The sequence below is a fragment of the Rhododendron vialii genome, chromosome 9a, assembly GCF_030253575.1.
Source record: "Rhododendron vialii isolate Sample 1 chromosome 9a, ASM3025357v1".
NCBI classification, from domain to species: domain Eukaryota; kingdom Viridiplantae; phylum Streptophyta; class Magnoliopsida; order Ericales; family Ericaceae; genus Rhododendron; species Rhododendron vialii.
In genome coordinates, this window is record NC_080565.1 from 30,231,053 (window position 1) to 30,300,851 (window position 69,799).

The 69,799-nt window shown below is 38.7% G+C and overlaps 9 protein-coding genes and 1 long non-coding RNA gene across 14 annotated transcripts in view; 4 read left to right on the plus strand and 6 right to left on the minus strand.

Moving 5' to 3' along the window:
- Positions 1-4,103: 4,103 nt before the first annotated feature.
- Positions 4,104-10,782, plus strand: LOC131301298 (uncharacterized). 2 transcript variants are annotated; one of them, XM_058327499.1, is made up of 5 exons: positions 4,104-4,413; positions 5,154-6,748; positions 8,492-8,614; positions 8,875-9,024; positions 10,188-10,782. In XM_058327499.1, the coding sequence occupies exons 2-5, from the start codon at positions 5,159-5,161 to the stop codon at positions 10,326-10,328; spliced, it is 2,004 nt and encodes a 667-aa protein (XP_058183482.1). In that variant the 5' UTR covers positions 4,104-4,413; positions 5,154-5,158; the 3' UTR covers positions 10,329-10,782. The 2 variants fall into 2 exon arrangements, 1 of the variants encoding a protein (XP_058183482.1); XR_009191240.1 differs by lacking the exon at positions 10,188-10,782 and adding an exon at positions 7,609-7,685 and having other exon boundaries at positions 4,158-4,413; positions 8,875-8,968.
- Positions 10,783-15,268: 4,486 nt separating this feature from the next.
- LOC131301528 (cytochrome P450 CYP749A22-like) lies at positions 15,269-16,310 on the plus strand. Its single transcript, XM_058327882.1, has 2 exons — positions 15,269-15,401; positions 15,498-16,310. The coding sequence occupies exons 1-2, from the start codon at positions 15,393-15,395 to the stop codon at positions 15,924-15,926; spliced, it is 438 nt and encodes a 145-aa protein (XP_058183865.1). The 5' UTR covers positions 15,269-15,392; the 3' UTR covers positions 15,927-16,310.
- Positions 16,311-18,983: 2,673 nt separating this feature from the next.
- On the minus strand, positions 18,984-21,275 carry LOC131301767 (cytochrome P450 CYP749A22-like). Its single transcript, XM_058328176.1, has 5 exons — positions 20,906-21,275; positions 20,581-20,804; positions 20,185-20,417; positions 19,692-20,064; positions 18,984-19,595 (listed from the first exon to the last, which is right to left on the minus strand). The coding sequence occupies exons 1-5, from the start codon at positions 21,186-21,188 to the stop codon at positions 19,167-19,169; spliced, it is 1,542 nt and encodes a 513-aa protein (XP_058184159.1). The 5' UTR covers positions 21,189-21,275; the 3' UTR covers positions 18,984-19,166.
- Positions 21,276-22,346: 1,071 nt separating this feature from the next.
- On the minus strand, positions 22,347-23,640 carry LOC131299789 (protein FAR1-RELATED SEQUENCE 5-like). Its single transcript, XM_058325366.1, has 2 exons — positions 22,916-23,640; positions 22,347-22,854 (listed from the first exon to the last, which is right to left on the minus strand). The coding sequence occupies exons 1-2, from the start codon at positions 23,638-23,640 to the stop codon at positions 22,347-22,349; spliced, it is 1,233 nt and encodes a 410-aa protein (XP_058181349.1).
- A 1,596-nt stretch (positions 23,641-25,236) lies between these two features.
- On the minus strand, positions 25,237-29,497 carry LOC131301771 (zinc finger BED domain-containing protein RICESLEEPER 2-like). 4 transcript variants are annotated; one of them, XM_058328183.1, is made up of 5 exons: positions 29,270-29,497; positions 26,425-28,440; positions 25,876-26,055; positions 25,658-25,803; positions 25,237-25,544 (listed from the first exon to the last, which is right to left on the minus strand). In XM_058328183.1, exon 2 carries the CDS (start codon positions 27,825-27,827, stop codon positions 26,916-26,918), a length of 912 nt encoding a protein of 303 aa, XP_058184166.1. In that variant the 5' UTR covers positions 27,828-28,440; positions 29,270-29,497; the 3' UTR covers positions 25,237-25,544; positions 25,658-25,803; positions 25,876-26,055; positions 26,425-26,915. The 4 variants fall into 4 exon arrangements, with proteins under 4 accessions (XP_058184166.1, XP_058184167.1, XP_058184165.1 ...); XM_058328184.1 differs by having other exon boundaries at positions 25,237-25,803; positions 25,890-26,055; XM_058328182.1 differs by having other exon boundaries at positions 25,237-25,803.
- Positions 29,498-32,277: 2,780 nt separating this feature from the next.
- On the plus strand, positions 32,278-34,824 carry LOC131301772 (uncharacterized). Its single transcript, XR_009191426.1, has 2 exons — positions 32,278-32,445; positions 32,694-34,824. It is a non-coding gene; the product is annotated as an uncharacterized LOC131301772 (long non-coding RNA).
- LOC131301766 (cytochrome P450 CYP749A22-like) lies at positions 34,412-37,250 on the minus strand. Its single transcript, XM_058328175.1, has 5 exons — positions 36,499-37,250; positions 36,175-36,398; positions 35,790-36,022; positions 35,292-35,664; positions 34,412-34,913 (listed from the first exon to the last, which is right to left on the minus strand). The coding sequence occupies exons 1-5, from the start codon at positions 36,779-36,781 to the stop codon at positions 34,485-34,487; spliced, it is 1,542 nt and encodes a 513-aa protein (XP_058184158.1). The 5' UTR covers positions 36,782-37,250; the 3' UTR covers positions 34,412-34,484.
- A 5,455-nt stretch (positions 37,251-42,705) lies between these two features.
- On the minus strand, positions 42,706-45,218 carry LOC131301770 (cytochrome P450 CYP749A22-like). Its single transcript, XM_058328179.1, has 5 exons — positions 44,544-45,218; positions 44,214-44,437; positions 43,850-44,082; positions 43,381-43,753; positions 42,706-43,300 (listed from the first exon to the last, which is right to left on the minus strand). The coding sequence occupies exons 1-5, from the start codon at positions 44,824-44,826 to the stop codon at positions 42,872-42,874; spliced, it is 1,542 nt and encodes a 513-aa protein (XP_058184162.1). The 5' UTR covers positions 44,827-45,218; the 3' UTR covers positions 42,706-42,871.
- Positions 45,219-60,437: 15,219 nt separating this feature from the next.
- Positions 60,438-62,134, plus strand: LOC131299790 (zinc finger BED domain-containing protein RICESLEEPER 2-like). The gene is made up of 2 exons (XM_058325367.1): positions 60,438-60,619; positions 60,794-62,134. The coding sequence occupies exons 1-2, from the start codon at positions 60,587-60,589 to the stop codon at positions 62,132-62,134; spliced, it is 1,374 nt and encodes a 457-aa protein (XP_058181350.1). The 5' UTR covers positions 60,438-60,586.
- Positions 62,135-69,670: 7,536 nt separating this feature from the next.
- The window catches only part of LOC131301768 (cytochrome P450 CYP749A22-like), a 2,444-nt gene continuing 2,315 nt past the window's right edge, over positions 69,671-69,799 (minus strand). Inside the window, exon 5 of the mRNA XM_058328177.1 lies at positions 69,671-69,799. This exon is cut by the window's right edge and continues 491 nt beyond it. The gene's annotated coding sequence lies outside the window, so the exon portion shown is untranslated.

Genomic DNA, 69,799 nt, shown 5'->3' on the forward strand with positions numbered 1-69,799 from the left:
TAGCTGTGCAAACCAACATTGCAAGTGCTAATTGTTTAAGGGAGGACTCCAATCGTTTTCCACCAATGGTGTACGCCTATGCACAAACATATGTTTTAATTATACTTTTGGACCAATAATGTTGAAGTTATAAGTGTTTTACGAGGAAAAGTTTTTAACATCCGTGGAGAAAATCTGAAAATATCTTGTATGTTCCCATGTGTGCCCCAACATGTCCCATCTTAGAGAAATACTAAAGATATTATCGACACACCACGTGGCGTATCCAATACGTGTTCTTGCGCGTCCTCGGCGTGTCGCGTACCTCCGGAGTGTGCGACACGGATACGGCTACGGGATATCCACAGAAATGTTTGTGCTACATGGCGCGTCCAATGTGTGTCCCCAACGTATCGTGTGTGTTCCAGAGTGTCCGACACGGATACGGCTACGGGCTACCTATGGAAATGTAGGTGCTTCATAGCTTGCTCCTTCCATAATCGTAATCAAAGGTTATTAGGATCTTGGTTATAGTAGGTGTTTAAAGGTGAGAGTGAAACTGTGAAAGGGAAGAGTTGATGAGGAGGGTGAGAGACTAAAGGGAGAGGTTTACAGATGGGTGGAGGCCAGCGCAAGATCCACAAGTATAACTTGTAACATGTACTTATGCATATAGCTGATTGGGATTCTCTCTCTAAAAGTGACTTTGCATTCTCTATAAAAGTAACTTGCACTTAATTCACTAACTGACATTCCACCTTAACTCTTTTTTTTTTAAAGAGGGGCAAGAGGGTAATTCCACTTGACCGCTCACTTGGCATATTGCCGACATCCCAACTTAACTCGATGGCGAAACAATTCGGGCATATTACTTTCACCATATCAAATGAAACAATTCTTGGATTTGCCATGCATATGAGGTTCATCAACAGTTGGTGCCATGTCTTGGCAATTGCTAGTAAATGCCACCGATTTAAAGTTTCCCAAGAAAGAATTACGGTCTGTTTCATGCATGCGCGTGCGTGAGCAAAAGCGTCTTTCGAAAACATGTGTAGTAAAAAATCACGAGAGCGAAGATCGAGAACTTTAGAACAAGAACCAATTATGACCCTAGTGACAAATAATGTGATCCAGGTCTGCTGTATTGGTTGTGAACGACGTGCCATGCTTTGAGGACAATCACTGTCCCACACAGGCTGGATCATGTTCCCAGTCAAGGTATTATCACAGGATACATACATACCTGTTTACATCTCAAGACTCCTCTTTGCCCCATTCTTTTGTTCGCATTTTCGAAGAGAGATCGATCAGTACTTCAAGCGCTCACGATGGATGGATCCGATGACGATGATTTTCCCGGCTTCCAAACACACACAGTTCCCAGTGAAGAAGAATTGATCACTTCGAGAAGGCCTCTGAGCCGGTTGCAGAGGCGAGCCCCGCGTCCGCTTCAGTTGAAGAAGCCGCCCTCCTGTTCCGCGGAATCCAATAAGAAGAGTAAATCGAATTCAAGCTCGAGTTCGAACGGGTGCAGTTTGGATTCCTCCTCGTCAACGTCAACATCTTCTTCTTCTTCTTCGTCGTTTCCTTCTTATATTTACAACAGTCAAGGCCCCATTCCTCTTCTTTCTCCCCTCGTGTTGCCTTCTCTGCTTGAATCTGCTTGTATGAAAGAGGAGTGCACTGCAAAATCCCATTGAATTTTTACCATGCTGTATTCGATGGAAAAATGTCGGAATTTTCTTTCTTGTTAAATGAGAAACACCCCTGTACATTGCGGAGATTTGCTCCTTTAATTTCAGTGTTAGAAAAGTTACCGGTTTTGCGTTTTGATGCATTTATTTTTTTTCTTTATCGGTTCGAAGGCTTGATGTTGTTGATGTTCTTTAGCAGTAGATGCTATTGTTCTTGGTAAATAGGAAACTGTTGGAAGGACGTTACAGAACACAAAATGCAATGCGTTGGAGATCAGCTTGTTATAGGAACGAAACGGGCTTAACAGACTGTGTAGCTTGAACTCAATTCGATAACCTTATATATTGTACAAAAATAAGTTTCTCAAATATTGCCTCAATTGTTAAACAAGTCAAGTTCGAATATATTTCAAAACCCGTTTGTTGAGTCTTGACAAGTTTTAACAACACGTTACTCGATTCGACATGGTTATAGCCACGTTTGATAGGGTTTTATAAAACCTGTGAGTACGAAGATCCACTCCTTGATACTGTTTAATAAAGTAGGTGGAGTCCCTATATAATAGAGCTAAATGATATGAAGAGAAAGCTACAGAAAGCTAAACTTGCGGAGCTGTTTCAAAGCAGGACTCAGGGCTAGTACAACGTTTGAGTGCAGGCCGGGGATGAAATTAAAGCCTACCTAATCAGGCAAATATATTTTCCGAACACATTTATTTTGAGAAAAAATATGTTTCAATCCAGTGTTGTAATGTTTTTGAAACCCATTTTTTCTCAAGATAAACGGGCTACAGAATCTTATGAAATGATATTGGACAAATATAGCCCCACAGGTTAGTCCGGTTGAATGGTGGGTTTGCTCCTTACGCAATTGAGCATGGTTCGATTCTTGGGATCAGATTCCGAAAAATTAATTTTTTGTGAATTTTCTAATTCTGGCATCAATGATTTGTCGTGACAAAACGAGGATGGGGATTAGAGTCTGATCTGGACACCCTTGACTGTCGAACCTAAAAATATCTGTGAGGAATATAAATATTGACTTGACTAGTCGACTAATATTCTCGTTAAAAAATTGAACAGTCCCAATTTTCGGGATGGGCCTAAAAAGATCACTAAATGGGTCGTACAGGACCGGAGGATCCAATCCAATCCAATCCCTTGCCGATTCTACCTTCTAAAACGCTTAGACTAGCCCCAAAAAAATTCAAAAGAACAGTGGTGCATATTGTACAAAGTCGTTTTTCCTTTCATAATTCAGGTATCCACGTCAGCTTAGAAGCATCTCGACTAATCTCGAGGAACCAATTTTACCGCCCATTTGCAAGTGTCCTAATTAAAACTAGAGGAAAACTCAGTATGCAATGACTTCAAATGGGTTGATAACACCTAAGAAGTTTCGAACTTAAAATCTTAAGACGAAGCAAATTCCTAAGTCTCATATTTTGTTTGGTTCATGCAGAAAAAAAAGGAAAATTAAACTTTTCCGTCTCATTGTTTAGTTTGGAAAGAAAGAGGGAAGAAAATAACAAATTCAAGGTCTACGTTTTGTAAACTTTTCCTCTCATTTTGTTTCTCGTATTCTTCTCACTTAGTGTTAGTAAGTTGTTGATCACGAGTTATTAGTTGTTCACACTAATCAATAAGTTGGTGATTAGTGCAAACAAGATGCAATTTTGGTTATTGATTGCAAGTGAAATAATGAAAATAAGTTGTTAATTAATGTAAATAAGATACTAAAATGTCAAAATTTGTTAATTTTAATTAGTGTAAACAACATGCAATTTTGTCATAAATTGTTCCAAAAAAAAGAGAAATTTATAGAAATGGTTCTCCTAGTTTCACCCAAGTCTCATTTTCGTTCTCCAAGTATCAATTATAACTCTTTTGACCTTCAAGTTTGATTTTCGTACTAAGTTGGTCCAATTTATAATGTCTGTCAGCCAAACTGGATAGAAAAAATCAAATTGAGAGTAGACGTCATCAATTGGACCAACTTGGTAAGAACTGCAACGTCCAAACTGCCAGCAATCTGATTTTTCTCGTCCAGTTTGGCTGACAGAAGTTATCAGTTAGACTAATTTGGTACGAAAATCAAACTTGAGGGTCAAAAGAGTTATAACTGATACTTGAAGGACGAAAAATGATACTCGGATGAAACTAGAAGGACTATTTATATAAATTTTCCAAAAATATACTCCCTCCCCATTCTTTTGTCCTTCGTCATATTCTAATCGAATAAAAAATGAATTATAACTTTTAGTTGGTAATATTTTTTATATGCAATATAAATTTTAATTGATAAATCTAAATAATTTTTTTTAAACGATATTTTCAAAATTATTTACAAAATTATAAATTATAAAATATAATTAATTAAGAAGTGAAACCGACTTTAAAAGAGATTAAAGAATTGGAACGGAGGTAAGTAACGTGAACGCCCAATGTTGAAAGAATGAAACAGTGACAGACTCGACTACGTGACCGACCAATCGGAATCCACCACCACGAATCAAACTGCGTCCGTCATGGCCCCAAAACTGCGCCTCTAACGTTCATCTTATTGTCACCTATCCACTCGTTCGTTTTACGGCATTTGGACCCAAAATTGAATTTCTCTTCTTCTTCCTAGCCCCCGCCCGCGCACTTAAGTTTTCTCTCTCTCTAAAACCCTCTCTCTCCTCTCTATGTAATTCCCTCTCTGATCCGTTGCACCCACAAGTGGTTCGTCTATCGACAGGTAAGTAAATAGACACTTCTGTATTGTGGTTCTGATTTCTCAATTGCCGTTTTCTCTCAATCGTTATTTGGTTTGTGTCGTTTCTGATTAGGGTTTAAATTACTGTTCTTTGCAATTCAAAGGGCTTGTCCTCGTTGTCATTGAATTGGGTTATAATGTTTTCGTGGATTTCAATTAGGGTCGAGAATTTTATTAGTGACTGTCGGAGAAACTTTTTTTTTTTGGGTAATGCAGGGTGTCCGGGACACCTTGCGCGTCAACGCTCTTAAGAATTCTTAATGGTTTATGCGATGAGTTTTTGAGAAATTTTTGTAGGGTTATGAGTGAAGAAAGAAATGAGAATAATGATTGGAAGTATGGGTAATGATTAGAGAGAGATAAAGAGAGAAATGAGAATAATGATCGGATATAGGTGTGAGTAATAATTGGAAGTAGGAGTAATGAGTATTTTTTGAATTGAGAATATTTTTTCAAATCACTATCCAAACAAGGATTCCCATAAATACCATAGTATATTGTTGACGTTAAATACTAAATGAGATTTGTCCTCTAAACAGATTAACTTACCAGGAAAAAGAATTAACTTACCAAATCAAATTCCATAGTTATTATATCCGGAGTATTTATTACTAATCGGCCTGGATCAATTCTAACCGCGGTTCTTAAATTGATAACCTCAGCCAAAACTAATGTGTGCATAGATTGATAACTATGTGCGTTTTTCAACTCCTGTTTTGCAGGACCAATGAGAGGAAAAGGAAAATCAGTACAGCATCCCCAATCTGGAACTTGTTCCGGAAGTAATACACTGAAAAGGTGCAAGAATAATGGGGAAGCTGATAATGTTGTCCTCATTGATGTCGATAGCGATACGCTTGACAACGTAAAGGTTATCAATGTTCCCAATAGCTTAAAGAAGAAGGTACGAGGTTCAAGTGTAATCTGCATTGATGATGATGAAAGTTATCCTGGAGTTGGTGAAGATAATGGTAGTGAATTTTCTGATGATGCATCCTTGCATGGGCGAGTTTCCCCTGCTTTTAACCACAGTCGAAGCTCCGTGGATGCAGTTGGTGACGAGTGTCAATTTGTTCAAGAAAATTCTTCTCCATTTAAGTTATCAAAGTGCAAAAGAACCTATTCAGGAAAAGCTTCTGGAAGGAATCGTTATGGTTTAGATTCTGAATCGGACAACAGTGGTTCATCCGATAATGATTTTCATGATTGTGAATTCATGGAAGGCTCTTTTGGAAAGCTTCGCGAGGATTGGGAAAAAGCCCGCATGAAGAGGAAAAATGATCTCCGCAGTAGTATGTATGCTAGGTGTGATGAGGCTAGCACTACTGGGTTGTATACTGGGCCGCAGAAAAATGTTGAAGTGGAAGACCCAATTGACGAACACACAGAGGCCCAGGTGTCTTCTAGTTCAGGCACTGTCAGATGCGAGGAAGAAAGCCCATGTCCTTTTGCTCAAACTGTTGAGGGAATATCAGGGGGAGCTTTTGAAAGTTCCAAGAAGACTCCTTCAGCAAATTTTGGTTTGAAATCAACTCATGATACCCAATTTTCTTATAGTGAGGGTAATAAACGGGAAGGAGGAGAGGGGGAAACTAACACGCACAATGAGCATGGTGGTTCCAGTCTCATCGATGAAGAAGATCAATGCTGTCAAGGACCTTCTTTAGGTTCTAGTCATGAACAGGGTAATGAACAAGTTAACCATAGTAAAATGTTTTCTCAACACGAAGAGAGAACATCGGCCACAAAACCTTCAAATCCTGAGCCAACTATTGACGTAAGTTTTGGCCATACAGAATCTAGTTTCAACTCTCATGTTCTTAATGAGTCAGAAGCCACAGGTTGTATGTATGGGGATAAGGAGAAAATGGTATATGGGCAATCTTCATATCAGAATATTGAAACCTGTCATGAAATGAGGGTTAATCATGGCGTTTCTTATTCTGATGTTGGAGCAATTCCTGAGGAAACTTTGTGTGAAGTTCCATCCTTAGGAAAGTCAGGGTTTGAAAAAGAAAAGGGTGGCTGTCAAGACACTGTGAAACAGGTCCCCAAGGAACCATCATTATGTAGCATTTCTCAAAATAAAGTGCATACTGAACCCATCGTGGGTTCAAGTTCAAGCATACGATCTGGTGAAATTTCTAGTCCTCAACAAGAAGAAGAAAAGGATGTTCCATTTAATTCTCAAGATGGCGACGTTGCGGATGCTTTAAGTAGTTTAATTAGTGAAAGAGAAAAACTTAAGGAGACTGATGAATACAAACGAGCAGTGGAGGAAGAATGGGCATCCAGGCAACGAGAGTTGCAACTTCAGGTATGAGGCCATGAGCTATATAAAGCTCCCTTGATTATATGATTAATATTGCATGCTGTACCACTTGCTCATGTAGATTGTAATGGCTGACTCCACGTCTGTGTTGTTTTACTTAAAGTTCCTTGTTACAGTAAACATGCTAGTTATGAAAGCAAACTCTTAGGTACAAAGTCCTTTCTCTTCGCAATTATTATATACTTCCATGAATTTAGAGGTTATTGCAGTCATGATTGCTTATAGATACTTAGATGGTGCAGCGTTGAAGTTGGACATGGAATTAACCCTGAAATTGTTGAATCTGTTGAGAACATGAATGAAAACGGTGCTCTCTCTCTAACAACTTAAAGCTTTTTTTTAGATGTGTTGGTCCCCTACTATTGCCATTGTATCTGAGCCATGTATACATCTTATCTTGACCGTTGCCGCTATCCAATAATTGCTATACTTGCACGTGTTTTTGACCCACTTTCTGCCTCCTTCCCGTTGTTCATTTCTTATTCTACCAAGCTGGACAAGGATATGTACCATGCTTAGGATTGGAATTGGGTATAAGAGGGGGTCACAAAGGGAGACATGAGCTCCACATGTTTTGTCTCATGTTCTAGTTTCCTTCCCCAATATCACTGAAAACAAACAGGCTCATGCAGATAGCAAATGTTGACTTCAGTTTAACATGTTACCATGGAATGTGCCATAACTACTCACGCACCAAAACAGGCTGCCATGGCCTGTACACGGCCACTATGAGCCAATATGACCCTGTACTCTGCAGATGTCGTTTGCCTGTGGGATTGGTCTAATTGCAGTATGATCGGATCCTAGTGAGACTGTTTTGTGCTGGCCATTATTTGGTGTTTCAGCTACTTGTAAAACTTCAGGAAAGTATTTGGAGATGTTATTGCATTATCTGCATGGCCAACCAAGATCACAGTTGGAGGTAATGTTGCTTGAAGATATAGACTTAGACTAAAAGCTCATGCTATTGAAGACCTTGGTTCTGGCTATAACAATGTTACCTTTGCGTTTAATGTGGCCCACATTAGACCCTTAGTTGTTCTTGTATTGTATTGTATTGTTCGTACAAAGTAATTAAAGCACTATTGATTATGGTAATATGCTACAGTTTAAAGGTTCTAAATTGTAGGCTTCTGTAGATCTCTATAGATTTTCACTATTTGGGTTTATAAATAGAGTGAATAAAACACCCTTGCGATACGATTTTGTGGTACACTCTAAAGGAAAGAGTGGGGTTTTATGGGATGTTAGTTTCATTTGACATGTTTAATATGGGTTTTGTTGAAATATCTTGGTAAGTCTTTGTTGAAATAACTGTTGTTTGAAACCTTGTCTCCACATCGCACTTCACTTTTGCCATGCAATATGCTGCGTGTGTTCATACATATGTATTGTTGAAATATCTCGGTAAGTCTTTGTTGAAATAACTGTTGTTTGAAACCTTGTCTCCATATCGAACTTCACTTTTGCCATGCAATATGCTGCATGTGTTCATACATATGTATCCAAGAAAACTTGTAGTTATAATGTTATATATGTTTGTGGTCATGGTTATTGCATATTTTTTCCCTGTCTGGTATTTTGATTTCTCCTTCTTCACATATTTTGTAGAAGTTGTACACTTACAAAAAAAAAAATATTTTGTAGAAGTTGTACTGAATCATGCTTCAAACCATAGATATCTGGTTAGGTCTGTTTAAAAGTGATGTAATGTCTCTGATCTTGAAGGCTGAAGAAGCACAAAAATTGCGGCAGCTGCGGAAGAGAATGAACGCTGAAAGCATGCGTTTGTTAGACATGGAGAGGAGACAAAAACAACGTGTTGAAGAAATGCGAGAGATTCAAAAGAAGGTTTGCACCATTCTTATGTTTTTCCCTATTAGCTTCTCCCCTTTTTTTTGTACAGTAGGTGGTTGAATGTATTATATAAAGCTCATTGCAATTGCCCAGAGGGCATACAGTTTGGCTTCCTCCTCTCTCTCTCTCTCTCTCTCTCTCTCTCTCTCTCTCTCTCTCTCTCTCTCTCTCGTGAAAACGAGAAGCTTACAATTTAGCTGCATATGAGTACGCCTTTCAAGATTGATGTTGATTATGGTTTAATTTGATTTTAGGATGAGGAGAATATGAACATGAAAGAACAAGTTCGTGCTGAAGTCAGGAAGGAGCTTAACATATTGGAAAATAGATGTCCAGATATGGCTTCACTATTGCGCGGCCTAGGAATCCAATTGGGTGGTGGATTTAAGCCTCTGCCACATGAGGTGAGTTACATGAGTTTTTTGCCATGCTTCAAGCCTTCAACTGTAATATAGTGCAACTAAGTGAACTATTGTAGACTGGTCTAAGTGATACATTTATGTCATGGACTGATACATCTAGCTAGTCGCAGAAAAGTAATTTTTTGCTGCCTATTCAACTTGAAATTTCCTTGATGTTCATCATGCCTAACTGAAGCTCAATAGTCAATGCATGTGTCCGTGTCACACATCTCCACGAGCCCATGATTTGTTGCTGACTTGCTGTTCTTGGGGGCGGGGGGGGGGGGGGGGGGGGAGACAGATTTGTTTGTTATGCTTTTTTTTTTTAATTGAAATTGGTTGTCTGCAGTTCCTTGTGCTGGTTTCTAGCCTATAACTCAAAGCCTGCTCCAACAACCTCAGCAGAGGCTCGGCGTGTTGACAAGGCACCTATTTATCTATTATCCATAGCCTCCTTTCCCCTTCCCTCCTCTAACCACTGGCATGTCCAGTCCTCTCCCGCCCACCCAAGCAGCTTGGACCAACGGGTTTTGCATTTCTTCATTGTCCTCAAACTCACTACATAATGTGCACCTCCTTCTGATTTAGGTTGGAAAAATGAGGGCTTAAAGAATTATTGCTCATCTGCTCACCTAGAGAAGATTTCTTGTTTTCTGGAACACAGGTCTCCCTTAGAACAAGGACCTCAGTGACTTCAAGTATACCCAAAGAGAAGTAAAACCTATATAAATGGAAAGATGTATGGGGTTGTAAACTGAAAAACCAAGAACTCTCTTTTCTTGGTTTTTTCTGTAACAGCTCGCTTAAGGATCAACTTTTCGTGGCATTATGGTGTTAGTTTGGAAATGGAAATAGAAATGTGTAGGAAACTTATGGGAAATGATGAAAGAATTTGGAAATGGAGGCAAAAATTTGCACGCGAAAACTAAAACCTATATAAATGCAGAGTTATTTGCTCTAATATTGAATAATAGAATGCGCCTGCGAATATGAAAAGGGATATCCTTTCATGCGATTCCTCACTCGAGGACAAATATGCATCTTAGTTACAGTTATTTGAAAACCGCATGGTACTTTCTTTTTGTTGTCTTTATGAGCTATTTACTTCACGTAAGGGTAAAATCTTCGTTGTTGGATCCTTATATTGTGTGTTGCGAGTTTTACAGGTTCGTGCAGCATACAAACGAGCTTTGCTAAGCTTTCACCCAGATAGAGCTTCTGGATCAGACATCCGCCAGCTGGTTGAAGCTGAGGAAAAATTTAAGCTTATTTCACGCATGAAGGATAAGTTATTGATGACTTATTAGTGATACTTGGAATGTTAGCTTGGTTTCAGCGTTTTGGAAGGCTGAACCCTCTGCGGTTATTAATCCTCCTCACATTCTTTAGATTATCTCACAGAGAAGCCATATCTTTTGCTTCCCTCGTAGGACAATTCGTTCAGGAGACAAGTCATGATTGTACATACTACATAGGATCACTCTCGTACTGCAACCCTGCGACCCTTTGACTAGTGCTGCTACTAAGGGTTTGTAATTTTGCACTCCTTGTAGCTTGAGCAGTATTCAATCCCTAGGTCTTGTGGAACTCCCATGCTGGAGATTTCTTTCATTCCATTGTTTTTTTGGCATATGTAAAGTTTTGCATTCTGGGTTAATCTCGGGTCAATTGTAAGTGAATATAGAAAATTGAAGTGGTGAAGTGTTTGTACATCTCCTGAGGATAGTGCTTTTCGTTTTACCAGAGCATTGCTAGAAATCATTTGGTGCTGCTTTTGGTAAGTCTGAGACAACTGCCCAGGAACATGGAAAGGCGATTGGGAGGAATTTGGCGAGTCATTTGACCTGTTTGACCGCTGCAGCTTTTTTTTTTCTTTCTTTCTCCTCATTGTACATTGGCCATTTTTGAATTGCAAGTGTTTTGGCTGGAGGTTTTAGAATCTGCTGCGTGAATTTGCATTATGGAAAAATACAATGTTCAAAAATCCCTTCTTGATGACCATGAAGCAACCATGATTTTTAAATCCATATAGATTAGAAGAAAAGTAAAGAATATTCATGCACAGGTGGGGAGATTTGAATCCCCTATACTTCAAGGGGGTCGAGTGACTGAGTTCGAACTTTCAGGGGGCAACTCGTTTTTGAGGAATACTATAAGGGGTTTGAATTCAATTTACCCTTAAAAAGTAGTTACAATCCTTCCCAAATTCCAATTCTGCTGAAAAAAAGACTAACAAATTAGCTGCTTTTTGAAGTCCCTGTAGCTTTGAGATTGACATGGGTGTTCTGCAAAACATAATAATCCTTCTTTCATGCTCTCTTTGTTTGTGCCTTGTACTTTTTCTCATCAACCTCCTTCACAGAACATGGTGGACTCCGATTCGCATTCGACATGTGATGAGTTCACAGGGGATCAGAGTCCTTCCTTACTGGTTCATCCACGGAAACACGAAAGAGGTCCTCAATATGAGAACAGCAACCATGAGCAGGGGATCAGAGTCCTTCCTTACTGGTTCATCCACGGAAACACGAAAGAGGTCCTCAATATGAGAACAGCAACCATGAGCAGACCGATGGATTTATCGCACAGCATATTTCCCAGGCTCCAGCCTCATCTACATTCTTGGCTCGACATATACAGTACGGAAATTCTGAAAGAAACTTCATCTTTCCTTACTCTAGGAAATGTTTTTCAATCGGGTTTTTGAGGATATTTCTTCGATTTGTGTTTACTGGGTCAGGGAAGAAATTTGTAACTTGGTATGGTCCGCAAGCTCAGTTAGTTATTACAGAATCAGAGTATGCCAGGGAAATACTTAACGACAAGGAAACGATTGAAGAAGCTGTTTGGTTACGGGCTTGCGACGTCTAAAGGTGAAAAACGGGCAAAGCAAAGCAAACTGGCCAGCCACGCTTTGTATGCAGTGAGTCTAAAAGTATGTGCGTACAAGTAGCTATTGTTTAGTTTGGACTTTGGATTGTTATGTATTGAAATGTTTGGATTCTTATGTCACGTCTATAGAAATAGGAATTCAGTGAATATCGACTTTGGACTAATGATTCAAGCTATGGCATAAATTTGATTAACTATGCAGAATATGGTTCCGGCGATGATTGAGAATGTTGAAATGATGCTAGAAAGTTGGAAACACCACGAAGGCAAAGAGATTGAGAGGTTTTTGAAGAATTCAGGGTACTAACATCATAAGTCATTTCGAGGACAGCTTTCGGCAGTAGTTATTTGGAAGGGAAAGTTATATTTGAGATGTTGACGAAGATGGCAGTCATTGTTTCCAAAAATCGGCTGAAGATCAGGCTTCCTGGCCTTAGGAATAGAAACTCATTCGATATGGTGCAGTTTTTTGTAGATATAAATTTGGCCATTTTCTTCTCCTCTCTCATCATATTTTATATTGTTCATATTTGTGCAGCCTATTCTGGAAGAATAGCGACGATATAGAATCAGATAAACTTGAACAAGGAATACGTGATTCTATTATAGGGATCATAAGAAGGAGAGAAAAACTACTCACGAAAGATGGAAATTTCGGGACTGATCTGCTCGGACTACTTGTGGAGGCTTACAATGATCCCGATGAGAAGAGTATAATTACACTGGAAGGTGTGGTTGATGAGTGTAAGACCTTCTACATAGCCGGATACGAAACGACTGTTGCGGAAACTAAGGATCAAACCAGAACACAAACACACACACAAACACAGAGACAAAGATTTACGTGGTTCCCCAAAATCGGGTACGTCCACGGGGTAAACCGGAGCAATTATTCAAACAAAGGAAGCTTTACAAGTGAGGTCTCTCACCTCACCACACTCTCTCATCTCTGACCTACATTTCTACTGCAAACAGACCTCACAATTTCCTTCAATGGTCTCTCACTCAAGAGAGATACAAACCCCAAGCAGAGGACTCCAATTTATAGCCAAAACCTGGAGCCCTATTCATGAGCCACGAGAGGCTCATTTACTGCAATCCCATGCCTGGGATTTTCAAGATTTAGGCAAATCTTTTGAAGTCTACAAAGGCTGCCAAGGCTGCCATCTTTGACCAATGAGAGAATTGGAGCCACACTTCAGCAGCCCATGTGCTGATTTCAACAATCTCCACCTTGACGACAATTCTCCAAAAAGTCCGATGCTGCCCCCAAATACAATCCAAAAACAGAACAAACAGACTCTCTACAAACTCGAACAAACAAAGAGAGACAAGAGAGCAAACTATAGAAGCAAACAACAGTGCTCTCAAAACAGAACAAACAAACAGACTGACTGCAGATAACAGATGCTCTTAACAAATTCAAAATACCGGAACAAACCAACAGAAGAGCCAGATTTCCGAAGTCTTCGAGTAAACTTCAGAACAGATTCGGACAAGTCGCGCGACAACTCAAAAGTCCCGGCAACAGATTCATATACAAATTCAGATGCTTGACCCACATCAAGCCAAATGCTCAACCTCGATTGAGCCAGGCGCCCCAGAGGCGCATGCACCCCGAAGGTGCTTAACATTGAATCAGGTGGACTGAGCTTGAACCACCATCAAACTCACTCCCAATAACTTCAGCGGACAGATCTGCAGTAGATTCAAAATCAAATTCCCCAATAACGGTGGCAGCTCCACCTTCAGCTTTACTCACACACACACAGTGCACACACTGCACTTTTCATACAACAAGGGGAAGTGATCCCCTGTGGTCACACCCACCCACTAAGGGTGTACCCCAACAATAATCACCCCCTACACCCGAGTGGGGTAATCGTTGAATTCGCAGCGTTGTCCGACTGCAATCCGCCACTCTAGCACCACAGCTATCCCCTGCTCACACCAGAGGCTCCACTCGCCAGATAATCTCACACATCACCTGCGAGGAGGCTAAAACAACCCAGCTAGATATCCGTGACTCATATCGGCAACACCGCCGATACATTGCACCCCCTCAACCGAGTGCTCCGCATCCAAACCCGGATGCTCCACATCCCAATCCCGAGATATCCGCAGCAAAGTCCATTTCTATCCGCGCTCCTCTGCTGCCTAAGCGCTCGCATCACCCCTGGATGCTGTAATCCACGTTCGTCAATCCCGTTCTGCCCCTCTAGTCAAGCGCCTGTGTCACTGCTAGCCATCAGAAGTTTCATCACCCCCACACCGGAAGTGTATCTACCAACTGACCGAGTGTCTCCTTGCAAGACCAGATCTTCCGCGGCTGAACTCCGAACGCACCGTGCCCAATCACAGAGCACAAAATCCGATTGAACCAGACTGCTTCCGATCTCTGCAAGTCTGCTCCGCTAAGCGCTCGCACCGGCCTAGGAGCCCCCAATCCGAAAACGGAGCCCGCGGTTGCGTCCGGAACGTCGAGATAGTCAAAATCGACTAATCATACGCGAAAAACGGAGTCCGGACGGCTCCGGAATCACAGAAAACAAATTTTAGGAATATTCTGCTGACTGTGCATGCTGACTGTGCATGCTGACTGGATGATGACATCTTGCTGATGTCATCGTCTTCAACCTGCAGCTGCGTGTGGAAACGTATCAGAAGCGCGTCAGATCCATTTTCTGATTTGACTGCTTAAGCGCAACTTTGACCGGGAAGGTGTGGATCACCCCGACGTCGGATGAAGGCTTATTATACCTTCTCGAAATCGTCTTGACGAGACGAACAAGATGGACAGATTAGATCGTATTTTCGAGCTGTTTCGAAAAAACGCAGATTCGAACAGAGGCAAAAAACAGAATGTTGCTTTGTGTTTTGGCTTCCCAAGCTCTGATACCAATTGTTGCGGAAACTAAGGATCAAACCAGAACACAAACACACACACAAACACAGAGACAAAGATTTACGTGGTTCCCCAAAATCGGGTACGTCCACGGGGTAAACCGGAGCAATTATTCAAACAAAGGAAGCTTTACAAGTGAGGTCTCTCACCTCACCACACTCTCTCATCTCTGACCTACATTTCTACTGCAAACAGACCTCACAATTTCCTTCAATGGTCTCTCACTCAAGAGAGATACAAACCCCAAGCAGAGGACTCCAATTTATAGCCAAAACCTGGAGCCCTATTCATGAGCCACGAGAGGCTCATTTACTGCAATCCCATGCCTGGGATTTTCAAGATTTAGGCAAATCTTTTGAAGTCTACAAAGGCTGCCAAGGCTGCCATCTTTGACCAATGAGAGAATTGGAGCCACACTTCAGCAGCCCATGTGCTGATTTCAACAACGACCACCTCCTTTCTTTCGTGGACCATCCTTCTTCTAGCAATCGATACCGATTGGCAAGACAAAGTACGAAAGGAGGTGCTCGAGTTACTTGGGGACCAGAATCCAAACGCAGAAGGCATTGCAAGAATGAAAAAGGTACACTGCGCATAGGAATATTTGGATCTATGTTTATTTACAACTCTGTGTGATAAATATTCACTCCATCTTAAAGTGATTTCATTTTCTGTGTAGATGACCATGGTTATCAACGAGACCCTAAGACTATATCCTCCGGTCATCGGTCTTGTGAGAAAAGTACAACGGGAAAGCAAATTGGGAAGTCTCATTCTTCCGGTCAATATAGCCGTGAATATTCCGTCGTCGTTTCTTCATCTTAATCCTCACATTTGGGGAGAAGACGTGCATCTCTTCAATCCAGAAAGATTTTCGGGAGGAGTTGCTAAAGCCACAAACAACAATCCCGCAGTATATCTTCCTTTCAGTTTGGGACCGTGCAACTGTGTGGGCATGAACTTCTCTATCAATGAAACGAAAATTGCTCTCTCGATGATTCTGCAACGCTACGCCTTCGCTCTGTTCCCAACCTATATTCACTCGCCCATGGTTCGTGTGACGCTTGGTCCACAACATGGGATTCAGGTGATGCTTCACCCTCTCTAGCATGTATCAACTCTAATACTATTTATCAAGTGGTGTGCAGTGGGTGCAGGACAATCTTACATTTGAAGCACACCAATTTGTTCCTTATGTACCTAGACTGACTGTATGTCTTGGCAGGGTTTATTCAAAAAAAAAAAAAAACTCTTGGCAGGGTTTATTCAAAAAAAAAAAAAAAAAAAAGTGGAGCGAATAAAACTGCAGGTTTGTTTGCACTAGAAAAGTCAACCGCTAATGAATTGTGATGATATTACAGTAACATCATATACTGTTACACAAGACAATGCCTTGTATACCTAATCAATTCTGATCTTTGTTGTCAACTTCTACTTATTTAGAGGACCCTATGTGTCACACTCCGAAATTTTAATAAAAAGTTCATAATGTGTATGCGTAATTCAAATAACTAATTAGAGTAATTACTTGTGTTTATCCTAAATTGTGTAGTAGATATTTTAAGTGGTAGAAGTTCTCTACGAGCTTTACGACATGAACGGTTCCGATCATGAAAATAAACTCAATACGAATCGTTATTTGGCCAATTGCACGGTGCTGTCCCCATAAGAGAACTGCCGACAAACTAGATCCTTTTGTTATTACGAACTCCACAAAACTAAGGTCAAAAGTGTAAAGAAGCCCAACAGTATTATTGCTTGTCTGTCATTATCAGCGGTCTGCTTGATATTGAATTGTATTACTCATTAAAGGTGGCTATTGGGACCCACATAACCGGCGCTTGTGAGTGCCCATTAGCATTTGCTTGTTAGAAATATTATGTCACCATAGTTTCTTGGCTCTATTATTATGTTTCCTATTTTGTCTAGGCCATTATTTGTGTTTCCTATTTAGTCTAAGTTTCCATGTTGCACATATATTTTTAATTTGTTTAAGGTTCTTGGTGGTCAAGTTTTGTACTAGTCTATATAAAAAGCGTACTAGGGTTATGTATCATATACAATCAATAATACCATCAAGTACCGAACACAACCCCAGAACCCTCACAGCCTCTGAGGCTCTGACCCCGTGAAAATATCTGGAAAAAGCAAGTAATCAAAAAGTAAATCGAAAGGGCTGAAAGAAGCAGAGAGATACGAGTAATTATTCTATCGTCTCCGGGCACGTCACGTGATGCTCCAACACCATTTATCCACGCATTCTTATGGCGAGTTACCGTAGCAAAGAGGTTTTCGCGGAGGTGGGAGACGAGGTATTTGGGTGAAGGTTTTGAGCATTTGGCTCAGCAAATCGTCGAGACACAAGAACAGCAGTCTTGGGGATCACAAGGGGAAAAATATGGCCGAAGATAAGGGCAGCTGCTCTACGTCCGGCCCTTGCCCTATATGCCTCGGACCTTTTCTTCAAGAATCCTATTTGGATCATTGTTTCCATAAGTTCTGCTACAATTGCATTATGCGTTGAGCCAAAGTGGTTGCTAGCAAGCTTTCTCGCCGGCCTTCCTCTGTAAAGTGTCCTCTGTGCAAGACACATAATTTTTCTATCGTACATGGCTACGATGGGAATTCTTTTCAACAACATTATATCAATCAAGATTTTGGAATTAGTGCTTTCTTTTCAAAAGCTCACAAATATAGGTTACGGTGCTACCATACAGAACCAGATAGCTTAATCAATACGTTCAAGGTACCACAGTATAGGAAGTCTCGTAAGTATTTTAAGCCGAATCAGTGGCTCAAAGGATGGTTGAGACATTGAAATTATCGTCCATCACGTACTTGGTGTAATTGAGAGTCATTGAGGAGAAATAAACTCCAAAACTCTCCAAGTACACTGGAAACACATGAAGAAACTTTCAAGGCCTTGGTATGTCAAGCGGCGAGACCTTTCTTAACTGGAAGAACCGATCAGTTTGTGCACGATGTAGAACTGTTTCTAGCTTCAGGATTGAATATTGATGCCTACGACAAAGTATACATGCAGCGTTTGGGTTGGAAACCTCCCGGGATTACCACCGAGGAAGTTGAATGCACCTTTAGTTCCATTCTTGTACATTTTTGATGACTCTGATGGAAATGACTGAACAATGCCTCAGCAACATTTGGCGTGCACCAAGGCGTCGTTTATTCGGGGACTAAAACTGACAGAATTAAGAATTCTAGGATTGGTAGTCATGGACTACTATTTGCTGCTATTAATTTAGTCCTGAATCCGAGTCACTCATGCTGTTGCAGAAAGCGGTTTTAGAAACTAATATATAGAAGTGTTTTTAGAAAGTATTTCAAACTACTAGAATTCGTGAGAACGATTATTGAGAACGTTAACATAAAACGAGATCGAGAATGCAAACGGAGATTATGCGGCCTATGTCTTGCTATATATCTACTGTTGGATCTATGTGAGAGATTTAAAATTAAGATTCTACATCCCAAACCTTCTGGTAATTAAATTCCTCCTTCATTTTCTTGCGTTGTGGTATTTGATTTTCCATTATAGTTTTCTATGTGAGTATATCATTAGCACGATTGGCTTCTGCTTTGCTATTGAGTTTGCGTCGATCGATTTCTACATTGCCCTTCGATTTCTTCTTCACTACAGTCCATCAATTCTGTGAGGTTTTCAGTTTTAAAACCTGGACAAAAATTACTAGTCCCTTCCAATTTATTCTTGAGTAAGGTTCAATAAAAATGAGCTATGGATAAGGACTTTTTAAGACTCCCGTCCAATCGACTGTTCGTAATACAAAAGTTCAGTTCAAATTATACACTAAACATCGAAATAGATCAGTGGTGCAAGCTGAGCACTTAAGTGCTATCTCGTTCATTTACACGAGTTCGAGCCCGCCCTACCAGCATCCAACAACCACAGCTAATATAAACAAGAACAAATGTAAACTCGAACGTTTTAGTTGGTTTCGTTACCGTACAAGGATCCGATCCAACTGCCCCTCTGTTAATTTGTGGACTTCTCCAATTCTTATAACTGGCCTTTTAGCAATCAAAGCTTTCGTGTTGCTGCTGGAATTCTTTGATTCCCAATCCAGACAAAAACTGCTTCTTGTCATGATAAGGAAAACTATAACCGTTACAGCAAATGAGAGGTAACTAACCAGAAAGATCAGAATCGATCATTACAATATACGATGGTATCGTATTATCATTAAAATTTATGTACATAAGTAAGTAATATCCTTTTTCTCAAGGACCTTCAATATCCTTCTCAGGGAAAACACATTGGTTTGCTTGAAATCTAAGACTGCTTTGCCCCTGGCGCACACCTTGGTACATGCTAGAGAGGGTGAAGCATCACCTGAATGCCATGTTCTGGACAAACCGTCAAACGCATAGTTGGCGAGTGAATATAGGTTGGGGATAGCGTGAAGGCGTAGCGTTGCAGAATCATTGAGATAGCGATTTTTGCTTCATTGATCGCGAAGTTCATGCCTACACAATTGCGTGGTCCCAGACCAAAGGGAAGGTACACTGCCGGGTTGTTGTTGGTAGCTTTAGCAACCCCTCCTGAAAATCTTTCTGGATTGAAGAGATGCGCGTCTTCTCCCCAAATGTGAGGATCAAGATGAAGAGACAGTGTCGGAATGGTCACGGTGATATTGGCTGGAAGAACAAACCTTCCCAATTTGCTTTCCCGTCCTACTTTCCTCTGAAAACTGATGACTGAAGGATACAGTCTTAGGGTCTCATTGATGACCATGGTCATCTACAAAAAATAAAAAACACACTTAAATTACTGAAGTAAATTGGAATTACTAAAAACTTATCTATGGCGTATAACTTATAAGGTCATGGGTTGTACCCTTTTCATTCTTGCAATGCCTTCTGCATTTGGCTTCTGCTTTCCAAATAACTCAAAAACCTCCTTCCGTAATTTGTCTTGCCACTCCGTATCGATTGCTAGAAGGAGAGTGGCCCACGAGAGCAAGTTGGTGGTTGTTTCATGTCCGGCAATGTAGAAGGTCTTACACTCATCAACCACATCTTTCAGTGTAATCCTATTCGTGTCGGCAGGATCGTTATATGCCTCCATAAGTAGTCCAAGCAGATCAGTCCCGAAGTTTCCCTGTTCTGTCAAAACTTTTTCTCGTTTCCTTATAATCCCTATAATAGAATCTCTTATTCCTTGTTCAAGTTTATCTGATTCTTCATCATCGGTACTCTTCCAAAACAGGCTGTACACAAGAGGAACACTATGTATTATGATGATTAAGGAGAAGAAACTGAGCAAGTTTATATCAACAAAACTGCACAATTTTTTTTTCTTGGGATTAATGAAGCATGAGTTTATTTACCTAAGGCCAGGAAGCCTGATTTTGAAAAGATTCCTGGAAAATAAGGTTACCATCTTCGTCAACATCTCGAATATACCTTTCCCTTCTAAATAACTACTGCCAAAAGCTGTCCTCGAAATGACTTCTGATGTTAATACTTTAAACTCTTCAAACACCTCAATCTCTTTGCCTTCGTGATGTTTCCACCTTTCTAGCATCATCTCAACACTCTGAATCATCGCCGGAACCATGTTCTACATAGATAGAGGCACATATGCCATTGCTTGAATCATTTAGTCCAACTTCAACACTCACCAAATTAATTTCTGATTCTATTGAAGTTACATAAGAATCCCAACATTTTAATGGAAAAATAATCCAAAACCAAACAATAGCGCGCAACTAGTAAACACGTACTTTTAGGCTCTCTGCATAGAAAGCGTGGCTGGCCAGTTTCCTTTGCTTTGCCCATTTTTCACCTTTAGATGTCACAAGCCCATCCCCTAACAGCTTCTTTAAGAAGTCATTAGTAACTGATTTCGGGTAACTCTTTTCCTTGTCGTTAAGTACTTCCTTGGCATACTCTGGTTCTGTGATCACTAACAGAGCTTGGGGACCATACCACATAAGTACATTTCTCCCTGACCCAATAAAAAGGAATCGAAGAAATCGTCAAAAACAATATCGAAACTCTTCCTAGAGTACGGAAAGATTTGAGTTTTTGTTTTCAGTATTTTCGTACCGTATATGTTGAGCCAAGAATGTAGATGAGGTTGGAGTCTGGGGAATATGTTGTGCGATAAACCCATCGGTTTGCTCCTGGTTGCTGTTCTCATATTGAGGACCTCTTTCGTATTTCCATGGACGAGTCTGTAAGAAGGGCCTCTGATTCCCTGTGAATTCATCACGCGTTGAATGCGAAATGGAGTCCACCATATTCTGTGAAGGAGCTTGATGAGAAAAAACAGAAGGTACAAACAAAGAGAGCATGAAAGAAGGATCGTTAGGGTTTCGAGAACACCCATATCAATTTCAGGCCACAGAACTTCAAGAAGCAGCTGAACTATTAGTTCTATCGTTTAAGGCTTGTGGTGTTCTTTGCTTTGCTTTGCTTTGCTTTGTACGGAGTATTTAATGAAGAGGGCAGGGCGAGGAACTTTTTGGTATACCCGGTATATCACAAATTTGGTATCCCCTTTACAAAAATTGTGACACTTGGCAGACGGTAATTTTTAAGGACTTCAAGTATAATTATTCCTCTCCAATTCATATTGGGCCTGGCACTAAAACATCTGGGGTTTTTTTTCCCGCATAAATGCCTCTTTGCACAAAAAGCTAAACACCCCTCCCCAAATTACCCCTCTGCTATCCCAGCTGCTTCTTTTGCTTTCTTCTCTTCCAATTTTTTTACATTTCCAGATCCACATCAAAAAAGGATCCATATTTCATCAACAGGTAACAACACGTTTCAAGGGTTTTTTTAAATTGTAATTTAAAGGTAAAGTATAAATTATGAGGATTTAAACCAATTCAAAAATAAAAGGTCCGTAGTAAAATTTAAAGTTGTAAATTTCCATTGAAAGCACAAAGATTAAACAAAAACTACAATAGCCAAAGATTAAACAAAAACTACAACCACTATATCATTCCTTGCAAAAAAAAATACATTCCCTAAATATCTTGCTTGTTTCATTTCTGTGGTGGTAGCATTTCCATTCTTAACTCAACTACGGTATTGCATCTTCCTCAACTAGCAATCTCATATAGCTGAAACGGGGAGAATTAACCTCCGGATTTGAAGAAGAAACCTACATAGCATCGATAAACTCCTATTAAAATGTTGAGATTTTGAAACTCCGTGTGCCAAGGATAGCAAATTGTGGAATAAAATTATACGAATACTTGAGTGGGGATGGTGAACTGGTCATGTACACTAGTTGGATTAACCTGGTTATGATTGCTTGCACTCATGGGAACTTCCAACTGTTGTAACATTGGATTGATGAGTGTCGAACTACTTGCTTGAGGAAAGGATAATTGAGAGTTTCCAATCCTTGATTTCCTTTTTTGTCCTAAACAACACCATAAAATTCATGTCAAAGAAATCACTAACTTACACAAAAATGAAAAATGAAACATGGAACTCACTTATTTAATTAATCTTTCTAGGAGCAAAAACTTATCTAACAAGAGAGGAATATATCTAACAAGAGAGGAAACTCACCGGTCACCATGTGATTTGGATGTGGCATTCGAGGCTTTTCTGAAAGTCTACGTGTCTTCCTCTTCTTCTTTTCCCAATAACTTTTAATTCTAGCATTGGTGCTTCCTTTCGTCCGAATGCGTAAAGGATCAAGCACATGCCTATCATCAGTAGGGCTAGGCATTTCTTCAACACAAGTGGTGATATCTTCTTCAACACAATTAAGATCATCTACACTATCTAAATTTGCTATCTCCTCTTCAACCATCTTCAATGCCTCCCTTAATTTATCCTTAACAATTTCAGTGCATTTACAAGATAATGAGCCCTTATCAAAAACATTTTGCCCCATATGATTCAACTCACTAAGGTGCAATGAGCGAGTAGATTTTCCTTCTTGGTGCAATGATTCTCCAACATCACCTTCTATCCCCGACTTTGCACTTTTGGTCCATCTCTTTAAGATATATGGTTCAGGTATCTCTTTTCTAATTTTTCATAACAAGCACTCTTAAAGCATGTTTGCACAATATTCCCAAAATCTCAAACAGCTTACAACTACAAGAGATTTCATCATTGGAAAGATCAAATTGAACAATATGCACCCTTTGACGGCCATCCTTTGTTACATGATAGATGGAAGTTGTCCCATTGCAACTAATTTCAACACAATTCAATCCAAAGCTATCCAACAATTCCTCTTCAAACTTACTAAACATGACAAGAGTGTACACCTTAGATGCATGATTCAAAATACCACGCTTACTTACCTTTGCTGGCGCACCATTTTTGCATCGAAAATCATCACTTCTTTCATCTCGCCGCATTTCTTCAACCTTTTCCTCATAATATTGAATAACTTGTAGGAGAGACATAGGCTTTCGCATAATTTGATGAAAAACACTATTAGTTCTCTCACTTCTTTGGGAGGATTTCATCCTCGCCGAAAAAAAGTCTACACTAAAAGCAGGACACCATTTTTCCCTAAGATCATACAATCTTTTAAGACAAGAATGATTCTCTAGTCCAAACATTTCAACCATATCAGTCCAATCGCTTTCAAATTTAATTGAATCATAGCACCCATAAAAACACGTGTCAAATAAAGCTTTGAAACTTGCATTTGTAAATAGTCCAGCTAGATGTTGCTTAGCATTATTTGAAATGTGCCACATACACAATTTGTGGCGTGCTCCAGTGAACACTACCTCTATCGCATTAGCCATTGCTTGATCTTGATCAGTAAAAATACTCTTCGGTTGTCGATTCCCCATAGCTTCTAGAAAAGTCTTAAATAACCAAATGAAAGATTCTGTTGTCTCATTCGACAAAAAAGCACAACCAAACAATTTATTTTTCCAATGATGATTGATACCAACAAATGGGGAGCAAACCAAATTATACTTGTTAGTTCGGTATGTTGTATCAAAAATAATGACATCCCAAAACATTCATAGTCTAACTTTGATCTTCCATCCCTCCAAAAAAAATTTGCCATTCGGTTTTTTCCATCCACTTGAAATTAGTAGAAAAACATAGGATCTTCAACTTGCTTACGCTTGAAAAAATTGACCACGCTTTGTCCATTCCCTGCTTCAATAAGATTTTCCCTCCCCGTATGCAAAACCCTTTCTCAAGGCATACTCATTGGAGAGGTTGTAAGCTTCATCTTCCGAAAAAATATTCATTCCCACTTTGAGTTCTCCATTGCAATCATTCCCACTTTGAGTTCTTCACTGCAATCATTGAAAGTTTCCATTAAAGTAGCTTCTTCACTCTTATTTTCATAATTTGGGGCATCCATTAAACTTGAGTAGCCAGGAAAATGCAGTGTGATTAATTAATAGAAACCCAAAAAAATCACAAGGATCATTCAATAGAATAATGAGTATTGTATTGAAAAAAAAAAAAAACGTTGAAATGTGTTGTTACCTGTGAGTAAAATAAGGATATCCCCCTTTTGAAGTGAATCTGGAAATATAAAACAATTGGAAGAGAACAAAGAAAAGGAGAAACTGCAGTGGGATAGCAAAGGAGTAATTTGGGGGAGGGGGTTTTAGCTTTTGGCATTTGTGCGGAAAAAGGCAAATGTTTAGCGCCGGGCACTGCTATTCGCAGCCCTTTATTTTCTCCCATAGCCTACTACATTTCGGTAAATGGTTGTTGAAAATCATACATAACATTTCGTTAAATAGCTGTTGAAAACAAGATTATATTTTGGTAACTACATGTAGAAAATATGTTCAACTTTCGGGAAACAACTGCCGAACATACATTTTCAGTAAATAGCTGTTGAAAAAAATATTATATTTCGGTAATTGGATGCTGAAAATATATCTCAATTTCGATAACTAACTGTCGAGTATAATTGAAAATTTTTAACGGGTTATGGGAGAAAATAAAGGACTGCGAATAGCCTCGCCTTTAGTGCCAATATGAATTGGGGGAAGAGGAATAATTACAGTGGAAATCCTTGTAAATTACAGTTTTCCACATGTCAAATTTGCTGTGAAGGAGGATACCAAGTTTGCCGTACATCGGGTGTACAAAAAAGTTCCTCGGGGCAGGGATATTGGATTGGGGATAGGGCTGCAAACGAGCCGAGTCGAGCCGAGCCTCAACATGTTCAAGCTCGGCTTGGTCATTTATAGGGAGGCTCAAGCTCGGCTCGAGCTGGAAAATATGAGCTCGAGCTCGGCTCGTCAATCATTAGCAAAGCTCGAGCTCGGCTCGTCTAAACTCGGTAGTATATGAACGAGTCAGCTCAGCTCAAGCTCAAGCTCGTTAAAAGGTTCCACATTCATTTTTTTAAGTCCAACTTTCACATTCGATTAAAACCACCACCTAATTCCATCAGTCCATCATTTTTAAGAACCAAAGTAAGAATATACATGAAGCACCATTCACAAAAACAATGGTGCAAGCCTGGAACAAATAAGATCCCCTAATATATCAAAGTTCACCAAAATATGGGATCTTACAAAAAAAAAAAAAAAACAGTCAATCAGCCATCAAATGTCTTTGCTTCCAATCTCTAAACATATAACTACATATCAGTATTTAATAGCATCACAAAATAGAACAATCCTTCAAAAAACCCCAATGCCAAAATGTCTTGAGTCGATAACGCGCCAAAAGTGATTGTCCATTTCCATGTTTCTTGCAAAACAGCCACCACCTGATGCATTAAATAAGTGAAATAAGAATTAGTATCTACTATCTACTATCCATTAATCCATCAAAACAATTAAACTCACAGATTCATATATACCAAATGTCTTTGCTTCCAACCTCTAAACATATAACTACATATCAGTATTCAATAGCATCACAAAATAGAACAATCCTTCAAAAAAACCCAATGCCAAAATGTCTTGAGTCGATAACGCGCCAAAAGTGATTGTCCATTTCCATGTTACTTGCAAAACAGCCACCACCTAATGCATTAAACAAGTGAAATAAGAATTAGTATCTACTATCCATTAATCCATCAAAACAACTAAACTCACAGATTCATATATACCAAATGTCTTTGCTTCCAACCTCTAAACATATAACTACATATCAGTATTCAATAGCATCACAAAATAGAACAATCCATCAAAAAACCCCAATGCCAAAATGTCTTGAGTCGATAACGCGCCAAAAGTGATTGTCCATTTCCATGTTACTTGCAAAACAGCCACCACCTGATGCATTAAGCAAGTGAAAGAAGAATTAGTATCTAGTATCTACTATCCATTAATCCATCAAAACAACTCAACTTACAGATTCATATATATATATCGATACTGTGGTCATGAAACAACTAGTCTGGTTACTACATACTAGCATTTTCTAAAAGGACACACCACATCACTCCATTATGGTAGAATGAACTCCTTGTGAGATGATTCTTTTCCCTATCAAAATAAGTACAAAAAATTAATCTCAATATATGCACACACACACACACACACACACACACACACACACATATATATATATATATATATATATATATATATATATTTCACACAAATGATCGAGCAAAAAATAAACTAACAAACTTCACTTACATCGGATCCCTTCTTTAGTCCATGATATGCACGTACCCAGTCAGCCCCACAAAGTAGTATTTCAACAGTTCTGTAGCCAATGATGCACGATATGGATCGATAACCCTACTTCCCGCACTAAATGTGGACTCTGAAGCCACCGAGGTAATAGGAATAGACAATATATCACGTGCCATCTTGGAGAGTATACGATACTTGAGACTATTTGCTTTCCACCACTCTAATGCATCAAATTGGGAATCCATGCCTTGTTGACATATATAGACACCTTCTTCCAAGTAAATGTCCAAATCAGATTTCACCGGTTGAATGCTATCAGACTGCCTAACAAAAGACTCGTATTTGGATCTACCCGTAACAACCTTTCTACCGAGCAAAGCACTGTTGAGAGAATCAGCTTCTGTTGTGCTTTGTTGAGAAATCAGTTCATTGTATGCTTGGGAGTGCATAGCAACATACTCATTGTAAAGCTCATAGAGACTGTCCTTCAACTAAGAAACCTTTTTTTGAGGATCATTGTCTATCACAGGAAAACAAAACCTAGGTAGAACCATTTTGTATCTTGGATCCAATATTGCACCGAGACCCATCAATAGATTACTCTCACCCCAATACTTGTCGAATTTCAACTTCTTCCTTATCGCCATCAATCGAATGCAATCGTCACTGTCCTCTATAATTTTATCCAAGATTTCTTTTATCCTCCAAACCTCAGTGAGAAACAAATTAGAAGTTGGATACTCACTTCCCGAGATAATATTTGTGACATCATTAAAAATCTCCAAAAATTGACACACCCTCTCAACTTTCTCCCATTCGTCATAGCTAGGCACATAGGCGAAACTCAAATCCCTTTCACTGTACCTAGGAAAAACATCCTTGAACTCCAAGGCAGCAGACAACATCAAATAAGCTGAATTCCATCGAGTAGGGCAATCCAATATTAGTTTTTTCGAAGGCAATTGCAACTGTTTAGCAATCTCACTAAATTGAATAAGGCGAGGTTCAGATGCAACTAAGTACTTCACCGCTTCCCGAACACATTCAATAACTCCCCCAATTACACTAAGTCCATCTTGCACCATGAGATTAAGTATGTGCGCGCAACAACGCACATGAAAAAGCTTACCGTCAAAGAGTAACTTTTTCTTCAACAACTTGAACGTCCCTTGCAAATTCTTCAAAGCGAGATCATTGTTTGAAGCATTATCCACTGTTATGCTAGCCACCTTATTTTCGATGCCCCAACCAGTTATACACTTGTAAAGAGCATCAGCAATTACTACCCCAGAATGTAGAGGTGGCACATAGCAAAAGTTGAGTACACGCTTTTGGAGCTTCCAATCACCATCGATAAAATGACCAGTCACAACCATATAATGGATCTTTTGTCCGACTTCCATAAGTCCGTTGTGATGCTAATTCTATTAACATACTTCAACGTTGTCACCAACTTCTTCTTTTGTAAATTGTAAGTCATGAGGCTATCATTTTTTGCAGTGGTTCGACTAATCTTTTGCCAATATGGACTGACAGTCCTCATGAACTTGTTAAATAAAACATGTTCCATATGCATAAAAGGATACTCATGATAAAGTAACATATGCGAAGCAGCTTCTCTCACTTTTGCATGGTCATACTTAAAGGTTGTAAGATTTACACTATCAGATTCAATGGTCTCAAATGATAACGTCTTTTGCTTTTTCTCTACGTTTCCAAGAGCAAGTTTACGTTGCACACAATTATTTAAATGTCTAATCAGTTGAGTAGTAGGACCAGAAACTTGAGTGCAATATGCTTGTTTGCAAAACTTACACTGAGACTTTTTGCTTCCATCTGGAAGAGTCACGGTATCAAAGTCATCCCAAACATGTGACGTTTTTTTTTCTGGCCTTCTTCTCAAATGGGTTCTGCTCTTCTTCATGAATAACTATAGGATCTTCAGCTTGCTTATCATTGCCCTCTGTGCCCACTTGAATACTTGGCTGATTTACATCTGCTTTACTAGAACAGTTCCTAAGATATAACAATAAAATTTTAACGGATTAAGCAATTATTTTTTAGACCTAAGTTATTCTAGGTCTCTGATAATAACCTATCATTTTTTCCCCAAATCAGTTTGTTGAAATTAGGGCTAGAAGACAAGAAACACACACATTATAATATATATCTTTGGTGTTGGTTGTCACAAACTCACAAACAATACTTTAGAGAATAAAATATGCTAACCAAACACCACTATGAACTACAGATTAAAAAACACCACATGCAGAATGTCAAGGACTTTGAGCTACTGTTAAAAAATGACTTTGAGCCACTGTTCTTATAATAATCACATAGTCAGCCACACATCGAAAATCACAATAAAATTCACAAAAGATTAAAAATATGCAGGCAAATAGGCAATAACTCTAATCCCCAGATTTGAGTCAGGGAAAGAAGTTCCCATCCATTAAAGAAAAGGAAAGGCAAGTCCGAACCTGATCGAATGGAATAAGCCCAAAAAAAAAGGGGGAGGCAAGAGTTTTTTCTTCCTAATTTTTCGTCAACAAAGGGTATTTTTAATAAGTATATCAGGCCGAGAAACCCGTGCAACCACTGAAAGCTAGGAGTCAGGTAGAGAGGTTGAGGCAGAGAAAGAGGTTGAGAGGTCGAGAGAGAGAGAGAGAGAGAGAGAGAGAGAGAGAGAGAGAGAGAGAGAGAGAGAGAGAGAGAGAGAGAGAGAGAGAGAGAGAGAGAGAGAGAGAGAGGTCGAGAGGTCGAGAGAGAGAGAGAGAGAGAGAGAGAGAGAGAGAGAGAGAGAGAGAGAGAGAGAGAGAGAGAGAGAGAGAGAGAGAGAGATCACCCGTGCAGAGAAGGAGGAGGTCCAGGAAGATCGGCGACTGGTTCGTTGATTTGGGTGGTGCGATCGTCGACCTTGGGGTGGGGTTGTAAGGTTTTCCGTCGCATCTTTGTTGACTGAAGAGTGGAAACAGAAAACCCTAAGTATTTGAAAAAAACCTAAACTTTAAGTATATATACCCCCAGATAAAAAAAAATATAAATATAAATAAATATATATATATCCGGCTCGCGAGCCGACTCGAGCCGAGCTCATTGCAACTTGAGCTCGGCTCGTTTATGAAACGAGCCGATAAAATCGGCTCAAGCTCATTCATTTACCTTCCGAGCCGAGCTCATTGCAACTCGAGCTCGGCTCGTTTATGAAACGAGCCGATAAAATCGGCTCGAGCTCATTCATTTACCTTCCGAGCCGAGCTTGAACGAGCCAATAACGAGCCGAGCTGCGAGCCGCTCGCGAGCGGCTCGGTTCGTTTGCAGCCCTAAGTGGGGACACAACATACTCCCTAAATTCAAGTTAGTATTTGAGTGGTGTGGAGTAGTGCTAGGAATAAATTTCAGACACAGATACTTTTTGAAACCTTCTGATACAGGTTATCCCATGACGCATTCAAAGGATATACTTGCATCGGACTACTTCAAACACATATGTATCTAAATTTGTGTTCACATGTGAGTGTTCGAAGCATTGTTGATTTGGGTGACATTTGTGATTATACAAAGAATATTCATTCTTTTGGTCAGGAAAAACTGTATCCACGTCATGTTTATGTTGGAAGCATTACCAGTTTGTGTGTTATTTGCAGTGGCGTGCATGACCGATTCTATAAATCAATTATATTGCGCCATGTCGTAGTGTTCTATTAATTGAGACTACTGTTTTGACGACGTGACACAATGTTATTGATTTGAAGGAAATAAAGTTTATACCGCCGGTGTATATAATTTATTCTCCTATACAATATATCTAATCTTTTGGTTTGAAAGAACAGATAAGTAGTATAAATAAATAAATAGTACTTTCTCAGTCCCAATTTGTTAGTCTTCTTTTAAGGGGGTCTGTGTCATTATTTTAGTTTATAATTTTTGTGTGATTTTAAAAAAATTGTTTAATAAATTTAATGGAGACCGATCAAGCAAAACTCATATTGCTTATAAAAAGTATTATTAATAAAAATATGACTAAATTTTATCCGATTAAAATAGAACAAGAGACAAACAAATTGGGATGGAGAGAGTCTTATTTTTTTGTTTACACCGCCCAGGCCAATATTTCAATCAAATCTACGACAAGAAGTGTGGTTGAGGAAATTGATTATTGAGCTGGCTGAAACAAACGACAAAAAAAAAATAATAGTTGTCATTTTGACAAGATATTTTCCAATTAGATTAGTGTGACCCTAAGATATCAAGAACACATAAATATCCAATCCACAATATGTGGCTTCTCACATATGCAAATTAGATAGAAACTGTTTCTCTCTTCGATTCGTCTAACATCATTGGTCCACTATGAAAAGACGTGTAATTTTTTATTAAAAAATAAAGTAATTTCGTACAAAATATTTTTTTTCCTGAATATCGGTACATTTTTTTCTCTCTGAGATTTTATTTCTAGAGATTTATCGCCTACAATCTAAATTGATAATAAGAATTTAAATATTTCTGAACATAAATATCAAAGACACTAAAATACATCTGCATCAGGTTCATTTCTATGAGCCGCTTCCAAAGTTTTTCTACAATTACTTTTTCCCATCAACAGTTGTCTTTCTATTTTAATTATACTACTACTTTAGATAAGTTATATAATCATTTTCTGAGATTGTGATTTTTTTGGGATAGTTATTTTGCCACTCTCCTTTTTGTTAATGTCATTTTGTGTCTTTATTAGATACTTATTTTATGAGAGAAAAAAAATGACATTGACAAAAAGATAGTAGCAAGATCAATTCCCTTTTTTCCCCACAAAATATCCATATCCTTCCAAGATTCTTAATTACGTAGCATAAAGCTATCCATAGCCTCTCTTTCGGGCCAACCTCTGCCCTAGCCCGGGGACCGTGCGAGCCCAACTGTGCTGTCCTCCGTGCTATGCCCAAAATCGACGTCCAAAACGTCTCATTTTGGGCTATTTTGGGTGCACCGCTTAAACCGCCAAGGGCCCTATTTGCCTGAAAAAAAGCCCAAAAAATTCCTGTTTCAGATTAAAGGACTGTCGTTGCAATCGGTAGAGAAAAACCCTAAGGGCCCGTTTGGATGGCGGCTTATGAAGGGGGATAACTAATACCCCCTATTTATACCTGGGCCTACGGCTTATCCCTCGTTTGGGAAGCCATTTGAAGTTGGGTATTGTTTTATCCCATTCTTGTGCAACACTGGAGAAAGGGGTATTAGGGGGTCTTACCTATGGGCAGGGTCTGAGGTATCCATAACTTATACCCCCTATTTCCCCTAAAAAATTGACAATTTCACCCCTCTATCCCCCTATCCAACCCCTACACCATTTTTGTTTTCTGAAGCAATAAACAAAAAATAGGAAGAAGAACAGTAGCAACAAGAACAGATCGGAGAAAGGACAGATCGGCGAAGAGAGGAGGGATTGAACCAGTCGTAGCTGCTGCTGATGCTTCTTCTTTTTCTTCTTCTGCCGCCGCTGTTGCTGCCGCCGTAGTTTTCTCACTCTTTCTCTCCCTCTCTCCCTCTTTCTCTGTTAAACCTCTTTCTCTGTTAAACGGTGAAAAGAAAAGGTGCACAAGGGCAAAATAGTCAATTGACAGCTTTTTACATCATACACCCTTCCTTATACCCCCAATTTATCCTTCATCCAAATCAAATATTATTTAATCTCCATTCTCTAATACCTCATCCAAACAACCTATTATTTAATTTCCCTCCATAACTATCACATCAATGTGGGCCATCCCTTATTAACTAATACCCCATACTATCTTATCCCCTTATTAACTAATATCCCCAATTCTTATCCTGCACGGGCCGCAACATCTCTCGGTAATCCCTCATCGACTGTGTGTGTTGCTTCTCCCGCCAAAACCGTCCCTCCTTCTCCCTCATGGACTCCTTTTGCTTCTCCATCTTCGATCCCTTCTACCTCTGATCGATCCTCCACCGCCCAAGGTCTCCAAAACCGTTCCTCCCTCTCCCTCGCTCATTGAGATGGTATGTAAAAATCGAACCATGGCTTTTGTTCCGTTCCTCCTCCTCCCTCATTGATGTTTGCCTTGTAAAAATCGAAACAGAATGTTAGTGGTCATAAACTATTTGAGTTTGTGGAGGAATTTTTTTGTTGCCCAGTTCATTAAGTTACTAATTTGTGGATGATTAAGTAATTAATTTTTTTGTCGCCCAGTTATCGATCAACTCTGTTTTCTTGCTTATTACATGCTCAACTCTGTTTTGTTGCCCAGTTGTTTTCGTTTTGAGGAATTTTTTCCAAGCAAACAGGGCCCTTTGGCTGTTTAAGTGGTGCACCCAAAACAGCTCCAAAATGACGTCGTTTTGGGGATAGAGGAGGACAGCACAGTTGGGCTAGAACCGTCCCCGAGTCCGGAAAATATCTTGTGTCATCACAAGTTTTGTTATTCGTTTGTTTACCAGGCCAGCTCTAGTAGTCAATTTCATTGGGGAAAAAAAAAAGTTATCAATTTCGTTAACTACAGTTGTCAATTGAAAAAAAAGAACATTTGGCCGAATGGATATCTGTTTTATTACCCAAGAGGCTAAGACTAATTAGGTAGAGTGTTCCCTTCGAAAGGTTTTGGGTTAAATTTTCTTAGTCAGTAACACTTGAGGCTGATTTATTTGCATTTGTGAGCTTGTGATACGTTTGTGAGAGGAACTGTAGAAATTTATTCTGCGCACAAATTGGCCCAAAGACCTTGTATTACCAAAAAAAAAAAAAAAAACATCACAAATGGCACACGAATAAAGTCAATAGAGACTTGGAATTTAGGGTGTGTTCGCTAAAAACACGAAGCAGAGTCAACTGCTTTTTCTAGTTCTTGAGCTCGAAATTGATAATGCGTGTTCTGGAAACCATAACATTCCTTCTTCCATGCCCTCTTTGTTTGTACCTTCTATTTTTTTTTTTTTTCTAATCAAGCTCCTTCACAAGGATATGGTGGAATTCAATTCACAGACATTGTGTGATGAATTTCACAGGGAAAATCAGAGGGCCTCCTTACAGATTCATCCACGGAAATACCAAAGATATCCCGAATCGGAAAACAACCACCATAACATATTTCCTAGACTCCCTACATTCTTGGCTCAACATATGCCGTAGTGATTTTGGTTTTAAATCCGGCCTTAGTGCAATTGGACTGTAGAGAAGGCTCTGCAGTTTCATCTAAATCGTCTATCTTAGTAATCAATGGTTCAGATTCTAAGAAATCTAACCATTAATAATCACACTTTTAGACGGCGGAGATCACATAGACTGCTCTCCGCAGTTCAGTCACGGACTGTAGAGAAGCGTGGTCCTTACAGCAACTTAACAGTTTCTTGTCATTATTGGGTACAGTCCATGACAAAAATGGATTCGGTTGCATGTATTCTAAGCATCCATTAGTTAAGGGGATTGTGGCGCGAACCACTATTTGATCTCCCAGTGAGTTGGATGGGAATGAGACACAGGAGGTTATCTATGAAGGATTTGAATTTCCCCTTTCTGTTGAAATAGTTTGAAACTCTATACAGTAACCATAACCATGAGGAAATTGCTTGATGAAGTTCTGAGTTAGCAGACATATTTCAAGCTTAAAGAACTTCTTGAAGACGAAGGCATAAAGATTACAACTTACAAGGATCCACTCCAAGCACCCCTCTGTTTATTTGTGGTCTTTTCCAATTCTTAATGGGTTTTTAGTGGGCATCAATCAAAGTTTTCATGTTGATGCTCGAATTCTTTGATTCCCAATCCACATAAAAACTGTTTCTTGTCAAGATAAGGAAAACTAAAGCTGTTTCTGTAAATAAGTAAGCATTCTCAAGAAAGATCGGAACTGATCAGGTATAAAGCCATCGTCTTTTGTAACAGTATATGATATGATGTTATTGTACTATCATTAGAATTAATGTATATGTGAGTAATATCCTTTTTGTCAAGGACCTTCAATATCTATCACAGTGACAAACAACACATTTATTTGCTTGATATTTTAAGACTGTTTTGCACCCAGTGCACACCTTGATACATACTAGAGAGGGTGAAGCACCACTTGAATCCCATGTTCTGGCCGAAGTGTGAAATGCAAAATTGGCGAATGAATATAGGTTGGGGACAGAGTGAACGCATAGCGTTGTAGAATCATCGAGAGAGCGATTTTTGCTTCGTTGATTGCAAAGTTCAGACCTACATAACTGCGTGGTCCCAAACCAAAGGGTAGGTACACTGCCGGGTTGTTGTTGGTAGCTTTAGCCACTCCTCCTGAAAATCTTTCTGGATTGAAGAGATGCGCATCTTCTCCCCAAATAAGTGGATCAATATGAAGAGACATCGTAGGAATCACCAGGGTTAAATTGGCTGGAAGGACAAGCCTTCCCAATTTGCTTTCCCATTCTACTTTTCTCGTAAGTCCGGTGGCAGGAGCGTATAGCCTTAGGGTCTCATTGATGACCATTGTCATCTACACAAAGATGGGATTACAGAAGTAAGTTGGCATTAGTCCATCTATCTATCTCTCTACACTAAGCATGTGTACGACACTACGCACGCTCTACGTTTCTTGAATTTTTTTAGAAAATGTCAGGAAATATCCCTCTTAAGTCAGCTACTACTCATCTCTCCCTTTGTTGGTTTTCCCACTTAACAAGAGAAAAATAACTTTCTAACTTCCCTTCGCAATTCTCCTCGGGTTCAAGCTTTCTCTCTCAATGATATTTACCCATTTGATAGTAAATTGTACATCGATAAGGGATACGTAACACAAAAGATTTTTTCCCTGTAACCCCATGCATAGCACTTGTACTAAATTATGCATGGGGTATAAGTTCATGGAGTGTACCTTTTTCATTCTAGCAATGCCTTCTGCATTTGGATTCTGGTCTCCAAATAACTCGAGCACCTCCTTTCGTACTTTGTCTTGCCAATCCGTATCAATTGCTAGAAGAAGAATGGTCCACGAAAGCAAGGAGGTGGTCGTTTCGTGTCCGGCAATGTAGAAGGCCTTACAATTATCAACCACTTCTTCCAGTGTAAGCCTATTCTTCCCATCCTCATCATTATAAGCCTCCACAAGTAGACCAAGCAGATCAGTCCCAAAGTTTCCCTCTTCTTTTAAAACGTTTTCTCTTTTCCTTATAATCCTTGTAATAGAATCTCGTATTTCGCGTTCAAGTTTATTTGATTCTATATCATCGCTACTCTTCCAGAATAGGCTGCACACACAGGAACAATATAAACTATTGATGAGAAAGGAGAAGGAACTGTGCAAATTTATGTCACCAAAGCTGCACCAAATTTTTGTTCTTCTTGAGATCAAATGAAGCATGAGTTTATTTACCTGAGGCCAGGAAGCCTGATTTTGAGCATATTTCTGGAAAATAAGGAAACCATCTTGATCAACATCTCAAATATAACTTCCCCTTCTAAATAACTACTGCCAAAAGCTGTCCTCGAAATGACTTCTGATGTTAGTACCCTGAATTCTTCAAACACCTCAATCTCTTTGCCTTCATGATGTTTCCACCTTTCTAGCATCATCTCAACACTCTCAATCATTGCCGGAACCATATTCTGCATAGTTAATCAAATTTATGCCATAGCTTGAATCATTAGTCCAAAGTCGATATTCACCGATTTCCTATTTCTGTAGACGTAACATAAGAATCCAAACATTTCAATACATAACAATCCAAACCAACCAATAGCTACTTGTACACACATACTTTTAGGCTCTCAGCATAGAAAGCGTGGTTGGCCAGTTTCCTTTGCTTTGCCCATTTTTCACCTTTGGATGTCGGAAGCCCGTCTCCTAACAGCTTCTTTAAGAAGCCTTCAATACCTCCTTTCACGTAAATATTTTCCTTGTCATTAAGTACTTCCTTGACATACTCTAATTCTGTAATAACTAACTGAGCTTGGGGACCATGCCACATAAGGAAATTCTTCCCTGACCCAATAAAAACAAATCGAAGAAATCGTCAAAAATTAGATCGAAACTTTTCCTGGAGTAAGTAAAGATTAAGTTTTTGTTTTCAGTATTTCCGTACCATATATGTTGAGCCAAGATTGTTGATGAGGGTCGAGTCTGGGGAATATGTTGTGCGATAAACCCATCGGTTTGCTCATGGTTGCTGTTTTCATATTGAGGATCTCTTTCATATTTCCATGGATGAGTCTGTAAGAAGGGCCTTTGATTCCCTGTGAATTCATCACGCGTTGAATGCGAATTGGAGTCCACCATATTCTTTGAAGGAACCTGATGAGAAAAAACAGAAGGTACAAGCAAAGAGAGCATGAAAGAAGGATTGTTATTGTTTCCAGGACACCCATATCAACCTCAAGTCACAGAACTTTAAGAAGCAGTTGAATTATTAGTTTATGTGGTTAAGGTTTGTGGTGTTAATTAATCTTTCTTTGCATTGTACTGAATGGTGGTACGCCGATTAGGATCTAAACCCACAAACATACAATCATACAACATGCTGATATACGTGGTTTCCCAAAATCAGGTACTCTACGGAGGGGCAGCGGATTCTGATTTATGTATGGAGGATAGCAATCTCTATCTCACTCAGCCTCACAGTGTCTCTTGTGTCTCTTTGGTTAATGATACCAAATACAAGAGCCTAAAGCTCTGATTTATAGGCCAGTTAATCTCAACCCTGTTCTATAATCCCACCCCAGGAAATGCAGTTGGCTGTCCACCCTAGTGACCGAGAGAGATGTGAGATGAAAATGATGTTGACTTGGGAGGCCCTTGGGCCTTGTGGTTCCCTCCACTCACTTTCAGCAGCCCTTGCATGCACACAAATGGGCTTTTCACCTCAGCCTCCAGAGAAGACTTCTGCAGCCATGGAGTAATGGCTAGGGCTGCTCCTTTGTCTCCCGTGACGTGCCATAGCAGCGCATTCTGTTGAAATTGGATAGAACCGTCCAATTTCTTTTCATGGACCCTATATTTCCGGTTCTGCTTGGTGTGTTCTTTTTGGGTTTTATTTATTTATTTTAATCGAGGAAATCGGTGATAGGGGGATATCGTTGTTGTTTCCTGCGGTGTAAGTAGAGGGAGTTTTATCTGATTCGGGGGATGTGGTTTGGCTTGTTTAGGTTTGTGGCTGCCTCCTGGTCGGGTTCGGCTGGATTTTCTTTTGTGCTTAGTTGGCGTCTTGCCTTCCCCTAGGTTTTGAGTGGCTTTGTGCCGGTGTGTCTTGATCCTTTTAATCTTTGTAATCATTTATAAAAATCAAAAAATCTTTTTCTTAGCAAAAAAAAAAAAAACATGTTTCTTTTGTAGAGGAGATAGTCACGTAATCCTCATAGTGGATCCAAATCCTATAAATATCAGTAACTGTGGAGATATAGTAACCGTATATGTGTCAAATGTACCAATCTGCTCAGCGGAAACTGGCCAATCACGCTTTATACTCAAAGAACCTTAAAGTATGTATTGAGTAGTTGCTTGATTTTGATTGTTTTTACAACATTTTTTAGCATAATTTTAACTCATTTCTTCTTCTTCTTTTTTTTATTTTTTTATTTGGGTGCAATATATGCTAGCCAACCTGGGTTGTTAACAAGATGTCGCAACAAAACAATGAAGAACCGATGAATCATGAGATGTCTTTTCTGTCATAGTAAGTTAATCATTTTAACATGGAGACATCAAGAACTAATCAATTATGATCTTTCCCGTCAATATTGAAGATTGGCCCATGCCAACGATGTTATAGTGTTAACTCTTCCCCCTCAAATGGTCGGTTTAGGTTTTGAGGAAGAATTTTTAGAGTAATATGTGGAGAGAGAGATAAAAAAAAATTATTAAAAATTGTACGCAAAAATTTTGAGACTCAAAATGAATAAGCATAAGCGTCTCCAACCCTTGACTTCAAATTGGAGATGCCAATTTTTTTTGAAGGCTTATGTGGTATTATGACATCTTCAATTTGACATTAAAGCCTTCTCTCCAACCATTATGTCAAATTTTATTTATTTGACATCAAGTTGTCATTCTCCAACCATTAATGCCAACCCTTATGTCAAACTTTGAATGGAAAATAAAATTTCAAACGTTCAAAATTTCAAAATCTAGCCAACTTTTGAAATTTGGCATTAGTGTCCATGCCTGTCAAAATTGGCATGAGAATGCCTGCCTTCAAATCCACATGTATTTGGCATCAAAGAAGACTGTTAAGTTAGATTGAATTTTGGTATCAATTTTTATCATTAAAATATCCACGTAGAAATTGACATATTCCATTGGAGATGCTCCTTCGTCAAGAGGAACGTGGATAGAAAAGTCCAACTAGGGAAACTTCTCTTCCCCCACAAATGGTGTTGGGTGGGTCCCTCCTAGTTGGTGGGTGCTCCACATTGACTCTTGAATGAGTCTTGAATTGATATGGGGTTAACTTGTCATTATTTGAATGACAAAGGGAAAACTTGTAATTTCATCCATTGAATTCCAAAACAAGGGGAGCGGCTATTCGCAACCTCTTATTTTCTTCATTAGCCTATTAAATATTTTCAAATAATTACAACATGAGCCTCCAATGCAAAATGTCATACTTGCCCTTCTAACTTTTTAGACACAACCCATCATCATCATCTTCTTCTTCTTTTCCCTCAGTCGGTTCACGCCTCCTCCATCTCCATAGCTCGCCATAGCCATCACCACTTGATCAAGAACACCGCCGCACCATCGCCACTCCTCTCTCTCTCAGTACAGTCGCCATTGCATCACCACACTACGACCATTTTGAAAACAATTTCGGTAGCTAACTGTCGAAAACACATAATATTTCGGTAACTAACTATTAAAAAAAATATATATATATATATATATATAATTTGGTAATTAACTGCCGAATTATGGTATATACTTCGGTATTAGGTTACCGAAAATTTATTTGACAATATTATATTACTGAAGATTAGAAAAGTCCGGCATATATATACATTTCGGTAATTGACTGCCGAAAATATATAAACATTTGGGTAACTAACTGTCAAATTAATTTAAATATTATGGTATTTAAATGTCGAAAATATTACATTTTTTCAGACCTGAAACATTGAAAATTTGGTTCAAAAAATTGTAAATTTTGCGTCGAAAAAAATACAGTGTTCGATCGGCTCTCAAGTGGATTTCGTTTTGAATTTTGGGGTTTCGGTTTTTTGGTTTTGATATTATTTGGGTTTCAATTTTTGAACTTTTTAGGATTTTTTGGGTTTCGATTTTTGATTTTGAATTGTGCAGAGAGAGAGAGAGAGAGAGTAACCTTGAAGAGAGGAGGGGAGGGAGTGGCGGTGGTGGGGCGGTGTTCGTAGCTTTGGTGGTGGTGGCTATGGGGGAGGAGAGGGATATAATAGGAAGATTTGGAAAAATTAATGGGTTATACGGAGTAAATTTTTATTTTAAAATATTAGAAATGAGTTATGTGAAGGAAGTGAGCTAATGGAGAAAGTAAAAAATAGCAAATAGTCGCCCAAAAGAAGTCAGGAGACTTTGGTCTTCCTATAAAGCCTTGCGTAAAAAAACAAAAGATACAGAGAGAGTTCCAGAGAGCAAAGAGAAAAAGAGGGGTTTTGCTTCAATTTTTAAGCCAAGATTGGGTGTCTGTTTCTTTCCCAATTGGATCAAGTACTTAGAGATATCGAATTGAGCCGATTTTTTGCTAGGCAGCTTGAAAAATGAATTTAAAACTAATGAACGGCTTGAATCGTTTGTATGGATCCCGTAATGGGCCCCACAGAGCAGTATGTGCACGATATGTGCACATAGATAGTTTTTGTGATAAGAAATCTTGTTGACGGTTGTGATTAGGCTTGAAATGTATTTTTTATTTTTCGATGGCTAGTCATTTTGCACTACTTTTTTTTTTTTTAACTGCAAAAATTTTCACACTGTGTTGCACATCTCTTCATTTTATGCCTCTCAACTCCATAGATAGGGAAGGAGGGGGCTTTGTTAACAGATCCTGCAAAGTTAAATCATAACAAATTTACCTGTTGTTTTTTGATAAGAATAATTAAAGGACTTATAGTGCGTAATTTTCAAGAAATTTACATCAATTTAAAGAACTAATTGAGATTTTTAGTCTGGTGAATGTTCTTAATTTTTTATTTTATTTTTATATTCTATATATTGGACTATTTTTGTAGAACAGATGGAATATTAATTTTCATGATAGCATTGGTTGTTATTTTTAATTGGTTGTTATTTTTAATGGGGTCAAATTATGGGTAATTAATATAATATTTACACAATAATTAAGACTGCAAACGAACCGAACCGCTCGCGAGCGATTCTTTACTCGGCTCGCTAACGGCTCGTTTGAGCTCGGTTCATCAAGCAAACGAACGAGTTCGAATCATCATTCTCAGCTCATTTCATAAACGAGCCGAGCTCGAGTCACTTGAAGCTCGGCTTGTTGAGCTCACGAGCTACCATATACAGTGCACGTACAATTACAATACCTATATATATATACACACACGCACATACATACACGAGTGGAGACACAATTTTTATGCTTAACTTAGCTAGTGTTTGCCCAGAGTAGCGTGGATAGCCACACATGACCATGGCCCACTGCATATTTTTATAGGGGAGGAGAGGATACTCCTTGCATGTCTTTTGCCGATGTGGGACAAGTGTTGAGGAAGGCTGAGAGGAAAAGTATTAGTCTCACATCACCCAGCCATGAGAACTTACAATCACTGTACCAGTATAAACAAATAATCCCGCCCCCACACCTCAACGCTTGCTGAGCAAGGCCTCTGACAAGCTTCAAACGAGCCATGCGAGCCGAGCTCGAGCTTTTGAATATATGTTCGAGTTGAGATCGAGCCCATATATTTCAGCTCGATTCGAGCTCGAGTTGAGGAAAATTAAGGCGAGCCAAGCTCGAGCAAGACAAAACTCGGCTCGTTTGCAGCCCTAACGATAATAAAAGCACTTGCATAGAAAAAAGATAGTGGATCAGGAATAATGAAGAAAATACTATTTGATCACTGGGACCAACTATTATTTCTTGCAATCTTTCTTTAATTCCTCGCTCTTTGCAATAGTCTCCTCCTCTCTTTGAATGAATGAAGCTAGAAGTTGAGGTCATTGTTTATAGAGAAGATGTTGGGGACTGATCCGTAAAATACATAAAACTTTGAAGGACTCGGCTCTTATCCAGTCTCTATCCTTTCAGTCTAGTCTAGTTTAGGCCGTTGTAAGACTTTTTCAGGCTCACAATAATAATCAAAACCGTTCATTTACACTTCCGGAGCCTTGGCCCCCATACGCCCTAAGGTAGTTCCATGACTTCCGTGTATCTGGTAATATGGCTTAAAATATTGCACGTGAAGCATAGGGGCTTCTCACAAAAAGACCCCCGCAATACTTTACAACACAGATGAATCTAATCAGATAATTAGTATCAGCTATCAAATCAAACTAATTTGATTTTTCTAGAATGATTGACGAGATTTTGTCTAAATTTAATTTAAAAAGAAGTTGCATGGATTTAAAAACAATTAGTAAGTTGATTGGGTATACGATCTTGTGCGGTATACGAGCTTTATTCTGCAGTTATGGACAGTAAAGAACTTCCTGAAGATGAGGGAGCCGACTTTCTCTCTCCAAAAAAGGAAGCACCTCTTTCTAATCTTAAAACAGTTGCCACACTTCCTCTCCTCCTTCTCCCTTGAGTTTGTACCCAAATATGGGCGGCGGGAGGGGAGGGATCAATCTTTGCCTTCAGATCTGGTTTTCCTTCCCCCTTCTCCACCAAAATCGATTGTTGCTCACCGCCACTCTGCTCGCCGCAACACGCTTCTAGGTTTGCAATCGCATGGTTGTCGGTGGCTTCATGGGTCGCCAACTTGGGAGCTTGATCGACAAGGGGCTAGGCAAGAGAAGGGCTGCTCAATGACGGAGGGTAGTGTATTTTTTTTCCTCTTTATTTCGCTTCTTTGTCCGGATTTAGTCCAGTTTATGTCTGGATTTGGTCCGGTAGTTTGTTGGTCATGTGCTTGGCATTAGTTTTATTTTCTGCGAACGTGATCTCGCTAGGCGAGTTTGAAATAGGACTGCACATACTGTGTATGTTCTCTGATTACCCTCTCTAATGATTTGTTTGTTCGGTCTTTGAACGCTCATTTGCCCCCATGGGGTTCCTCTCCATTGTATAAGCTTTCGCCTCACAATTGAATAAAACTTCCCACATTTGCAAAAAAAATAAAAATGAAAATGAAGCACTGTCTGTTGTAACAGTACATGCTGTTATTGTATTATCATTAGAATTTATGTGCGTATGTAAGTAATATTGTCCTTTTTCTCAAGGACCTTCAATATCCATCTCTGTGACAACACATTTATTTGCTTGAAATTTAAGATTGTCTTGCACCCAGTGCGCACCTTGATACATACTAGAGAGGGTGAAGCACCACCTGAACCCCATGTTCCGGCCGAACTGTGAAGTGAAAAATTGGAGAATGAACATAGGTCGGGGACAGAGTGAAGGCGTAGCGTTGGAGAATCATCGAGAGAGCGATTTTGGCTTCATTGGTCGCAAAGTTCATGCCTGCGCAATTGCGCGGTCCCAGACCAAACGGAATGTACCCTGCCGGGTTGTTGTTTGTAGCTTTAGCAACTCCTCCTGAAAATCTTTCTGGATTGAAGAGATGCGCGTCCTCTCCCCAAATGTGAGGATCAAGATGAAGAGACAGCGTCGGAATGTGCACGATGATATCGGCTGGGAGAACGAACCTTATCAATTTGCTTTCTCGTTCCACTTTCCTAACGAGACTGATGACCGGAGGATACAGCCTTAGGGTCTCGTTAATGACCATGGTCATCTACACAAAAAAAAAAAAAATTACTTAAGTAAGTTGGCCTTACTACTAACTCATATGAGGTATAAGGTCATGGGGTGTACCTTTTTCATTCTTGCAATGCCTTCTGCATTTGGTTTCTGCTCTCCAAATAACTCAAGAACCTCCTTCCGTAATTCGTCTTGCCAAGCCGTATAGATTGCTAGAAGGAGGATGGTCCATGAGAGCAAGTTGGTTGTCGTTTCATGTCCGGCAATGTAGGTGGTCTTACATTCATCAATCACATCTTCCAGTGTAATCCTATTCGTCTCGTCAGGATCGTTATAAGCCTCCACAAGTAGTCCAAGAAGATCAGTCCCAAAGTTTCCCTGCTCTCTTAATACATTTTCTCGTTTCCTTATCATCCTTGTAATGGAATCCCGTATTTCTCGTTCAAGTTTATCTGATTCTATGTCATCGCTTCTATTCCAAAACAGGCTGAACAAATACGAACAATATAAAATACTCTAATAAGAAAACTGCACCGCGTTTTTTCTTTTTCTTGGGATTAAATGAAGCATGAGTTTCACTTACCTGAGGCCAGGAAGCCTGATTTTGAAGAAATTTCTGGAATAGATGGTTACCATCTTCATCAGCATCTCAAATATGCCTTTCCCTTCTAAATAACTACTACCAAAAGCTGTTCTCGAGATGACTTCGGATGTTAATAGTCTAAATTCTTCTAACACCTCAATCTCTTTGCCTTCATGATGTTTCCACCTTTCTAGCATCATCTCAACAGTCTCAATCATCGCTGGAACCATATCCTGCATAGTTAGAGGCACGTATGCTATTGTTCACCAGATTAATCTTTGTTTCTATTGACGTAACATAATAATCCAAACATTTTGATATAAAATAATCCAAAACCAGACAATAGCAGCTAGAACACACATACTTTTAGGCTCTCTGCATAGAAAAAGTGGTTGACGAGTTTCCTTTGCTTTGCCCATTTTTCGCCTTTAGATGTCACAACCCCATCCCCTAACAGCTTCTTTATGAAGCCTTCAATACCTCCTTTCGGATAAATCTTTTCCTTGTCGTTAAGTATTTCCTTTGCATACTCTGAATCTGTAATAACTAACTGAGCTTCGGGACCATGCCACATAAGCATATTCTTCCCTGACCCAAAAAAAAAGGAAACCAAGAAATCATCAAAAACTAGATTGAAACTTTTCCTAGAGTAAGGAAAGACTAAGGTCGTCTTCTTTTTTGAGAATTTTTGTACCGTATATGTTGAGCCAAGAATGTAGATGAGGCTGGAGTCTGGGGAATATGTTGTGCGATAAACCCATTGGTTTGCTCATGGTCGCTGTTCTCATGTTGAGGATCTCTTTCGTATTTCCATGGACGAATCTGTAAGGAGGGCCTCTGATCCCCTGTAAATTCATCGCACGTTGAATGCGAATTGGAGTCCACCACATTTTGCGAAGGAGGGTGAGGAGAAAAAATAGAAGGTAAAAACAAAGAGAGCATGAAAGAAGGATTGTTATGGTTTCCAGGACACCCATATCAAGCTCAAGTCAAAGAACTCCAAGAGGCAGTTGAATTATTAGTTTGTTTGGTTAAGGTTTGTGGTGTCAATCTTTCTTTGCATGGTAGTACTAAATGGTCTTAAGCCGATTAGGATGTAACCCACAAACACAAACACAAAATGACACAATACAGATATATATGGTTCCCCAAAATTTAGAACTCCACGGAGGGACAACGGATTCTGATTATGTATGGAGGATTATAATCTCTATCTCACCAAGGCTCACAATGTCTCGTGTATCTCTCTGATTTATGATACAAATACCAGAGCCTAAAGCTCTGATTTATAGGCCATGCTCCACCCAAGTGACTCAGAGAGATGTGAGATGATAATGAGAGGAGGAAGCCATACATGGCCTCCAAAGTCAACAACTGAATGGGCTAAGGATATTGATGTTCCAAGTCGTTTGACTTTAGAGGTTGTAGTTGTGATGGGAGCAGAGACATTTTGACACAGATACGTTTGGAACCTTCCGAGATGGTCTCACAGCGCATTCAAGGAATCCACTTGCACCGGACGAATTAGTACGCATCTGTGGCTGAATTTGTGTCTGGTCCACATTTTAGTTTTCAAAGCATTGCTTGATGATTTTTTAATCCTAAATTAATGAGTTATTCCAAGCGTATGGTACAATATCCGGTAAGTTTGGAGTCGAATCCACAGAGACGGTGATGTGTGCTTACTAAAAATTCGGGTTGTTATTAATTAAACTGGCTCTTAGGTAGCCACTCCTTGTCGATTGATTGAGATAAACTAAAACCTAGAAATTAATTGTACTTTTCAAATAATTAAAATGAGGTACGGTCGTAGGGTTCTTAGCACTCGCACCCAGTCTGGATTAACCTGTTTCATTCAGTGTTCTTAAAAATGTTCGATTTTAGAGAGAAAAAGATACCCAGAGAGATGCAAACCTTTATGGTCGCCATTTACCCATGCGCAGCGGAGAATAAGTTTTGGACCCCCATTCCCCGTTCACATGGGATATGACGTAGCCCGAATTCGTCCAACGAATGTTCTTTAGTAACCTAAAATTGTCTTTTCTTTATTGTTTGAAAATATGAGCAGTACCCGGACTAGCCACGGTGTGCTAATCATCTTGCGACCTTACCCATACTACTACTCACTCATTATTAAAAATAAAAGAAAACTCTAATTTGAATCATGCTTCTATTACGCGATATGAAAAATAAATAAAAAATATCAACTAATCAAATACCAACAAATAATTTTTATTAAAAATAAAAATTAAAACTAGTTATCGCATTGCGAATAATTAAACAAAGCATCAAAACTTTGAAAGGAAAAAAGAACACTAAACAATAACAGCAGCAGTCGACAGCCCCGTTCGTCAGCCTCGTTTGTCCCTTTTTTCTGTCCGAAAACTGTTCAAAAAGCTGCCCCTCGCTACCTGTGCGCAGCTCAGCAGTGCTACAGCCACTGCATGGTGTGTGGGGCCCACTTCGAGCCCCATACGAATAATCCAAGCCGTTCAATAATTTAAAAAAAAAACCGAGTGGACATCCCGAAACATCAGCTTTCGATCTGATATGTGTAGGTACTCGGATCAACCTTCTCATCTTTCTGTACACTAGAAAATTAATCTTTCCATTTTTTTCGATTTTTCAAAGATGAAAAGGTTGATCTGAGCACCCACACATATCGGATCAAGCTGATGTTTTGCGATGCTCACTCAATTTTTTTTAAAAATTATTGAGCTCGGATCATCTGTGCGAGGCCCGAAGTGAGCCCCACACATCGTACGGTGGCCGGCCACCGCATTTTGGTGCCATGGCTGTAGACTTTCTGCTATTTATAAGCTGTTGCTGCCCTTTAATAATAAAAAACCCTATTCCTCCGCCATAAAGTTTAGGGTCACCGCATGGACTGGTCCACCGCATATCTTTTGGGGCCTATTCTGGGTTCCAAAAAAATACAGAAAAATATTTATAAATTTTAAAATAATATTCCACGGGACCTTGTAAAAAATTAGCTCCAACAAATATCGGTAGGTATGTTTTTCAGAATTCGTAGGAACGAAACTGTTTCGTTTTGCAGTTTCGTCTTATAAATTCAAAAAACATATCTATTGATATTCGTTGGAACTGATTTTTTACAGGGTCCCGTAAAATATTATTTTAAAATTTATGAATATTTTTTTATATTTTTTTGGGATCCGAAATGAGTTCCAAAAAGCGTGTAGTGGACGGTCACCGCGAATTGCATGCTATGACCGTAGTCCGGCTGTTCCTCTGCTGCCCGGGTAAACCGTGGCCATTAGCTGCCGAGAATTAATCAACCATGAAGTTAATTAACCGTGGGCCACATTATCTGCCTATTCCAATATAGGCTTAGGCCTCATTCTTTGACTTGGCTCCACCAGTTAATCAAATACATAAGCATCAGTCAAATACATAAGCATTAGGCCGGCCCACTAGCTGCCTATTCCAATATTGGCTTAGGCCTCATTCTTTGACTTAGCCCCACTAGTTAATCAAATACATAAGCATTAGGCCCACCCAATTGAATTGCAAATTCAATAGTCTTGACCGTGGACTAAGGCCCCATTCCAAAAATCTTTTTAAAAAATAAACAGCTTATTTCACATTTTTAAACTAAAAAATAATGTAAATGAAAAATAATTTTTCAATTTTTTTTGCATCGTATAAAAGATTTTATCGAGATCTTTCAAACAAGATCTATATTGCATATTTTTAGATTTCAATAAAATCATAATTTTTGAACTTTAAATTGCCTTATTAAAAAATAAGGACTTTATTTCGTTTGCGGAACAGGCTCTAATTAAGTTCAGTGCTAAACTCTTGACCCATAGTGACCTTCAAATGGATCAGCTTCAAACGCCATTTAATATTCTAACTTTGCGCTTTTTGTATCAAACTCTTCAACTACCGGCTTCAGGGCCTCGCAATCCAATCTTGGCGTAAAATCCACCTTATTTCTGCAAAACTTAACAAAAACCCAAAAACAAGACAAAACACGGCATCAAGTGGAACATGAGATAAAACGCGCGTCTAACGCGCTAATTCACCCTACTTAGGCGCTCAAATCTATGACATCACGCGCCTATCAAGCATCCCTAGGAATAAACGATATTACGAAATAATCTTTTTTCATTTGAGATGGATATATTGTTGGGCAAAGTTCACTTTGACCCCCTGTGGCATGAGCTGTAACGCCCCGATTTTCCAAGAAATTTCGGAAGCATTAATCTTAAAATACACTAAATTTTATAAACTGTTAGGCCCGTATTTGTCGTTATACAAAATCAACATTTAAAAATAAATACAAAAAAAATCTAACGTTTTATTTAAACATCTTCAGAGCGACTCTAGTGTTGATACAGATCTCAAGCATCCTCGGTCTCCGCCCTTGGTATTCCTCCTGCGTCAAACAGTTCCACCATCGAACCCTGCACCCTCTGGCAAATTGATCGCCGAAGCAACCGATTTACCAGGATACAAACGTATCCGTGAGTGATAAATCACCCAGTAGAATAATCTCAATCCTACCAACCCCTTACTCTACAATTAACATTCAGTAATAACAATAATATCACAATTGATAATACACGAGAGGTACAGAATAATAACACATCGTCTTTTTCTTCACTATCCATCATCTTACATGAAATCTAAGGATCATCTCCACGAGATCCTTTCCTCCCACATCCACTAACTACAACCGTCTCATGGGTCCACCCTTCCTCTTGCTTATCCTGTACCAGGGTCCTAGGTGAGCGCATCTAAGTTATGTACCGAGCATGTTCTCACTGAAGACCATAACAGGAGGATCGAGTCATCCCATGACGTATCATACATTAGGGTCGGACATCCACTACCCCACGCTAACTATAACCGTCTCATGGGACCCATTCTCTTCCTCGAAGAGAAACTTCCCATGACGTGTCATACATTAACGTCTCACTAACTATAACCGTCTCATGGGACCCGTTCTCTTCCTCGAAGAGAAACTTCCCATGACGTATCATACGTTAGTGTCACAACACCGGGCCCCGCAGGTAACCCATTTCAACACAGGGCCCCATAGGTTACCCTTGCCATCGCCATGACTCAAATCATAACTCACATACTCACACTTCAAACACTTTACCAATTTCCATTTACTTAACTTCGTCTATATGAGTCACTACTCGTAACCACCCTGTGAAACCTATTTGTCCAATCTACAACCACAACAATAATACTTCATAATAGCTTAATCAACAAACAACATGTATCTCAAAATGAAAGCAAGCATAGCAATTGGTATTGTGCAAGTATGTAAACACATAATATTTTATGATTGGCCGATGCCCTTAAGGTTCGTTGACAAGTAAATTGATATTAGTTTTTATTAATCTCTTTTTAGGGTTGTTAACAATAAAAATAATAATACCAAAAATAATTTTATTCTTTTCTAAACCTAATACTTTTAGTTACTAAATCCTTTCGAAGTTAACATATATCGCAGATCCCAAAGAAATAGTCATAGGTGTATCCTAAAAGTTTAAAAATTTAGCACAAGTGGTAAAATAATTAATTTCACATAGTTTAGGATCATATTTTAGTACAAACCAAGACACAGGGGGTAAACTGTAATTTTGAGAGATGGAGTTCATATTACGTCAGTGTCTTCCACCTGGTACTGTACGCACGCAGTTATATATATAACGTATATATATGGTTTAAATCCGGAATTTCAAACGGGTCGTGTGATCAATCCCGACATCGAAAATGGGCTTATTATACCTTTCCGGAATCGTCTCGACAAGATGAACAAGATGAACGGATCAGATTTTCCATTTGAATAGTTTCACAAAAAAAACAGATCTGAACAGAAAACGGGAATTTTCGATTTCTTCAACGCACAATGCATGGATTTGTTTCTTTTCAATTCCTATCATTACAACTAATATAATAGCACATTTATATACTTAGGAGAAAGTAGAGAAGAGATTAATCTACCTTTAATCCGTACAAAACGATTCGGTGGAGTTCGGTGGGTTTTCGAAAGTGAGGCTTGATAGGCGGCAACGGTAGTATTTTTTCTTCCTTCTCCTTCTTTTTCCAGCACCGCTCTCTCTCGCTCTCGGTAAGGAATAAAAGAAAAGAAAAAAAGGAAATAAAGCCATGGTTTAATGCCTCTATGCCGAAATATGAGGAAGGGATATATCAAAGAGGTTAGGATTTGCATAAGGGATATTAACCCATGGGAAATTATGTGTTGTCTACATTTGAGGGAATTTAGGAGGAAAATGGGGGATTTGTACTCAGCCGAAATATAGAAATGGGGAGGCGTTGGGAAAAAGGAAAATGCTCAGGTGCAACACGCGCACATACTCGGACAATTACTCATCGGACACGCGTGCACGTAGATGATTACGGAAAAAAAAGAAAAAAAAAAATTGGTGTGATGACATAAATAATTTTTCGCATTAAATAACTAACGAGCATAAATAATATTTTTGTTTTAATAATATTATTTATTTATTAAAAATACCGGGTCTTTACATGAGCTATGTGCGGATACACCCCTTATGATTTAAAAATGTGCACATAATCTCATGTGATTTTGAAAATGTGTGGATAGATCCCTTGCCGTCATGTTTTCCATCCATATTAACGGACACATCATTAAAAAACCGATATACCCTCATCATGTCACTTGATTCGTCTTCTTTTTTAAATCTAACTACACCATTCCTTATACCAAAAATTGAATCCAAAACGTTGATATTGTAAAATTTGACGAGTATTACATCTATGCTAGAATTTAAGTCCATCAAAAATTAAAAAGCTCATGGTCGAATCGATTTTGTTATGAAATAAAAATTTCAAATTTGAATTTACTAAAAATTAGATCACTGTGTTATTGATACCTGATTGAGATAAATTTTTTTTTTACAGAGATACTCTATTCTTTATTTAATACATTATGAATGACTTAGATTACATTCTAGAGGCGTGTGAGATACACTTCCGTTAATATGGATAAAAAATATGACGGCAGAGGGTCTATCCGCACAATTTTAAAACCACAGGGTATTATGTACATACTTTTAAATCATAAGGGGTGTATCTGCACATGACCAAAACCACAAGAGGTGAAAATGGACTTTGCCCTATATTGTTATGGTATGAATAGTAAGTTCAAGTTATGCAGGCATGATTCCTGTGACATTCGCAATGACAACACTGTCTATACAAGAAAAATATCCGGTCGGGAAAAACTCTATCAAGTGTATGTGTCTGAAGCATTATTGATTTTTATGACATTTGCAATGACCTGTCTGAAATTGTAATTAACGATGATAAGCGATTCCACTGAAGCAATCATTCCACATCCTACTGCATGTCCGAGCAAACAAATAACATTAAAAGAGTCTCTCTATTTCGAAGCATCTTCAGCAGCTTGTACGTGAAGATTTGGAGGGTTTTGTGCATCGATTTTGGATGAGATCTTTCCACTTTAGTTGTAGTTTGTTGGATAGGGTGTTTGTGAAATCTTTAAATCTCTTTCTAAAACCCTTTATAAACATTGGTGATACTAGAAAATTTTCTCTCCTGAAGTAGGCATTGAGGCCGATCCATGTAAATAATGCGTGTTCTTTGTGCTTGTGCGTGCTTATTAATTTTATTGCGCACCGTTACAGGTGGGATTGGTATAATCCCAACAAGGGGAAGTCGAGTAATAAACAAGGGGAAGTCGAGTAATAAGTAAAAGCAAAGTGTTATGGTCCATGAAAAGAAATTGGACGGCTTCTGGGTACTTTCATGAACATGTTTCAGGTAGAGGAGATAGCCAAGTGTTACTTTGGTCCATGTATGAACAAAAGGATAAATATCAGTAAGCGGGGAGATATAGAAACCATATATGCGGCAAATGTATCTGGTATAAAAAAAGAGAGTCAACAGTCAACAATAAATGTGTACAACAAAGTAAAAGTGGGGAAGGATTATGATAGATTGGGTCATGATCGATCCTTTAGACTTTAATTTAAGCTCTGTTTGGAAGCTAGGGATAGAAAGGAAAAAATAAGGAAAATAATGGAGGAGGAAATGAGAGGGAAAATTGAGGAGAAATTGAGAGAAAAAATGAGTTAGAACAAATTTTTTGTCTTTTTTTTAAGAACCAAACAAGGGTGGGGAAAATTTTAAAATTTCCTTTCTTTTTCCACAACTTCCAAATAAACCCTTAGTGGTTGTCATGGATCAACGCTAAAAGAAATCATGTTGAAAGAATGTTGAGCTCCACTTTTATAGATCGTTAAATTTTTGTTGTGCGAATACGTAGTTTCTTCAAAATTTGAACCGTTCAAAACACATTTGAACGCTCGCGATTGAGTGCTGTAAATTATTTAAAAAAGTTTTTCCCTTCTACAAGAAGTGAAAAGGACTCAAAGCACACTAGGTATTGGAATGCACACTGCCAAGTGCCAAGCATGCCTGTACTCTGTAAACCTAATACATAAACAATAAAGCAAGGGCTAATTTAAAAGCCAAATCCTAGCCGGAAGAAGGTGACGGCAGCTGCAATTTTTCCACGTGGGACCTATCTGTGCAACGGAAACTGACCAATCACGCTTTATACTCGAAGAACCCTAAAGTATGCATTGAGTAGTTGCTTGATTTTGAATGTTTTTACTACCTCTTTTTAGCATAATGTAATCTCATTTCATTTAACACAAGAGAAAATAGGATAGGAATGAAAATTCGTAGTGAAAATTTGGTTTTGATTAATTTTCAAAGGAAGGGGAATGCAAGGTACAAAAAAAACTTACCTCAAAAATACCCCGAAAACAGCAATCAATGGTTGAGAATCATTTTGATGATTATGTCACACACATCAAAAGGAATCTCAACCACTAGTTGATCTTTTCGGGGTACTTTCGGGATAAATTTTCTTTGTCCCTAGCATTTCTGAATTAATATTTGAGAAGTTGATGAAGTTGGGAAAGAGTTTAATTTCTTTCTCCTTTTTCTCATCCTAATTTACGTTGTTCCCCGTATAAAACGTTTATGACAGTAAATTCTGGAAGGGTAATGATGTCGTTGAATCAAAGAAACTTGACTAGGTGTAAGCTCTGTAGGCCGAGCTAAGCTAGGGTTTTTTCACTAGGGATAGTGGATTATGTTATAGGGTCGTCAAGAAAAGAGAGAAGGGTAAGGTCAGAAGTAGACGATTCGGCAGGAACTGATTTGCTTGGACGACTTACAAAAATCGGATCCCATGATGCACATCTCCTGCCCACTTTCTTTAGAAGCTCTTTGTATGTTCTTTTGACCAAGTCTATCCTCTTTATTTGCTACTCAAGATAAGCCTTGAGCTAAAGTGTCTCACTCTTTTGTAACTTCCTTCAAACTACGTGTTAGTGAGTGGGACCACTTATTTTTTCCATGGTCATAACAAAAATATATTAATTTCCTGCACGTAAGAATTAATATAGAAAAATAGCCCCAAAATATCTCTTGACCGGCTTCTCCATATGACACATGTCCTATGCTCTCCACTTTTTTGTAACTTCCTCTAAACATAATCTAGAAAGTGGCCTTATTATCGGGACCACTTTCCTTGATTTAAGCCCCATGTACTTGAAGCAGATAGCTAGAGACCACGTGTCATTGCTGGAGACCCCCGCCACATCAGCACAGATACCCCTGCCACGGATACCTGCTAACGCGAATATATCCTGACGCGAATATATCCTAATTACTATCTGGGACGGATCTCCTTGATAGGAGAGGTCCATTTTTGGTACAAACACATTCACAAGAAAGATTAGAAGTAATATCCTTTTTCTCATGGACCTTCAATATCCATCTCAGTGACAACAAATTTATTTGCTTTTGATATTCATTTTAAGACTGTTTTGCACCCAGGGCACACCTTGATACATACTACAGCGGGTCATGAAGCATCACTTGAATCCCATGGTTGATACTATTTATTTTAAGACTGTTTTGCACCCAGTGCACACTTTGATAAATACTAGAGAGGGTGAAGCATCACTGGAATCCCATTTTCTGGCCGAAGTACGAGCTGCAAAACTGGCGAGTGAATATAGGTTGGGAACAGAGTGAATGCGTAGCGTTGTAGAATCATCGAGAGAGCGATTTTTTGCTTCATTAATTGCAAAGTTCATGCCTACACAATTGCGTGGTCCCAAACCAAAGGGAAGGTACGCTGCCGGGTTGTTGTTGGTAGCTTTACTGCTTTAGCCACTCCTGAAAATCTTTCTGGATTGAAGTTGGCATTAGTTGTCTGTCTGTCTATCTATCTACTAAGCATGTGTACGACATTTTGCACACTCTACGTTTCTTGAAAAAAATTTAAAAAAATGTCATGAATATCCCTCTTAATCACTACTATTCATCTCTCCCTTTGTTGGTTTTCCCACTTTAACAAGCGAAAAAGAACTTTCAAACTTCCCTTCACAATTCTCCTCGGGTTCAAGCTTTCTCTCTCAATAATGTTTTCCCATTTGATATTAAATTGAACATCGATCGATAAGGGATAAGTAACACAAAAGATTTTTTATTTTTATTTTTCTGTAACCCCATGCATAGTACATGTACTACACTTGTACTGAGTTACACATGGGGTACAAGGTCATGGAGTGTACCAGTTTCATTCTTGCAATGCCTTCTGCAGTTGGATTCTGTTCTCCAAATAACCCTAGAACGTCCTTCCGTAATTTGTCTTGCCACTCCCTATTGATTGCTAGAAGAAGAATGGTCCACGAAAGCAAGGAGGCCGGTGGTCGTTTTGTGTCCGGCAATGTAGAAGGTCTTACAATTATCAACCACATCTTCCAGTGTAAGCCTATTCTTCTCATCCTTATCATTATAAGCCTCCACAAGTAGACCAAGCAGATCAGTCCCAAAGTTTCCCTCTTCTTTTAAAACTTTTTCTCTTTTCCTTATAATCCTTGTAATAGAATCTCTTATTTCGCGTTCAAGTTTATTTGATTCTATATCATCGCTACTCTTCCAGAATAGGCTGCACACACAGAAACAATATAAACTATTGATGAGAAAGGAGAAGAAACTGAGCAAATTTATGTCACCAAAGCTGCACCAAATTTTTGGAGTGTTGCTATATGTACCGACCACGGGGAGGGAAAACGTACCGACGGCCGCCGGCGGGCCGTCTCCGGCCACCGGACGGCCGATCCGAGCCGTTCAAAAATTCTAAAAAATAAAACCGAGGGGGTCAACGCGGGAATCAAGGGCATCCGAGGTGTTTAGGGTGCTTGATCAAAGCACCCTTTTTTCGTGTATATATGTGTGTGTACATATATACACGAAAAAAGGGTGCTTTGATCAAGCACCTTAAACACCTCGGATGCCCTTGATTCCCGCGTAGACCCCCTCGGTTTTATTTTTTAGAATTTTTGAACGGCTCGGATCGGCCGTCCGGTGGCCGGAGACGGCCCGCCGGCGGCCGTCGGTACGTTTTCTCTCCCCCAATGGTCGGTACTCATAGATTTTTCGTTCTGGAAAATAAGGAAACCATCTTGATCAACATCTCAAATATAACTTCCCCTTCTAAATAACTACTGCCAAAAGCTGTCCTCGAAATGACTTCTGATGTTAGTACCCTGAATTCTTCCAACACCTCAATCTCTTTGCCTTCATGATGTTTCCACCTTTCTAGCATCATCTCAACACTCTCAATCATCGCCGGAACCATATTCTGCATAGTTAATCAAATTTATGCCTTAGCTTGAATCATTAGTCCAAAGTCGATATTCACCGAATTCCTATTTCTATAGACGTAACATAAGAATCCAAACATTTCAATACATAACAATCCAAACCAAACAATAGCTACTTGTACACACATCCTTTTAGGCTCTCTGCATAGAAAGCGTGGATGGCCAGTTTCCTTTGCTTTGCCCATTTTTCACCTTTAGATGTCGCAAGCCCGTCTCCTAAACAGCTTCTTTAAGAAGCCTTCAATACCTCCTTTCACGTAAATATTTTCCTTGTCATTAAGTACTTCCTTGACATACTCTAACTAACTGAGCTTGGGTTTCATGCCACGTAAGGAAATTCTTCCCTGACCCAATAAAAACGAATCGAAGAAATCATCAAAAATTAGATCGAAACTTTTCCTGGAGTAAGTAAAGATTAAGTTATTGTTTTCAGTATTTCCGTACCATATATGTTGAGCCAAGATTTTAGATGAGGGTTTGGGTGCGTCGAAAATGAATATGGATATATTGGAATTAGAAGAATCAAATTGGCTTTATTTTTCTGGCAACAGTGTCTTGGTATTCGTGTTACGTTTACTTGTATACTTGCTTCACATGCATGTTTTCGATCATTATTTCTCTGAGCTTAAACTTAGACTTTCTTTATATATTTGTATATTACTATAACTGTAAATTTTTTTATTGAAACTCATACTTATTTTTTTTTTAAAAAGACAAAAAAATAAGTCGAAAGCTGTGATTTTTACTTTTTTTCAGTTTCTCTCATTAAGACAAATGAATAAATCACAAACGTTGATGCAAAACTAATAAATACAAAAATATTTAAATGAAGACAAAAAAAAAGGTGATTGACAACTTTTTAATCCAAACTCACCCTCAATTTAAATGGCAATTCATATGTTCCTAGAGGGTATCTGCAAAAAGGGGGTCAATCTAGGGGTGGATTTCGATTAATTAGTTAGGACTGACTTTTTATTTTTGTTTTTATTTGAATTTTTTTCGCATTAGTTAGTTTTGCGTTAAACTTTTGTGACTTATTGATTCGTCTTGGCAAGAGGAATCGAAAAAAGTAATTTTTTTTTCGAAACTCATAATGTTTTTAAAAAAGACAAAAAAAAAAAGTCACTCTTAACTTTTTAATCCAAATCCACCCAAAGGCCCATTTAATCTTTCAGCAAGTTACGTCACCTTTTTATCATGCTACATCACCTTTTAATGAGTTTCTGTTCTAATTAAAGCAGGTTAATTTAATTTGATACATGTTCGTTAAAGTTTTTTTTTTGTAAGTTTTTCCCAGTTCGTTAAAGTTTGTGTAAGATGATGGTGGGAAATGGAAAATTTCGAAACATTTTTCTTGGTATAGTATTGTGAAAATTTTGCTAGAACAGTAATTGGGTGAGGTAGGGTCAGGTTTGGGTATGGCCTACAAAAAGTTAATAAACTACAAAAGTTTAATGCAAAATAAACAAATGCAAAAAAAAAAAAATTTTAAATAAAGAAAAAAAGTACTCAATTTTTAATCCAAAAGCACCCGAAGCCAGCGTTGGTATACCGAATATTTTAGCTTAGGTATATACCCACACTTTGATTCCCTTCAACACACACACACATATATACACACAAAGATCTCCCCTATTTTTCAAAAAGGGAGAAAAGGAAGTAAAACGGGTCGGGTGGGTTTGGACCATTTTTTTAATTTTTTTTGATTACTCTCTTTGAATAGAACTAATAATCCACAAAAAATTGACGCAAAACGTACAAATAAAAAAAATAAAAAATTGGCTTATATTGCTGAAAGACCCCACAGAGTTTTGCCCATTTGTGAACGTGTTATAACCCATATCGGGGGAAGACAACAGAGAAGGAAAAGAAAGAAGGGAGGAAAAGAAGGAAGGGGGAAACGGGGACGGAGAAGAAGAGGAAAAAAAAAAAAAAGAGCGGGGGGGGGGGGACGGGACGGGTCGGACTAGTTTGGGTTTGACTGGACCCATATTCGACCCGACCTGTTTCAACCCGTTTATTACTTCACCTCTAAGTTTACCTTATATTTATAGATTCATGGATGCTTGCTGCCCAAGTATCCATATTACTCTAGGTTTCCTACCTCGTATAGGAAAATCAGGATATCTTGGATTCTCGTTCCCTTATCAGTTCATTACCTTAATTCTTGTAGGACTCTTTTCCATAACAAGCCGAACATCCCATTCCCGTTGGGTATCTTTTACAGATCCTACATTCTCGGGATCTCACTCTTTAATGGAATACCACTGTTTCTGGACTCTTCCAGAGTGTTCCTTCTACTTCAACATCTGATAGGACTTCTCTCCTTGTTCGGCCATCTCATGGTCGAACAGACGACCTGGACCAGTCACTTCACATGTAACTGGTCCTTTATCAATTATTTGGACCATTTCCTTCTTAGGAGCTCTCCTCCTGTTCGGCTTTCTCATTGCCGAACAGTTTACTTGAACAGTGCCTTCACATGTCACTTTCCTTTTATTTGGTTCAATAACTTCTCATGTTTTACTGAACCAAGACTCGTACAACTTTTCTGGACCAATGACTTCTCAGGTCTCTGGTCCATAGCTCCGAATACTATACCATTTCCAATGACTCCCCCCTTTACAACGTGTTCGGGCCCTCCTTGTGCCTGTTCGGGAATACCTCCCTACAGTTGGCATGAGAAGGCTTGCCTTCAAATCCATGTGTATTTGGCATCAAAGAAGACTATTAGGTTGGATTGAATTTTGGTGTCAAATTTTATCGTTACAATGTCTATGTAGGAATTGACATCTCCCATTGGAGATGCTCCTTCGTCAAGAGGAACGTGGATAGAAAAGTCCAACTAGGGAAGCTTCTCTTCCCCCTCAAATGGTGTTGGGTGGGTCCCTCCTAGTTGGTGGTTGCTCCACATTGACTCTTGAATGAGTCTTGAATTGATATGGGTTAACTTGTCATTATTTGAATGATAAAGGGAAAACTTGTAATTTCATCCATTGAGTTCCAAAAGAAGGGGGCGATTATTCACAACCCCTATTTTCTCCATTAGCCCATTAAATTTTTTCAAATAATTACAACATGAGTTCCCAATGCAAAATGTCGTACTTGCCCTTCTAACTTTTTGGACACAACCCATCATCATCATCTTCTTCTTTTCCCTCAGTCAGTTCACGCCTCCTCCATCTCCATAGCTCGCCATAGCCACCACCACTTGATCAAGAACACTGCCGCACCACCGCCACTCCTCTCTCTCTCAGTACAGTTGCCATTAGGGGTGTTACGAACCCTACCGGACCAAAAAAGACCGAAAAAACCGAACATTCGGTTCGGTCTTCGGTCGGTCTAGGGCCATTTTTTGGGGGTTCGGGGTGGACCGAACCGAACCGAATGAGTTCGGTTCGGTCTTGGTTTTCTGAAAATTTATACGTACCGAACCGAACCGAACCGACTGCGGACCGAACAGACCGAACCAACCGAACCTATATTGGACCGAACCGTCCGAATAATATATATTATATATAATTATTAAATCTTTTTAATCTTGACCGTCAATCTATTTAGTGTTTTAATCTTGACCGTCCACTCCTCCCAAACCCTACTCTATCTGTCATACTCCTTCCACTCCTCCAAAATCAGACCACTCACGCAACCACTCCATTTCCCCTCACTCCGACACTCCCTCAGTTCTCTCCCTTCTCTCTAACGTTAACCTCCACGATCTGCACCGCCGTCATCCACCAGTGCCGTCCTCGCCTCCGCCGCCCCCATCACGTACGCCGCCTTGTCCACCATCCCCGATTATCAACATCGGCACCGCAATCGAACTCCATCCGCCACCACTTCGGTAAGCAGATTTCACTCTCTATTTTGCCGCCACCCTCAGATCTGTTCTCTCTCTGTCCCTGTCTCTCTGTCTCTCTCTGTGTGTAACGGTGTAAAATCAGAAAAAAAAAGAAAAAGAAAAAGAAGAAGAAACGATGTTGGCGTGCAAGATTCGAGGGTGAAAAGTATGAAAACAAGAAGTTAAATTTTGTTATTTCTTGAATTTTGCAGTCAATCTTTGTTTTTTGATGATAATCAATCTTTGACTTATGTATTATAGGGGAGTTATTTGTTTGTTAAATAATCATATGTTTAACTTTTGGTACTAGTGAAATTCTAAGTAAAAACCTTCTTTTATATGCAGTATGCACACATCTATATACACTAGAACCTTTTTCTGATTCTTGTGCTGTAAAAATTATCCCAACTGCCGAGCTTCCTTCCCTTCACCCCTTTGTATAGGTGCATGTAACTGCTTACTATGTGTGTATATGATCTGTGTTTCTATTTTAACAGATTGAGGCTCTAAAGGCTGTTGGAGTGACTGAAGTTGTTCTAGCTATCAATTACCAACCAGAGGTGAAATTCAGCGGCCCTCGTTACTTCAACAACATTAATGTGGTGCTTAGACATTGCTAATGTGATATTATTTGCAGAACTTTTCTCAAAACCCCTTCTCCTTGGAACATTTCTAGAAAACTGACACAGAAGACCAAAACTGAAAATCGGGAGATCATTTACTATGTGTGTATATGATCTCAATCGTTTCTTCTTTTTTTTTTCCTGATTTTACACTGTTTCTTTTTTATTTTTTTATCCGATCTCTCATACCTTCTTTCTTTTTTCCTGATTTTAGTATTATGTAAATTGTAAAGAACCATTTTTTGATACAGTAGATTTTTTCCAGATCTCGAACCAGCAAAAATCAGTCGATTTTTTCCTGAGCTCGAACCAGCAGATTTTTTAGTTTTTCCTGATCATCTTGAACCAACAGATTTTCTTTTTTGATTTTTAGATAATACTGGGCTAAGTTCCGTGGAGCTACGAATCACCTGATTTTTCATTTTCTGTCTGCAGCTATTGAGAGAGATTTTTCAAAGGTGTGGGGGCACACTGGCATTGGCTGAGCCCAAGCTTTAGGCTCACGTGGAATTTCAACCTCAACGACGCCAACAAAATGTCTGACCATGAGCTTGACTATGAGCTTGAGGTATTCAATCTCAAAATCCTAGTTTATTAGTATTTGCAATATACTTTTCGTATGAGCATGAGGTGATGGACTGAAAATAAGATTAGTGCATGAACTTAATAAGTTCATATACAATTTCATCAGATTACTGCCTGAAAATTAGAGTGTGATTATGTTCATTTTAATTTATTTTAGATGGATGATATTGATGATGATGCTATGGATGATGCTGCTGAGTTTGATATTCCTCAAAATGCTGAATTAAACGATGATCAAGTGCCTGAAATTGAAAATAAGGTTGAGTCGAAAAAGATTGTTGGTAGTATTAGTAATAAGAGGGCTCCTTGTTGGAAACATTTTTACTTTATTACCCCAGAAGGTCATCCGAAACCTAGGGCTACATGCAAATGGTGTCGGAAGGATTATGCATATCATTCGAAGCTCAATGGTACAAAATCACTTACTCATCATCTAAAGTTTCAGTGTTTGAATTATCCCATGAGCAAGAAATTCACGGGTAGTAGGCAAAAACAACTTAGTTTTCAAAAAAAGGAACACAACGGCGAAACAAGTGCAAACCTTGTGCCTATGACCTTCAGTGTTGACGCATGTAAAAGAGCACTAGCGAAGATGATAATAATTGATGAATTGCCATTTTCATTTGTTGAGGGTGAAGGATTCAAACAATTTATTGAAGTTGTTCAACCAATGTGGAAGCCTCCTGGTAGGCTTGTGATGGCCAAGAACTGCATGCTTATTTATGGGGAGGAGAAGATGGCATTGAAACAAATAGTTAAGCATCAAAGGTTGTGTCTTACAACGGACACTTGGACTTCAATCCAAAATTTAAATTACATGTGTCTTACGGGACATTTTATTGATGACAATTGGAAATATCAAAAGAAAATTCTGAATTTTTGTGTAGTTCCTAATCACAAGGGTGATATTCTTGGTAGGATGGTTGAACAATGCTTGTTGGATTGGGGGATTGATAAGTTTTTAACTGTTACGGTTGATAATGCATCATCGAATAGTCTTTTGATTGCTTACTTGGAGAGAAAGACCAAACATAGGAAGACCACCATTTTAAATCACGAGTTCTTGCATGTGAGATGTTCGGCACATATCTTGAATCTAATCGTACGTGAGGGATTGCAAGAGATTGATGACCCAATTGGAAGGGTGCGAAATATTGTGAGATATATGAGGTCTTCCCCTTCTAGAATGGCAGAGTTTTGGTCTTGTGTTGAAAAGGAGGGCATTACATGTAGACTTAAACCTTGTTTGGATGTGTCTACTCGTTGGAACTATACATATTTTATGTTGGAGAGGGCTTTAACTTATCAAAAGGCTTTTGATCGTTCATGTGATGACCCGTCCTTCAAATTAAATGTAAGAGAGGAGGAGATCGATGAGGCGTTTGATGATGTTGATTGTTTTGAGGGTATGGGTAGGATAATTGAAATTGAGAAAAGAAAGAAAAAGAGAGGGAGAGGGCGTAAGAAAAATGTTGGGGCTCCAACTTCAAATGATTGAGAAAAAATCAAGTTGTATGTAAAGTTTCTTCGAGTGTTTTACCTTGCAACTTTGAAATTTTCGGGTTCTTTGTATGTCATTTGCAATGTTTTTTTTGATGAAATGGTGTTGATTCAACAAGATATTGTGAAGTTGTGTGAAACCGATGATAGCGAATTGCATGATATGGCACTTGGTATGCGTGAGAAGTTTGATAAGTATTGGGGAGATTTTGATAAGATTAATCAAATGTTGATGTTTGCGGTTGTTCTTGACCCTCGATGCAAAATTGGATTTTTTGAATATTGCTTTCGAAATACTTTGGGATATGATAAGACGGTGGTTAGTGAGTTGACGGATAATATAACAAATGGAATTACCCGTTTATTTGAATGGTATGTGAAGAATAATGCAAACTCGAATGTGCGTAGCCAAGAGGTTGGGGGATCATCGGACAAAGAAGATTTGGATGGAGTTGAAATGGAGATTGGTAGTCATAAATCTTTAAAATCTCAATTTAAGATGCACATGCAAAAGGAAACTAACATGGCATGCAAATCTGAATTGGAAAAGTATCTTGCGGAAGCAAGTGAGGATGATAGTGACAAATTTGATGTATTGCATTGGTGGAAGTTAAACTCCTCTAAGTATCCAATTGTTTCTCAAATGGCACGAGATGTGTTAGCTATCCCTGTGTCCACAGTTGCTTCCGAATCCGCTTTTAGCACGGGCGGACGTGTGATTGATCCTTATCGAAGTTCTCTCTCTCTCCGAAGACCGTGGAAACTCTTATTTGTACGCAACAATGGATAAGGAAACCAACTAAAATCAATATAAAAGAACAACTTGATGAGTTGGAGCAATTAAATTCGGGTACTACTCTTTTTAGTTCTTGATTTCTTTATGTTATGTGGTTCTTAAATATCTTTTACGTTAAATGTCTTAGTTGTTTGTTTTTGTTTATTTTTTTCTTCTTATGTTTGTAGTTGTCTTGGAATCAATTGATAACGATTAAGGAGTTGGTGCAACCGTTGCATGCTGCAATGTTTCATGGTTGAGGTAAATCCTAATCACATACACATCTTTTTTTGTTTGTTGTAATTTTTTTTTACTACTTTCCGTTTTTCTTAGTGTTTACTGTTTTTTATGTTCAAAATGAGGGCTAAATTGTTGGCAACTTGGCGTATTTTGAAGTATGGTGGTGCAGTTTTCAAGCTGGGGATGGTTCTATATTCTGCTGGTTGACTTGTTTTGCATTTGGTAGCATTTTGTGATGATAATGACTGAGATTTCATGGGATTTTGTTGACATTAATGTTTTGAATTTGGTAGATTTTAACTTGAACTTGAAAGTATGGTGGTGTTGTTTTCTGATGGACACTTTAACTGTATTCTGCTAGATTGTTGGTATTTTGTGTTTTTGTGATGGCTGCTTCTGTTTTTTGAAATTTGGGATGGCTGCTTCTGATGTTGCCATGACACCTGGGGTTGCAAAAACTCATATAACAGTGGTGCTAAGGATCGCAGAGTTAGGATTCTGGGTGTAATTTTATATTTTTGATGCAAGTATGCTACGGCTATTGTATTGCGAAAGTTAAGTAGCTAGTTTCAAACTTTCAATAGGTCTTTTTCTTTCAAATTTTGAAGGAAGGCCACCACTGCCAATGGGAAATTTCCTCTCTGTTGCTGATGTCAAATGTTGGGCTAAAGGGAGAAATTGGAAGTTCTCATGGGTCTACAGGGAACAAAATTGTGTATCTCACAGGCTTGCTTCTTCAAGTTCTTCAAGTTTTGATAGAAATTTTGGTATTTATCCAGGTTGTATCCCGCCTGGGATTGAGGATCTCATTGCTAGAGAAAAACCCCCTTAGTTTTTATTTTATTTTATTTTCTGTTTCTTTGTTTGTCATTTCAAAAAAAAAAGAAAAGAAGTTGTGAACAAAAAAAATTGGCTGATTGGGATCCAGAAAAAACAAAGAGATTGGGCCAATAGGCCACTAACATGAGGCTTTTATTTATTTGTGGTAGATTGGGCCATGTGGGCCAAAACTCTTCTTTTGCCATTTTAAAAAAAACAGGTGAAATTGGCTCACAAACAAAAAAATAGCTTTATCAAAAAATCAGAAGCAATGGGCTTATTTTTGGCCCACTATCAATTTCTTTTTTAATTGGCCCATTTTGAATTTTTTATCTTTGGCCCAACTAGGCCCAATTCGGGCAGCCCAAATTCCCCGACCGGACCGAAATCACCCCGAACCGAATTGGACCGATTGTATTTTCGGTCGGGATCGGTCCTACCAATTTTTTCCCCGAACCCGATCGGTCTTCAATACCGGTGGACCGAACCGACCGACCCCTAACCAATAACACCCCTGGTTGCCATTGAATCACGACACTACAACCATTTTTGAAAATAATTTCAGTAACTAACTGTCGAAAACATATAATATTTCGGTAACTAACTGTTGAAAATATATATAATGTGGTAATTAACTGCCGAATTCTGGTATATACTTCAGTATTAGGTTACTGAAAATTTATTTGACAATATTATATTACTGAAGATTGAAAAAGTCCTGTATATATATACATTTCGGTAATTGACTGCCAAAAATATATAAATATTTCTGTAACTAACTGTCGAAATTATTTAAATATTACGGTATTTAAATGTCGAAAATATTACATTTTTCTAACTTGAAACGCTGAAAATCTGGTTCAAAAAATTGTAAATTTTGCGTCGAAAAAAACACAGTGTTCGATTGGCTCCCAGGTGGGGTTCGTTTTGAATTTTGGGGTTTCGGTTTTCAATTTTCGAACTTTTTAGGATTTTTTGGGTTTCGATTTTTGATTTTGAATTGTGGAGAGAGAGAGAGAGAGAGAGAGAGAGAGAGAGAGAGAGAGAGAGAGACCTTGAAGAGAGGAGGGGAGGGAGTGGCGGTGTTCACAGCTTTGGTGGTGATGGCTATGGGGGAGGAGAGGGGTATAATAGGAAGATTAGAGAAAATTAATGGGCTATATGAAGTAAATTTTTATTTTAAAATATTGAAAATGTGAGTAACCTTGAAGAGAGGAGGGGAGGGAGTGGCGGTGTTCGCAGCTTTGGTGGTGGTGGCTATGGGGGAGGAGAGGGGTATAATAGGAAGATTTGAGAAAATTAATGGGCTATATGGAGTAAATTTTTATTTTAAAATATTGAAAATGTGTTATGTGAAGGAAGTAGGCTAATGGAGAAAATAAAAGATTGCAAATAGTGGCCCCAAAAGAAGTCAGAGGAGACTTTGGTCTTCCTATAAAGTCTTGCGTAAAAAAACGAGAGATACAGAGAGAGTTCCAGAGAGCAACGAGAAAAAGAGGGGTTTTGCTTCAATTTTTAAGCCAAGATCGGGTGTCTGTTTCTTTTCTGATTGGATCAAGTACTTAGAGATATCGAATTGAGCCGATTTTTTTGCCAGGCGGCTTGAAAAATGAATTGAAAACTAATGAACGGTTGAATCGTTTGTATGGACCCCGTAGTTGGCCCCGCAGAGCAGTATGTGCACGATATGTGTACATGGATAGTTTTTGTGATAAGAAATCTTGTTGACGGTTGTGATTAGGCTTGAAATGTATTTTTTATTTTTCGATGGCTAGTCATTTTGCACTACGTTTTTTTTTTTAACTGCAAAAATTTCCACACTGTGTTGCACATCTCTTCATTTTATGCCTCTCAACTCCATAGATAGGGAAGGAGGGGGCTTTGTTAACAGATCCTGCAAAGTTAAATCATAACAAATTTACCTGTTGTTTTTTGATAAGAATAATTAAAGGACTTAGTGTGTAATTTTCAAGAAATTTACATCAATTTAAAGAACTAATTGAGATTTTTAATCTGATGAATGTTCTTAATTTTTTTTTTTTACATTCTATATATGGTGGACTAACTTTGTAGAACAGATGGAATATTAATTTTCGTGATAGGATTGGTTGTTATTTTTAATGGGGTCCAATTATGGGTAATTAATATTTACACGATAATTAGGGCTGTAAACGAACCGAGCGGTTCGCGAGCGGCTCGTGACTCGGCTCGCTAACGGCTCGTTTGAGCTCGGTTCATCAAGCAAACGAACGAGCTCGAGCTATCATTCTCAGCTCATTTCATAAACGAGCCGAGCTCGAGCCACTTGATGCTCGCGAGCTACCATATACAGTACACATACAGTACCAATATATGTATATATATATATATATATATATATATATATATATATCTATATGATAAAACAGCTCAGTACTTGAATCTTTTGTACATAAATCTAACGGCCCAAACTTATCCCTCATAAATTTTACGGCTGAGAATAGTCCTAGGGCTGGAAAATCCTATTTTCAATTTTCTCTAACCTTTCCTATTCCAACTCTCTTTTGTTATGGAAAGAAGAAAATAATAAAATTTCATTGCCAAAAAAAGAGCTGAATTTTGAAATAAGAAAGGGAAATAATTTTTAAAACCTTAGCACTCTCTCTCTTATTCGAAGCATGGCGAAATCCTCTCTAACTTTTCCTATCCCAACTCCCTTTATTTATGGGAAGATAGAAAGTAATAAAATTTAATGTATAAAATTAATGCAAGGCAGATCGTAAACTAATAAAAAGGGTAAGAAATATTTTTGTTTATCGGTTGATCAATTTCAATTTTTCGGTGTGTGTGTGTTTTTTTTAAACTAAACAAAAAGGGTAAAAAAAAAAAAAATGTTTGATCCTAATTTAAGAAAAAATCTTTCCGTATGAATCAGTTTCGCTGGCAGAGATGGTCCATAGTTTCGCAATTTATTTTAATTGTGTTCAAAATACGTTGTGCCTGAAGGCCCGAGCAAACCCTAATATGCGTGTGTATATATATATACATATACACTTATATACATATACCCATACGTATAAGAGTAGAGAGACAATTTTTATGCTTATCTTACCACGTGTTAGCACATAGTATCGTGGAGAGTCAAACCTGACCATCGCCCACTGCATATTTTTATAGAGACGGAGTGGATACCCCTTGCATGTCTTTTGCCGATGTGGGACATGTGTTGAGAGGAAAGAAGGTTTTCCAACTTCAAAAAAAGAACTTTTTGAAAAAAGGAAGGTAATTTCAAGCCCAAAAATCATATATTTATGCAAATAATTTTTCTGCCAATATGGATCTTGTTTGATAGATTTCATTGAGATCTTTTATACGATGCAAGAAAAATCAAAAAATTATTTTTTATTTTCATTATATTTGAATTTGAAAATTGAAGAAAAAGAACTTTTTTAAAAAGAAGGCTAGTTGGAACACCATCTTAGTCTCACATTGCCCAGACATGAGAACTTACAATCACTGTACCAGTATAAACAAATAATCCCGCCCCCACACCTCAACGCTTGCTGAGCAAGGCCTCTGACAAGCTTCGAACGAGCCATGCGAGCCGAGCTCAAGCTTTTGAACATATGTTCGAGCCGAGCTCGAGCCCATATATTTCAGCTCGATTCGAGCTCGAGCCAAACTCGATTTGAGGAAAATTAAGGCGAGCCGAGCTTGAGCAAGACAAAACTCGACTCGACTCGGCTTGTTTGCAGCCCTAATAATAAAAGCAATTGTATAGAAAAAAAGATAGTCACTTTATCAGGAATTATGAAGAAAATACTATTGATCACTGGGACCAACTATCATTTCTTGCAATCTTTCTTTAATTCCTCGCTCTTTGCAATAGTCTCCTCCTCTCTTTGAATGAATGAAACTAGAAGTTGAGGGCATTGTTTACAGAGAAGAGGTTGGGGACTGATCTGTAAAATACATAAAACTTTAAAGGACTCGGCTCTTATCCAGTCTCTATCCTTTCAGTCTGGTCTGGTTTAGGCCGTTGTGGGACCTTTTCGGGCTCACAATAATGATCGAAACCATTCACTTTGACTTCCGAAAGCCTTGGTCCCCATACGCACTAAGGTAGTTCCGTGACTTTCATCTCTGGTAATAGGGCTTAAAATATAGTTGTTTGTAGGGAGGTCCACTAAAGCACTTTCACAACCCTTCTAGTCCACTTCTTAAGTTTCTAACCCCTCTAGTCCACTAACCTAATAAAATAATTCCTATGACAAAAATACCCATCTTATATAATCACTCATAAAGAAAAAACCCTAGAATCAAATCTGTAACACCACCTCTCTCTCTTTTGGATCTGTAGCACCGTCTCTTCGTCTAAGGTCCGGCATTCCACGATTGCCATCCCATGAAAAATCCAGTGGCGTCGGCCTGATCAACCCCGAACGCCGTTCTTCGATCGGTTTGGAGGAATCATCGTTGATGGCTGCCATGGAGTGGATGATGTCGAGGGAGGCAAGGTCGAAGTCGGCGACAACGTCGTTGAGGAGGATGTCGTCGTCGTTTAAGTCGCGGAAGAAGCTGAAACACTTGTGGTCGTCGAACCAACGGACGGTGCCTTTTGATCTTGTTTCGTCCGTCATTGATGGATCTCAATCCAAGGATTTCTTTTTGTTTCTTTATTATTTTTTTCTTCATCTCTATTTTCTGTAGCATATAACGTTATATATGTAAATCAATTATCTATGTCGGGGGCTGACGAGGACTGGATAATTGTATTTTTAGTTTTGTCTTTGTTGAGCAAAACACATATAAGCTTATATGTGGAATTCACGCAAAAAAAGAAGTTATATATGTGAAAATTAAAAATACATGTTTATAAGGTTATATGTGTGATCAGAGATGGCAGAGATATCACATAAATAAATACACACAAAAAAACATTATATATGTGACAAAAAAATGAGGTTATATGTGTAATGAGAGATGGCGAAGATGTCACATAAATAAATGCACACAAACAAAACGTTGTATATATGACAAAAAAATAAACATATAATCTTATATAAGGTTATATGTTTTTAAGATTATATGTGCAGTGACGGAGCGGGTGAGATCTAGAATGTAGAGAGAGAGAGAGAGTTGTCAAAATTCTAAAAAAAAAAAAAACCCGGAAAGGACTTGGGAGCTTGATCGATAAGGGGCTAGGCAAGAGAAGAGTTGTTCAATGACGGAGGGTAGTGTATTTTTTTCTCTTTACTTCGCTTCTTTGTTCGGATTTAGTCCGGTAGTTTGTTGGTCATGTGATTAGTATTAGTTTTATTTTCTGCAAACATGATCTCGCTAGGCGAGTTTGAAATAGGGCTGCACATACTATGCTCTGATTGCCCTCTCTAATGGTTTGTACGGTCTGTGGACACCCATTTGCTCTTTGCTTCCATTGGGTTCATCTCTGTTGTATAGACTTTCGCCTCACAGTTGAATTGAACTTCTCCTATTTGAAAAAAATAAAATAAAAATGAAGGCACAAAGAGTACGGCTTATAAGGATCCAATTCCAAACACCCATCGGTTAATTTGTGGTCAATCATAGCTTTCTTGTTGATGCTCGAATTCTTTAATTCCCAATCCACAAAAAAACTGTTCTTGTCAAGATAAGCAAAAATAAAGCTGTTTTCTGTAAATAATACAGTAAAGTAGCATTGACAAGAAAGATCAGAATTCATCAGGTATAAAGCATTGTCTGTTGTAACAGTACATGCATGCTGTTATTGTATTATCATTAGAATTTATGTGCGTATATGTAAGTAATATTGTCCTTTTTCTCAAGGACCTTCAATATCCATCTCTGTGA

Coding starts and splice junctions, on each gene's coding strand:
- LOC131301298 (XM_058327499.1), top strand. CDS start 5,159: ATGAGAGGAAAAGGAAAATCAGTACAGCATCCCCAATCTGGAACTTGT. Junction 8,615..8,874: donor TGCGAGAGATTCAAAAGAAG/GTTTGCACCATT, acceptor ATTTGATTTTAG/GATGAGGAGAATATGAACAT. Junction 9,025..10,187: donor TTAAGCCTCTGCCACATGAG/GTGAGTTACATG, acceptor CGAGTTTTACAG/GTTCGTGCAGCATACAAACG.
- LOC131301767 (XM_058328176.1), bottom strand. CDS start 21,188: ATGGGTGTTCTCGAAACCCTAACGATCCTTCTTTCATGCTCTCTTTGT. Junction 20,065..20,184: donor ATCAGGCTTCCTGGCCTTAG/GTAAATAAACTC, acceptor TCTTGTGTACAG/CCTGTTTTGGAAGAGTACCG. Junction 19,596..19,691: donor GCATTGCAAGAATGAAAAGG/GTACAACCCATG, acceptor TATTTTTTGTAG/ATGACCATGGTCATCAATGA.
- LOC131299789 (XM_058325366.1), bottom strand. CDS start 23,640: ATGGGGAATCGACAACCGAAGAGTATTTTTACTGATCAAGATCAAGCA. Junction 22,855..22,915: donor ATCTCTTGTAGTTGTAAGCT/GTTTGAGATTTT, acceptor ATGAAAAATTAG/AAAAGAGATACCTGAACCAT.
- LOC131301771 (XM_058328184.1), bottom strand. CDS start 27,827: ATGGAAGTCGGACAAAAGATCCATTATATGGTTGTGACTGGTCATTTT.
- LOC131301766 (XM_058328175.1), bottom strand. CDS start 36,781: ATGGGTGTCCTGGAAACAATAACAATCCTTCTTTCATGCTCTCTTTGC. Junction 36,399..36,498: donor ATCTTGGCTCAACATATATG/GTACGGAAATAC, acceptor TTATTGGGTCAG/GGAAGAATTTCCTTATGTGG. Junction 34,914..35,291: donor GCATTGCTAGAATGAAAAAG/GTACACTCCATG, acceptor ATCTTTGTGTAG/ATGACAATGGTCATCAATGA.
- LOC131301770 (XM_058328179.1), bottom strand. CDS start 44,826: ATGGGTGTCCTGGAAACCATAACAATCCTTCTTTCATGCTCTCTTTGT. Junction 44,083..44,213: donor TCTATGCAGAGAGCCTAAAA/GTATGTGTGTTC, acceptor CTAACTATGCAG/GATATGGTTCCAGCGATGAT. Junction 43,754..43,849: donor ATCAGGCTTCCTGGCCTCAG/GTAAGTGAAACT, acceptor GTATTTGTTCAG/CCTGTTTTGGAATAGAAGCG.
- LOC131299790 (XM_058325367.1), top strand. CDS start 60,587: ATGTCTGACCATGAGCTTGACTATGAGCTTGAG. Junction 60,620..60,793: donor AGCTTGACTATGAGCTTGAG/GTATTCAATCTC, acceptor AATTTATTTTAG/ATGGATGATATTGATGATGA.